At 44.8% G+C, this 67084-nt stretch overlaps 24 non-coding genes across 24 annotated transcripts; all 24 read left to right on the forward strand.

The window, feature by feature from the left end:
- The first annotated feature begins 357 nt into the window (after window positions 1–357).
- Window positions 358–548, forward strand: LOC130312278 (U2 spliceosomal RNA). The gene has a single exon (XR_008860410.1). It is a non-coding gene; the product is annotated as a U2 spliceosomal RNA (small nuclear RNA).
- A 2091-nt stretch (window positions 549–2639) lies between these two features.
- On the forward strand, window positions 2640–2830 carry LOC130312279 (U2 spliceosomal RNA). The gene has a single exon (XR_008860411.1). It is a non-coding gene; the product is annotated as a U2 spliceosomal RNA (small nuclear RNA).
- Window positions 2831–4925: 2095 nt separating this feature from the next.
- LOC130312253 (U2 spliceosomal RNA) lies at window positions 4926–5116 on the forward strand. Its single transcript, XR_008860386.1, has one exon. It is a non-coding gene; the product is annotated as a U2 spliceosomal RNA (small nuclear RNA).
- Window positions 5117–7191: 2075 nt separating this feature from the next.
- Window positions 7192–7382, forward strand: LOC130312254 (U2 spliceosomal RNA). Its single transcript, XR_008860387.1, has one exon. It is a non-coding gene; the product is annotated as a U2 spliceosomal RNA (small nuclear RNA).
- Window positions 7383–9482: 2100 nt separating this feature from the next.
- Window positions 9483–9673, forward strand: LOC130312255 (U2 spliceosomal RNA). Its single transcript, XR_008860388.1, has one exon. It is a non-coding gene; the product is annotated as a U2 spliceosomal RNA (small nuclear RNA).
- Window positions 9674–16557: 6884 nt separating this feature from the next.
- LOC130312277 (U2 spliceosomal RNA) lies at window positions 16558–16747 on the forward strand. The gene has a single exon (XR_008860409.1). It is a non-coding gene; the product is annotated as a U2 spliceosomal RNA (small nuclear RNA).
- An 8210-nt stretch (window positions 16748–24957) lies between these two features.
- On the forward strand, window positions 24958–25148 carry LOC130312256 (U2 spliceosomal RNA). The gene has a single exon (XR_008860389.1). It is a non-coding gene; the product is annotated as a U2 spliceosomal RNA (small nuclear RNA).
- A 2083-nt stretch (window positions 25149–27231) lies between these two features.
- Window positions 27232–27422, forward strand: LOC130312257 (U2 spliceosomal RNA). Its single transcript, XR_008860390.1, has one exon. It is a non-coding gene; the product is annotated as a U2 spliceosomal RNA (small nuclear RNA).
- Window positions 27423–29518: 2096 nt separating this feature from the next.
- Window positions 29519–29709, forward strand: LOC130312258 (U2 spliceosomal RNA). Its single transcript, XR_008860391.1, has one exon. It is a non-coding gene; the product is annotated as a U2 spliceosomal RNA (small nuclear RNA).
- Window positions 29710–31800: 2091 nt separating this feature from the next.
- LOC130312259 (U2 spliceosomal RNA) lies at window positions 31801–31991 on the forward strand. Its single transcript, XR_008860392.1, has one exon. It is a non-coding gene; the product is annotated as a U2 spliceosomal RNA (small nuclear RNA).
- A 2102-nt stretch (window positions 31992–34093) lies between these two features.
- On the forward strand, window positions 34094–34284 carry LOC130312260 (U2 spliceosomal RNA). The gene has a single exon (XR_008860393.1). It is a non-coding gene; the product is annotated as a U2 spliceosomal RNA (small nuclear RNA).
- A 2097-nt stretch (window positions 34285–36381) lies between these two features.
- LOC130312261 (U2 spliceosomal RNA) lies at window positions 36382–36572 on the forward strand. The gene has a single exon (XR_008860394.1). It is a non-coding gene; the product is annotated as a U2 spliceosomal RNA (small nuclear RNA).
- A 2101-nt stretch (window positions 36573–38673) lies between these two features.
- Window positions 38674–38864, forward strand: LOC130312262 (U2 spliceosomal RNA). The gene has a single exon (XR_008860395.1). It is a non-coding gene; the product is annotated as a U2 spliceosomal RNA (small nuclear RNA).
- Window positions 38865–40958: 2094 nt separating this feature from the next.
- Window positions 40959–41149, forward strand: LOC130312264 (U2 spliceosomal RNA). Its single transcript, XR_008860397.1, has one exon. It is a non-coding gene; the product is annotated as a U2 spliceosomal RNA (small nuclear RNA).
- A 2088-nt stretch (window positions 41150–43237) lies between these two features.
- On the forward strand, window positions 43238–43428 carry LOC130312276 (U2 spliceosomal RNA). Its single transcript, XR_008860408.1, has one exon. It is a non-coding gene; the product is annotated as a U2 spliceosomal RNA (small nuclear RNA).
- Window positions 43429–45519: 2091 nt separating this feature from the next.
- On the forward strand, window positions 45520–45710 carry LOC130312265 (U2 spliceosomal RNA). The gene has a single exon (XR_008860398.1). It is a non-coding gene; the product is annotated as a U2 spliceosomal RNA (small nuclear RNA).
- Window positions 45711–49094: 3384 nt separating this feature from the next.
- On the forward strand, window positions 49095–49285 carry LOC130312267 (U2 spliceosomal RNA). Its single transcript, XR_008860399.1, has one exon. It is a non-coding gene; the product is annotated as a U2 spliceosomal RNA (small nuclear RNA).
- A 2098-nt stretch (window positions 49286–51383) lies between these two features.
- On the forward strand, window positions 51384–51574 carry LOC130312268 (U2 spliceosomal RNA). The gene has a single exon (XR_008860400.1). It is a non-coding gene; the product is annotated as a U2 spliceosomal RNA (small nuclear RNA).
- A 2093-nt stretch (window positions 51575–53667) lies between these two features.
- Window positions 53668–53858, forward strand: LOC130312269 (U2 spliceosomal RNA). Its single transcript, XR_008860401.1, has one exon. It is a non-coding gene; the product is annotated as a U2 spliceosomal RNA (small nuclear RNA).
- A 2086-nt stretch (window positions 53859–55944) lies between these two features.
- Window positions 55945–56135, forward strand: LOC130312270 (U2 spliceosomal RNA). The gene has a single exon (XR_008860402.1). It is a non-coding gene; the product is annotated as a U2 spliceosomal RNA (small nuclear RNA).
- Window positions 56136–58226: 2091 nt separating this feature from the next.
- LOC130312271 (U2 spliceosomal RNA) lies at window positions 58227–58417 on the forward strand. Its single transcript, XR_008860403.1, has one exon. It is a non-coding gene; the product is annotated as a U2 spliceosomal RNA (small nuclear RNA).
- Window positions 58418–60505: 2088 nt separating this feature from the next.
- LOC130312272 (U2 spliceosomal RNA) lies at window positions 60506–60696 on the forward strand. Its single transcript, XR_008860404.1, has one exon. It is a non-coding gene; the product is annotated as a U2 spliceosomal RNA (small nuclear RNA).
- A 2090-nt stretch (window positions 60697–62786) lies between these two features.
- Window positions 62787–62977, forward strand: LOC130312273 (U2 spliceosomal RNA). The gene has a single exon (XR_008860405.1). It is a non-coding gene; the product is annotated as a U2 spliceosomal RNA (small nuclear RNA).
- A 2090-nt stretch (window positions 62978–65067) lies between these two features.
- Window positions 65068–65258, forward strand: LOC130312274 (U2 spliceosomal RNA). Its single transcript, XR_008860406.1, has one exon. It is a non-coding gene; the product is annotated as a U2 spliceosomal RNA (small nuclear RNA).
- Window positions 65259–67084: the final 1826 nt, after the last annotated feature.

Raw genomic sequence — 67084 nt, forward strand, 5'->3', positions numbered from 1 at the left:
ATACCGTTTGGGGACAGCCAAGGAGGCATCTGCAGGCAACAAAGGTAGGTGTGTGCTTGTGTGTGTGTTTCCTATGCAGATCCTAAGCCCAGTGTCACATGCAAGTAGGAGGAGTAAGAAGGGTTCCTGGCAAATCCGGGTTATGGATTGCATTTAAAAAGGCCCCGTGGGAGTGCAATGGGCCCCTGTCTTGCTGCTTAGCAATAATGGTATGGGTTTAGGTTCTGCTGTGTGTACTGGTGGTTGACTGCCCCCCAGCCCAGAGTGTGCATGGAAAATTGTCTGGCAGCCTCCCTGACAGCAAGCAGTGATAGTGCCCATGAAGGGGACCTTGTTGGGCCCGCCCCTTTCACGGTTATCGCTTCTCGGCCTTTTGGCTAAGATCAAGTGTAGTATCTGTTCTTATCAGTTTAATATCTGATACGTCCCCTATCTGGGGACCATATATTAAATGGATTTTTGAGAACGGGGGCCGATTTCGAAGCTTGCTTCCGTCGCCCTATGCATTGACCCGATATGGCAGTATCTTCGGGTACAGTGCACCACCCCCTTACAGGGTTAAAAAGAAAGATTCCTACTTTCATTGCTACCTGCTTGCTGGCTAGCCAGCTAGCCAGCCCTGTGGGCCTTGCTGCTGCTGCAGCCAAAAAACAAAAGGTGGTGCTGCTGCTGCTTCTGCTGCTTCTGCTTCTGCTTGTGTCTGGCCCCTGTTGGAGCGTCCAGGCACAGGACTTCTGCTGCTGCTGACTAAATGGCCTCCTTAATTGGATCATTTGAGTAGCCAGCACACCTGTGCAGGTAGGGCATGACATGATAGGCAGCTGCCTTGATAGCGGGTGGGTGCTGAATGTTCCTAATTGACAAAATAAGATTAATGCTTATGAAGAAATATAAAATCTCATCCCTTCCCCAATATCGCGCCACACCCCTACCCCTTAATTCCCTGGTTGAACGTGATGGACATATGTCTTTTTTCGACCGTACTAACTATGTAACTATGTAACATAACATGGGGGGGGGGGGGGGTCTCCTGGCTGTTCACACAGGTGTGTCATTGCTGTACATTGACCATGCATTGCTTCTGTGGTATTGCAAAGGCAAAGACAAATGCTTCCAGCCATCCATTGCACTAATGGATTGGTCATCAGCTGGCTGTCTATGTCCCGCATCAATATAGACCAAAGTACAGAGGGTTAGGCTATGCTATTGTGCACCTACCTGATGCATCAGAAGGTGCGAGGCCCTTGCTAAATTCTGTGCACAGACTTTGAGATCTATGCTTTAGACTGTATCTAAACCTGCTCCAACATGGACTGACATTCTGGCCTACTTTCAGCCGATGCGACTTGTCTGTCGCTGAACAGTCGCTTTTTATGTATTCAGCACCTATGTATAATGTTGTAAAAATGCTCTAGAAGCTAAAGTCGCAGAAATGTCACACATATTTGGCCTGCAACTTTCTGTGCGACAAATTCAGACAGGAAAAATCAGTATAAATCCTTAGAAAATTATCCCCCAGTGTCTCCATCTGCTGGCGGTATTGAATAAGCATTGCTGCACTGATGGGGTATGCATTAGACGAAAAAAAAGAAGAAAAAGAAGAATAATACGCCCAGAAAAGAGGCGAAAAGGAGAAAAACGTAAAAAAACGTGAAAAAAAGTAAGAGGAAGAGAAGGGAAAAAAAGGTGGAAATGGGTTTAAAAGTGATTTCGGCGGAGAAATATATATATATATATATATATATATATATATATATATATATATATGCGCACACACACACATAGATATAAACGTATTCTCCGTTGAGATATTGCAGCCGCTGCTGTGTCCAGGCCCAGGAGCCTTAGCACTGTGCTGTGATGTCACTCAATACCACTGACATCACTAGGTGTAAACAACATCTCTCCTTTGCTGTGTATGTGACTATGGAGCTGTTTGGTGATGTCGTCTATTACGGCCTTCATAGAAGCAACAGGAGATTGTTGCATCCATCTTGAACCCTCAGAACTACAGTGCTATGATGTCACTCACTTCCACAGGCCTTGCAGAGTGTAAACAACAACAACCCAGCTTTGTTGTGTATGTAACCATAGGGATTTGTGATGTCACCTAGAACCTTCACAGCAGCGACAGCTTTATGAGGAGCATCAGCACTGCTCTGCCTGAGCAGAACCATCACCGCCATAGGTTGTCAAATAACCCGGATTTAACCCACACAGGTAAGTCCAATGGGGTGCAGGCATGTCCTCTATGCTTACAGCTTCCCGTGGGTGTTGGTTTGATACCGTTTGGGGACAGCCAAGGAGGCATCTGCAGGCAACAAAGGTAGGTGTGTGCTTGTGTGTGTGTTTCCTATGCAGATCCTAAGCCCAGTGTCACATGCAAGTAGGAGGAGTAAGAAGGGTTCCTGGCAAATCCGGGTTATGGATTGCATTTAAAAAGGCCCCGTGGGAGTGCAATGGGCCCCTGTCTTGCTGCTTAGCAATAATGGTATGGGTTTAGGTTCTGCTGTGTGTACTGGTGGTTGACTGCCCCCCAGCCCAGAGTGTGCATGGAAAATTGTCTGGCAGCCTCCCTGACAGCAAGCAGTGATAGTGCCCATGAAGGGGACCTTGTTGGGCCCGCCCCTTTCACGGTTATCGCTTCTCGGCCTTTTGGCTAAGATCAAGTGTAGTATCTGTTCTTATCAGTTTAATATCTGATACGTCCCCTATCTGGGGACCATATATTAAATGGATTTTTGAGAACGGGGGCCGATTTCGAAGCTTGCTTCCGTCGCCCTATGCATTGACCCGATATGGCAGTATCTTCGGGTACAGTGCACCACCCCCTTACAGGGTTAAAAAGAAAGATTCCTACTTTCATTGCTACCTGCTTGCTGGCTAGCCAGCTAGCCAGCCCTGTGGGCCTTGCTGCTGCTGCAGCCAAAAAACAAAAGGTGGTGCTGCTGCTGCTTCTGCTGCTTCTGCTTCTGCTTGTGTCTGGCCCCTGTTGGAGCGTCCAGGCACAGGACTTCTGCTGCTGCTGACTAAATGGCCTCCTTAATTGGATCATTTGAGTAGCCAGCACACCTGTGCAGGTAGGGCATGACATGATAGGCAGCTGCCTTGATAGCGGGTGGGTGCTGAATGTTCCTAATTGACAAAATAAGATTAATGCTTATGAAGAAATATAAAATCTCATCCCTTCCCCAATATCGCGCCACACCCCTACCCCTTAATTCCCTGGTTGAACGTGATGGACATATGTCTTTTTTCGACCGTACTAACTATGTAACTATGTAACATAACATGGGGGGGGGGGGGGGGGGGTCTCCTGGCTGTTCACACAGGTGTGTCATTGCTGTACATTGACCATGCATTGCTTCTGTGGTATTGCAAAGGCAAAGACAAATGCTTCCAGCCATCCATTGCACTAATGGATTGGTCATCAGCTGGCTGTCTATGTCCCGCATCAATATAGACCAAAGTACAGAGGGTTAGGCTATGCTATTGTGCACCTACCTGATGCATCAGAAGGTGCGAGGCCCTTGCTAAATTCTGTGCACAGACTTTGAGATCTATGCTTTAGACTGTATCTAAACCTGCTCCAACATGGACTGACATTCTGGCCTACTTTCAGCCGATGCGACTTGTCTGTCGCTGAACAGTCGCTTTTTATGTATTCAGCACCTATGTATAATGTTGTAAAAATGCTCTAGAAGCTAAAGTCGCAGAAATGTCACACATATTTGGCCTGCAACTTTCTGTGCGACAAATTCAGACAGGAAAAATCAGTATAAATCCTTAGAAAATTATCCCCCAGTGTCTCCATCTGCTGGCGGTATTGAATAAGCATTGCTGCACTGATGGGGTATGCATTAGACGAAAAAAAAGAAGAAAAAGAAGAATAATACGCCCAGAAAAGAGGCGAAAAGGAGAAAAACGTAAAAAAAACGTGAAAAAAAAGTAAGAGGAAGAGAAGGGAAAAAAAGGTGGAAATGGGTTTAAAAGTGATTTCGGCGGAGAAATATATATATATATATATATATATATATATATATATATATATATGCGCACACACACACATAGATATAAACGTATTCTCCGTTGAGATATTGCAGCCGCTGCTGTGTCCAGGCCCAGGAGCCTTAGCACTGTGCTGTGATGTCACTCAATACCACTGACATCACTAGGTGTAAACAACATCTCTCCTTTGCTGTGTATGTGACTATGGAGCTGTTTGGTGATGTCGTCTATTACGGCCTTCATAGAAGCAACAGGAGATTGTTGCATCCATCTTGAACCCTCAGAACTACAGTGCTATGATGTCACTCACTTCCACAGGCCTTGCAGAGTGTAAACAACAACAACCCAGCTTTGTTGTGTATGTAACCAAAGGGATTTGTGATGTCACCTAGAACCTTCACAGCAGCGACAGCTTTATGAGGAGCATCAGCACTGCTCTGCCTGAGCAGAACCATCACCGCTATAGGTTGTCAAATAACCCAGATTTAACCCACACAGGTAAGTCCAATGGGGTGCAGGCATGTCCTCTATGCTTACAGCTTCCCGTGGGTGTTGGTTTGATACCGTTTGGGGACAGCCAAGGAGGCATCTGCAGGCAACAAAGGTAGGTGTGTGCTTGTGTGTGTGTTTCCTATGCAGATCCTAAGCCCAGTGTCACATGCAAGTAGGAGGAGTAAGAAGGGTTCCTGGCAAATCCGGGTTATGGATTGCATTTAAAAAGGCCCCGTGGGAGTGCAATGGGCCCCTGTCTTGCTGCTTAGCAATAATGGTATGGGTTTAGGTTCTGCTGTGTGTACTGGTGGTTGACTGCCCCCCAGCCCAGAGTGTGCATGGAAAATTGTCTGGCAGCCTCCCTGACAGCAAGCAGTGATAGTGCCCATGAAGGGGACCTTGTTGGGCCCGCCCCTTTCACGGTTATCGCTTCTCGGCCTTTTGGCTAAGATCAAGTGTAGTATCTGTTCTTATCAGTTTAATATCTGATACGTCCCCTATCTGGGGACCATATATTAAATGGATTTTTGAGAACGGGGGCCGATTTCGAAGCTTGCTTCCGTCGCCCTATGCATTGACCCGATATGGCAGTATCTTCGGGTACAGTGCACCACCCCCTTACAGAGTTAAAAAGAAAGATTCCTACTTTCATTGCTACCTGCTTGCTGGCTAGCCAGCTAGCCAGCCCTGTGGGCCTTGCTGCTGCTGCAGCCAAAAAACAAAAGGTGGTGCTGCTGCTGCTTCTGCTGCTTCTGCTTCTGCTTGTGTCTGGCCCCTGTTGGAGCGTCCAGGCACAGGACTTCTGCTGCTGCTGACTAAATGGCCTCCTTAATTGGATCATTTGAGTAGCCAGCACACCTGTGCAGGTAGGGCATGACATGATAGGCAGCTGCCTTGATAGCGGGTGGGTGCTGAATGTTCCTAATTGACAAAATAAGATTAATGCTTATGAAGAAATATAAAATCTCATCCCTTCCCCAATATCGCGCCACACCCCTACCCCTTAATTCCCTGGTTGAACGTGATGGACATATGTCTTTTTTCGACCGTACTAACTATGTAACTATGTAACATAACATGGGGGGGGGGGTGGGGGTCTCCTGGCTGTTCACACAGGTGTGTCATTGCTGTACATTGACCATGCATTGCTTCTGTGGTATTGCAAAGGCAAAGACAAATGCTTCCAGCCATCCATTGCACTAATGGATTGGTCATCAGCTGGCTGTCTATGTCCCGCATCAATATAGACCAAAGTACAGAGGGTTAGGCTATGCTATTGTGCACCTACCTGATGCATCAGAAGGTGCGAGGCCCTTGCTAAATTCTGTGCACAGACTTTGAGATCTATGCTTTAGACTGTATCTAAACCTGCTCCAACATGGACTGACTTTCTGGCCTACTTTCAGCCGATGCGACTTGTCTGTCGCTGAACAGTCGCTTTTTATGTATTCAGCACCTATGTATAATGTTGTAAAAATGCTCTAGAAGCTAAAGTCGCAGAAATGTCACACATATTTGGCCTGCAACTTTCTGTGCGACAAATTCAGACAGGAAAAATCAGTATAAATCCTTAGAAAATTATCCCCCAGTGTCTCCATCTGCTGGCGGTATTGAATAAGCATTGCTGCACTGATGGGGTATGCATTAGACGAAAAAAAAGAAGAAAAAGAAGAATAATACGCCCAGAAAAGAGGCGAAAAGGAGAAAAACGTAAAAAAACGTGAAAAAAAGTAAGAGGAAGAGAAGGGAAAAAAAGGTGGAAATGGGTTTAAAAGTGATTTCGGCGGAGAAATATATATATATATATATATATATATATGCGCACACACACACATAGATATAAACGTATTCTCCGTTGAGATATTGCAGCCGCTGCTGTGTCCAGGCCCAGGAGCCTTAGCACTGTGCTGTGATGTCACTCAATACCACTGACATCACTAGGTGTAAACAACATCTCTCCTTTGCTGTGTATGTGACTATGGAGCTGTTTGGTGATGTCGTCTATTACGGCCTTCATAGAAGCAACAGGAGATTGTTGCATCCATCTTGAACCCTCAGAACTACAGTGCTATGATGTCACTCACTTCCACAGGCCTTGCAGAGTGTAAACAACAACAACCCAGCTTTGTTGTGTATGTAACCAAAGGGATTTGTGATGTCACCTAGAACCTTCACAGCAGCGACAGCTTTATGAGGAGCATCAGCACTGCTCTGCCTGAGCAGAACCATCACCGCCATAGGTTGTCAAATAACCCGGATTTAACCCACACAGGTAAGTCCAATGGGGTGCAGGCATGTCCTCTATGCTTACAGCTTCCCGTGGGTGTTGGTTTGATACCGTTTGGGGACAGCCAAGGAGGCATCTGCAGGCAACAAAGGTAGGTGTGTGCTTGTGTGTGTGTTTCCTATGCAGATCCTAAGCCCAGTGTCACATGCAAGTAGGAGGAGTAAGAAGGGTTCCTGGCAAATCCGGGTTATGGATTGCATTTAAAAAGGCCCCGTGGGAGTGCAATGGGCCCCTGTCTTGCTGCTTAGCAATAATGGTATGGGTTTAGGTTCTGCTGTGTGTACTGGTGGTTGACTGCCCCCCAGCCCAGAGTGTGCATGGAAAATTGTCTGGCAGCCTCCCTGACAGCAAGCAGTGATAGTGCCCATGAAGGGGACCTTGTTGGGCCCGCCCCTTTCACGGTTATCGCTTCTCGGCCTTTTGGCTAAGATCAAGTGTAGTATCTGTTCTTATCAGTTTAATATCTGATACGTCCCCTATCTGGGGACCATATATTAAATGGATTTTTGAGAACGGGGGCCGATTTCGAAGCTTGCTTCCGTCGCCCTATGCATTGACCCGATATGGCAGTATCTTCGGGTACAGTGCACCACCCCCTTACAGGGTTAAAAAGAAAGATTCCTACTTTCATTGCTACCTGCTTGCTGGCTAGCCAGCTAGCCAGCCCTGTGGGCCTTGCTGCTGCTGCAGCCAAAAAACAAAAGGTGGTGCTGCTGCTGCTTCTGCTGCTTCTGCTTCTGCTTGTGTCTGGCCCCTGTTGGAGCGTCCAGGCACAGGACTTCTGCTGCTGCTGACTAAATGGCCTCCTTAATTGGATCATTTGAGTAGCCAGCACACCTGTGCAGGTAGGGCATGACATGATAGGCAGCTGCCTTGATAGCGGGTGGGTGCTGAATGTTCCTAATTGACAAAATAAGATTAATGCTTATGAAGAAATATAAAATCTCATCCCTTCCCCAATATCGCGCCACACCCCTACCCCTTAATTCCCTGGTTGAACGTGATGGACATATGTCTTTTTTCGACCGTACTAACTATGTAACTATGTAACATAACATGGGGGGGGGGGGGGGGGGGGGTCTCCTGGCTGTTCACACAGGTGTGTCATTGCTGTACATTGACCATGCATTGCTTCTGTGGTATTGCAAAGGCAAAGACAAATGCTTCCAGCCATCCATTGCACTAATGGATTGGTCATCAGCTGGCTGTCTATGTCCCGCATCAATATAGACCAAAGTACAGAGGGTTAGGCTATGCTATTGTGCACCTACCTGATGCATCAGAAGGTGCGAGGCCCTTGCTAAATTCTGTGCACAGACTTTGAGATCTATGCTTTAGACTGTATCTAAACCTGCTCCAACATGGACTGACATTCTGGCCTACTTTCAGCCGATGCGACTTGTCTGTCGCTGAACAGTCGCTTTTTATGTATTCAGCACCTATGTATAATGTTGTAAAAATGCTCTAGAAGCTAAAGTCGCAGAAATGTCACACATATTTGGCCTGCAACTTTCTGTGCGACAAATTCAGACAGGAAAAATCAGTATAAATCCTTAGAAAATTATCCCCCAGTGTCTCCATCTGCTGGCGGTATTGAATAAGCATTGCTGCACTGATGGGGTATGCATTAGACGAAAAAAAAGAAGAAAAAGAAGAATAATACGCCCAGAAAAGAGGCGAAAAGGAGAAAAACGTAAAAAAACGTGAAAAAAAAGTAAGAGGAAGAGAAGGGAAAAAAAGGTGGAAATGGGTTTAAAAGTGATTTCGGCGGAGAAATATATATATATATATATATATATATATATATATATATATATATATATGCGCACACACACACATAGATATAAACGTATTCTCCGTTGAGATATTGCAGCCGCTGCTGTGTCCAGGCCCAGGAGCCTTAGCACTGTGCTGTGATGTCACTCAATACCACTGACATCACTAGGTGTAAACAACATCTCTCCTTTGCTGTGTATGTGACTATGGAGCTGTTTGGTGATGTCGTCTATTACGGCCTTCATAGAAGCAACAGGAGATTGTTGCATCCATCTTGAACCCTCAGAACTACAGTGCTATGATGTCACTCACTTCCACAGGCCTTGCAGAGTGTAAACAACAACAACCCAGCTTTGTTGTGTATGTAACCAAAGAGATTTGTGATGTCACCTAGAACCTTCACAGCAGCGACAGCTTTATGAGGAGCATCAGCACTGCTCTGCCTGAGCAGAACCATCACCGCCATAGGTTGTCAAATAACCCGGATTTAACCCACACAGGTAAGTCCAATGGGGTGCAGGCATGTCCTCTATGCTTACAGCTTCCCGTGGGTGTTGGTTTGATACCGTTTGGGGACAGCCAAGGAGGCATCTGCAGGCAACAAAGGTAGGTGTGTGCTTGTGTGTGTGTTTCCTATGCAGATCCTAAGCCCAGTGTCACATGCAAGTAGGAGGAGTAAGAAGGGTTCCTGGCAAATCCGGGTTATGGATTGCATTTAAAAAGGCCCCGTGGGAGTGCAATGGGCCCCTGTCTTGCTGCTTAGCAATAATGGTATGGGTTTAGGTTCTGCTGTGTGTACTGGTGGTTGACTGCCCCCCAGCCCAGAGTGTGCATGGAAAATTGTCTGGCAGCCTCCCTGACAGCAAGCAGTGATAGTGCCCATGAAGGGGACCTTGTTGGGCCCGCCCCTTTCACGGTTATCGCTTCTCGGCCTTTTGGCTAAGATCAAGTGTAGTATCTGTTCTTATCAGTTTAATATCTGATACGTCCCCTATCTGGGGACCATATATTAAATGGATTTTTGAGAACGGGGGCCGATTTCGAAGCTTGCTTCCGTCGCCCTATGCATTGACCCGATATGGCAGTATCTTCGGGTACAGTGCACCACCCCCTTACAGGGTTAAAAAGAAAGATTCCTACTTTCATTGCTACCTGCTTGCTGGCTAGCCAGCTAGCCAGCCCTGTGGGCCTTGCTGCTGCTGCAGCCAAAAAACAAAAGGTGGTGCTGCTGCTGCTTCTGCTGCTTCTGCTTCTGCTTGTGTCTGGCCCCTGTTGGAGCGTCCAGGCACAGGACTTCTGCTGCTGCTGACTAAATGGCCTCCTTAATTGGATCATTTGAGTAGCCAGCACACCTGTGCAGGTAGGGCATGACATGATAGGCAGCTGCCTTGATAGCGGGTGGGTGCTGAATGTTCCTAATTGACAAAATAAGATTAATGCTTATGAAGAAATATAAAATCTCATCCCTTCCCCAATATCGCGCCACACCCCTACCCCTTAATTCCCTGGTTGAACGTGATGGACATATGTCTTTTTTCGACCGTACTAACTATGTAACTATGTAACATAACATGGGGGGGGGGGGGGGGGGGGGTCTCCTGGCTGTTCACACAGGTGTGTCATTGCTGTACATTGACCATGCATTGCTTCTGTGGTATTGCAAAGGCAAAGACAAATGCTTCCAGCCATCCATTGCACTAATGGATTGGTCATCAGCTGGCTGTCTATGTCCCGCATCAATATAGACCAAAGTACAGAGGGTTAGGCTATGCTATTGTGCACCTACCTGATGCATCAGAAGGTGCGAGGCCCTTGCTAAATTCTGTGCACAGACTTTGAGATCTATGCTTTAGACTGTATCTAAACCTGCTCCAACATGGACTGACATTCTGGCCTACTTTCAGCCGATGCGACTTGTCTGTCGCTGAACAGTCGCTTTTTATGTATTCAGCACCTATGTATAATGTTGTAAAAATGCTCTAGAAGCTAAAGTCGCAGAAATGTCACACATATTTGGCCTGCAACTTTCTGTGCGACAAATTCAGACAGGAAAAATCAGTATAAATCCTTAGAAAATTATCCCCCAGTGTCTCCATCTGCTGGCGGTATTGAATAAGCATTGCTGCACTGATGGGGTATGCATTAGACGAAAAAAAAGAAGAAAAAGAAGAATAATACGCCCAGAAAAGAGGCGAAAAGGAGAAAAACGTAAAAAAACGTGAAAAAAAAGTAAGAGGAAGAGAAGGGAAAAAAAGGTGGAAATGGGTTTAAAAGTGATTTCGGCGGAGAAATATATATATATATATATATATATATATATATATATATATATATACATATGCGCACACACACACATAGATATAAACGTATTCTCCGTTGAGATATTGCAGCCGCTGCTGTGTCCAGGCCCAGGAGCCTTAGCACTGTGCTGTGATGTCACTCAATACCACTGACATCACTAGGTGTAAACAACATCTCTCCTTTGCTGTGTATGTGACTATGGAGCTGTTTGGTGATGTCGTCTATTACGGCCTTCATAGAAGCAACAGGAGATTGTTGCATCCATCTTGAACCCTCAGAACTACAGTGCTATGATGTCACTCACTTCCACAGGCCTTGCAGAGTGTAAACAACAACAACCCAGCTTTGTTGTGTATGTAACCAAAGGGATTTGTGATGTCACCTAGAACCTTCACAGCAGCGACAGCTTTATGAGGAGCATCAGCACTGCTCTGCCTGAGCAGAACCATCACCGCCATAGGTTGTCAAATAACCCGGATTTAACCCACACAGGTAAGTCCAATGGGGTGCAGGCATGTCCTCTATGCTTACAGCTTCCCGTGGGTGTTGGTTTGATACCGTTTGGGGACAGCCAAGGAGGCATCTGCAGGCAACAAAGGTAGGTGTGTGCTTGTGTGTGTGTTTCCTATGCAGATCCTAAGCCCAGTGTCACATGCAAGTAGGAGGAGTAAGAAGGGTTCCTGGCAAATCCGGGTTATGGATTGCATTTAAAAAGGCCCCGTGGGAGTGCAATGGGCCCCTGTCTTGCTGCTTAGCAATAATGGTATGGGTTTAGGTTCTGCTGTGTGTACTGGTGGTTGACTGCCCCCCAGCCCAGAGTGTGCATGGAAAATTGTCTGGCAGCCTCCCTGACAGCAAGCAGTGATAGTGCCCATGAAGGGGACCTTGTTGGGCCCGCCCCTTTCACGGTTATCGCTTCTCGGCCTTTTGGCTAAGATCTTGTATCTTGTCAAGGGGCTCTGAGTTCGTCGAACCTTCGGCCTTGAGGCATCGGCGGTTTTTTAGCCGTCTTAAGCCTCATGCTGCTATAGGAGGAGGACTTACAAAGAACGGGAAGGCGATCCCCCATGGCGACCCTTAGGTTTGCTGCGCATACTGAAACTCGGATTAAGAACACCTTCCGTATTGAAGTGGATGAGGAGAAAAAGGAGAAGATGACTTTGGAATTTTTTGTCAAGAGAATTATGCTGGATTTATTGCACATTCAGAGAGAAGATGTGTTTTGCCTAAAAGACCCAGGTAAAGGACTTTTCATTCTTACCTTGACTTCCGCATCTGCATGTGACCATATGTTTGAGAAAGTTCGGGAGCTTGCCAATGAGGAGGATATGAAAGGACTTGTTTTCATTGCTCTATATTCTAATGGCGATGTTCCACTGGTGGTTACTATGCACGATCCATACGTGGATATAAGAGACATTGTCTTATTTTTAAACCAATATTGTGCGGAAGTCAAATACTCTCATAAAATAATGAATGCAATGGACTTTTGGACTGGAAAGCATAAGTTTGCTGTTAAGTTCAGAGAAGATGTGAGAGGAATTGGAGGTCTGTGTCGCCCACCTGCAAATTTTTTAATTGGGCGTAAACGTGGCTATTTATTCTACCCTGGGATGCCGTATTATTGCAGGAAATGCCATGAATATGGTCATACACAAGAATCTTGCAAAGAGGAAGTGGTTATTTGCAAAAGATGTGGCCAAAAAGGCCACACCACTTTGGACTGTCAAAATGAGATTCTGTGTAATGTGTGTAAGCAGAAAGGACACGCTTTTAAGGATTGTCCTCAACGCTCCTGGGCCAATATTGTGGCTACGTCGGCTGGTCCCTCGATGAGGAAGAGCTCCATGGATGCTGTGCCTGTGCCTAAGACCCACACCCTGAAAGTGATGCCTGAGTCTTCTGCTACCGGAATTCCTGTGATACCTGCTGTGGCTCATGTCTCCAAAAGCATTGTGTCCCCGGGGAAGGTCGTGGGACCTGAGACAGAAGTGAGGGGTTCTCTTCTCATGGAAGTTGAAGGTCCTGGACTGCCCAGAAGGGATACAGAGGAGATGGATGTAGAAGAACGGCGAAAGAGGAAAAGCAGAGACCGGAAAGAGGAAAAGGGCCTTAACATCAAAAGGAGTGGTCGAGTTAGTGCGGACGAGGGGAACGTGGAGATTGTCTGCCAAAAGGTTATAACAGCATCCGACCCTGTTAATATTGAGGAATTTGTGTCACCACCTACAGATTGGGGTTCTTTGTCTGAGGATAATGAATGACCCAGGAGCTACCAAGTGTTACTATCTCCTCCTTCAATGTGAGGAGTTTGAAGAGCCCAGAGAGGAGGGCTGCTTTATTTTCTTTCTTGTCTTCTTTGCCTACAGACATTTTATTTTTACAGGAATGTGCCATTGATTATGATATCAATTATTCATCTTTGAGATCTGAATGGACTCTTGGCCCGTCTGTGTGGTCAGGGGATAATGAGAGGAAAGTGACTGGTGTTGGCATACTGTTCAAGAGCAGTGAGTATAAAGTTACCTCCTTCACAGACATTGTACCCGGTAGAGCCCTGCTCGTTCATATTATTTATAATGACATGAATATGAGACTTTTAAATGTATATGCCTCTCCAGATAAGGATGAAAGATCTGATTTATTAGAGAAAATTCAGTTTTATTTACCGGGTTCATCCCCGCTTATCATCGCTGGTGATTTTAATTGTATAATGGCAGGAGAGGAGCGGGCTGGAGGATCTGAACAAAGGAAAGATAAGACTGAAAAACAACTAAAGGATTTTATAGTTGATTTTAATTTAAAAGATTTGTGGAGAACCTCTTTCCCTAATGACCCTGGGTATACCTGGGGGAATAGCCTTTATATGTCAAGGATTGATTATATTTTTGCTTCTGGATTTGCATTTTATGGGAATATGCAATTGACTTCTACCTTTTTTTCAGATCATAAGATTTTATCTGCTACATGTAAGTTTGATGGGGTTTGCAGAGCCAAAGGAGTCTGGCGTCTGAATGTCTCTTTGCTTGAAGATGAAGAAATTAAATGTAATTTTATCTATCTTTTTAAAAAATTGCAGAACTCAAGGACTAATTTTAATTGTCTTTTAGCATGGTGGGAATTCTGCAAGGTAAAATTTAAAGAGTATTTTATTAAGATGGGTGTTAAAAAAACAAAAGAGAAATTGAAATGGTATAGAGATCTTAACACAAAACTACAAACCTATTATCAACTCAAAGAGCTGGGTGTATATGTAGACGATCTGATTTTAAGTGTTAAAAGTGATATTCAGAAGGCTATAACTAACAAAGGGAAAGAAATAATTTTTAACTCCAAAGTTGAATGTAAAGAGAAGGATGAAAAGTGTACAAGATTCTTTTTTAAAAAGGTAATGGAAACAAAAAAGTTAATGATTAACATTGAGGATGAAACTACTAATGTAGGAATGTTATCCAAAGCTAAATCCTTTTATCAAGATCTGTTTAATGAGAAACCCATTGATATATCTGCTGCTAATTTTCTCCTAAGCACTTTAGATTGTGGTTTAAGTAAGGAGGACCAAGATGCACTTTGCACAGAAGTAAGATGCCAAGAATTAGAAATTGCTGCTAAAAGTTTATCCACAGGTAAAACACCAGGTTCTGATGGACTTCCTGTAGAGTTTTATAAAACCTTTTGGGAAATTTTTAAAGATGATTTGCTTAATATTTTTAAGGAGGCTTTTAATTCTGATGTTCTACCTTTATCTTGGAGGAGTGGTATAGTGTCTCTGATCCCCAAAAAGGGGGATAGGAACAGCTTAGAAAATTGGAGACCAATTACGCTTCTTAATGTTGATTATAAGATTATGTCAAAAATTTTTGTTAACAGAATGAAGCCATTTTTGCACAAGGTCATCCATGTGGATCAGGTATGTGGTGTCCCAGGAAGGAGTGTAGCTGAACCTTTAAATGCTATTAGGGACGTCATATGGTATCAGCAAGAGCGGAATCAAAATATAGCCATTCTATCTCTAGATTTTCATAAAGCTTTCGATAGAGTATCACATTGTTTTTTATGGATGGTTTTACAACGCATGGGTTTTCCTAACATACTTATTAAGCAAATTGCACTCTTATATAAAGGTTCTTTTAGCAGGATTTTAATAAATGGTTTCCTTACAGATTTTATTAATTTATCATCAGGGGTAAAGCAAGGCTGCCCTCTGTCTCCTATACTGTTTATATGTGCAATAGAACCTCTGTTAAACTTAATAAGGAATGATAAAATAATAAAAGGAGTGCCAGTTCCTGGAGGTAATAATGCCACCCTTAAAGTGTGTGGCTATATGGATGATATTAATGTTTTTTGTGAAAGTTCCTTCTCTTTACAAAGAGTTGTTGATGTTACTGATTTCTTTTGTAAAGCTTCTGCTTTTAAACTTAATTTATCTAAATGTGACTGTTTTTATATAGGTAAATGGGAAAACGTGCAAATACCAAACCTAAAATTACAGTCAGAAAAAATAAAAATCCTTGGAGTCATCTTTGATAAAAATAACAATGGTGAGGAAAGTTGGCTAATGGTAAAAGAAAAGGTAAAGAAGAAAGTAGACTTTTGGTCCCTTAGGAAATTATCTTTAGAAGGTAAAATTTTGGTGATTAAGGCTATGCTAATACCCATTATGCTCTATTTAAATATGATTTATCCTCCTAATGAACTTATGTCTAGGCAACTTCAGAGGATTCTCTTTGAGTTTCTATGGAGTTCTAAAGCAGAAAAATTAAAAAGAGATATTATGTATAAGTCACAAAAAAATGGAGGAAAACAGGTTCCCTGTATTAGAAAATTTTTATACTTAAGGTTTTTTAGTTGGTGTTTTAGGGGACTTTTTATGAAAAGTGTATGGTCCTGTTTTTTAAAGTACTCTGCGGGACATATTTTTAGAAGAAGAAAATGGGTGTTTTTATCATTATCTTCTCCTGTACTTTTAACTCCGCCTAAACATTATGCCATCTTAGAAAAAATTATACGTATGTATAACCTTAAAGACTTTGACTTGTTAACCTTGAGGGATGCTCGCAAGATAGAAGTACAGTTAAATTTGCAAGAAGAAATATGTATGGTCTCTAATTTTTCTTATAATAGGTGTGTACAAATATGGAAAAAGGTAAACGAGCCATATCTTTTTAATGAGCACAAGGATTTAGCATGGATGATTATCCATGAGTGTCTTCCGGTAAGATTTTTCCAATATAGAAGAGGTCTAAATGCTGTATGTGTCTGTCCCCGGGAAAATTGCAATATAGATGAAACTGTTTTGCACCTTTTCTGGAATTGTTATTTTGCACAAAAGGTTTTTAGACTAATTGGTTCTTTATTGAAATTCCTAACAGGTCTAAAAGTTTTAAATCATGAAGTTGTTTTATATGGCAAAAGTGATGGAGTTACGAAAGAAAAAGAGAGAATTTTGTGGATTTTTATCAACTGTACAAAAAATGTATTATGGAAAGTTCGTAATATCCTTGTCTTCAAAAGAGATTTTATTTGTGAAAAAGAATGTTTGAAGATGATATACAGTGAAGTTTACTTGTACTATTTAATTGATAAAAAGAGATTTGGGCAGAAAAAAGCATTAGCTATGTGGAATTTACATTTATGGAAAACAGTATTTGAAGTATTGTAAAAATTTTCTTGTGATGTATTTAAGTTTTTGAGTTTTTTCAATAAAAATGTAAAAAAAAAAAAAAATCTGTTCTTATCAGTTTAATATCTGATACGTCCCCTATCTGGGGACCATATATTAAATGGATTTTTGAGAACGGGGGCCGATTTCGAAGCTTGCTTCCGTCGCCCTATGCATTGACCCGATATGGCAGTATCTTCGGGTACAGTGCACCACCCCCTTACAGGGTTAAAAAGAAAGATTCCTACTTTCATTGCTACCTGCTTGCTGGCTAGCCAGCTAGCCAGCCCTGTGGGCCTTGCTGCTGCTGCAGCCAAAAAACAAAAGGTGGTGCTGCTGCTGCTTCTGCTGCTTCTGCTTCTGCTTGTGTCTGGCCCCTGTTGGAGCGTCCAGGCACAGGACTTCTGCTGCTGCTGACTAAATGGCCTCCTTAATTGGATCATTTGAGTAGCCAGCACACCTGTGCAGGTAGGGCATGACATGATAGGCAGCTGCCTTGATAGCGGGTGGGTGCTGAATGTTCCTAATTGACAAAATAAGATTAATGCTTATGAAGAAATATAAAATCTCATCCCTTCCCCAATATCGCGCCACACCCCTACCCCTTAATTCCCTGGTTGAACGTGATGGACATATGTCTTTTTTCGACCGTACTAACTATGTAACTATGTAACATAACATGGGGGGGGGGGGGGGGGTCTCCTGGCTGTTCACACAGGTGTGTCATTGCTGTACATTGACCATGCATTGCTTCTGTGGTATTGCAAAGGCAAAGACAAATGCTTCCAGCCATCCATTGCACTAATGGATTGGTCATCAGCTGGCTGTCTATGTCCCGCATCAATATAGACCAAAGTACAGAGGGTTAGGCTATGCTATTGTGCACCTACCTGATGCATCAGAAGGTGCGAGGCCCTTGCTAAATTCTGTGCACAGACTTTGAGATCTATGCTTTAGACTGTATCTAAACCTGCTCCAACATGGACTGACATTCTGGCCTACTTTCAGCCGATGCGACTTGTCTGTCGCTGAACAGTCGCTTTTATGTATTCAGCACCTATGTATAATGTTGTAAAAATGCTCTAGAAGCTAAAGTCGCAGAAATGTCACACATATTTGGCCTGCAACTTTCTGTGCGACAAATTCAGACAGGAAAAATCAGTATAAATCCTTAGAAAATTATCCCCCAGTGTCTCCATCTGCTGGCGGTATTGAATAAGCATTGCTGCACTGATGGGGTATGCATTAGACGAAAAAAAAGAAGAAAAAGAAGAATAATACGCCCAGAAAAGAGGCGAAAAGGAGAAAAACGTAAAAAAACGTGAAAAAAAAGTAAGAGGAAGAGAAGGGAAAAAAAGGTGGAAATGGGTTTAAAAGTGATTTCGGCGGAGAAATATATATATATATATATATATATATATATATATATATATATATGCGCACACACACACATAGATATAAACGTATTCTCCGTTGAGATATTGCAGCCGCTGCTGTGTCCAGGCCCAGGAGCCTTAGCACTGTGCTGTGATGTCACTCAATACCACTGACATCACTAGGTGTAAACAACATCTCTCCTTTGCTGTGTATGTGACTATGGAGCTGTTTGGTGATGTCGTCTATTACGGCCTTCATAGAAGCAACAGGAGATTGTTGCATCCATCTTGAACCCTCAGAACTACAGTGCTATGATGTCACTCACTTCCACAGGCCTTGCAGAGTGTAAACAACAACAACCCAGCTTTGTTGTGTATGTAACCAAAGGGATTTGTGATGTCACCTAGAACCTTCACAGCAGCGACAGCTTTATGAGGAGCATCAGCACTGCTCTGCCTGAGCAGAACCATCACCGCCATAGGTTGTCAAATAACCCGGATTTAACCCACACAGGTAAGTCCAATGGGGTGCAGGCATGTCCTCTATGCTTACAGCTTCCCGTGGGTGTTGGTTTGATACCGTTTGGGGACAGCCAAGGAGGCATCTGCAGGCAACAAAGGTAGGTGTGTGCTTGTGTGTGTGTTTCCTATGCAGATCCTAAGCCCAGTGTCACATGCAAGTAGGAGGAGTAAGAAGGGTTCCTGGCAAATCCGGGTTATGGATTGCATTTAAAAAGGCCCCGTGGGAGTGCAATGGGCCCCTGTCTTGCTGCTTAGCAATAATGGTATGGGTTTAGGTTCTGCTGTGTGTACTGGTGGTTGACTGCCCCCCAGCCCAGAGTGTGCATGGAAAATTGTCTGGCAGCCTCCCTGACAGCAAGCAGTGATAGTGCCCATGAAGGGCACCTTGTTGGGCCCGCCCCTTTCACGGTTATCGCTTCTCGGCCTTTTGGCTAAGATCACGTGTGGATTTCTGTGCGTGGTTTGGGTTGAAAGGAGTGGTGATCGGGGCCCTCTTTACGGGGGGCCCTGGATTGTTGCTGAGCTGCGATCGTGGGTTTTACCTGCAAAAATGAGCGAGAAGGCGCGTGGACTTGAGGACACGGTGCGGATCTACGTTCCTGGCGAGCACCGGGGGACGATCGGACTTGACCAAATCGTTTTGGAGATTCTTCGCAAGCTTGATTACCTACAGGTATGGAATGTATTGGCTATACAGGATTTTCCTAGGCAAGGAATTTATGATATTACTTTTTGTGGTTCTGAGATTTGCCAGAGAGTCTATATGGATCTTGAAGAAATGAAGAGGAAAAGTGAGCCTGCTATAATGAAGAAGATTAAAGTGGAACCGTTATTTATGAATACAACAAAGGTAGTAATTGTCCACATGTATAATCCTAAGGTTTCTGATGAAATGGTTACAAACTTTTTGTTCCGGTATTGCGAGGAAGTGAAATTTATAGGAAGACTTAAGAACAAGTTTGGGTACTTTAATTGTAAGAGAAAGTTTATTGTAAAATTTAAAAAAGATGAAGGAATGCAAGATGGAAGGAAGAGCATACCACAGGTGTTTTCTATCGGAGGAGAGAGAGGTTTCTGCTTTTATGAAGGCCAGTTGCAATATTGTAGAAAGTGCCATGCCTATGGCCATGTGCAGGATTATTGCCCTGAGAAAGGAGAATGTTGCAGAAATTGTGGGAAAACTGGTCATGAAGCAAGTATCTGTACAGAGAAGAAGACATGTGATATCTGTGGAAGTGAGGAACATTTGGCAAGAGGCTGTGATATGTGGTATAAAAAGAAAAGAAGTTATGCTGATGCAGCTGGGAATAGAGGAGAACAAAGAGAAAAAGGGGGAGGGAGGTTTGTTCCTGGAGTTGGTGAGAGTGTGAGTGTGAGTGTTAATGTGGCACAGGTGGCTGAGGAAAGTTCTGTGATAGTGGAGCACATTAGCACTCAGGAGAGGTCAGGGGAGGAGGGTGTTTCCACTGCTGTGACTGGTGAGGAGACAGGTGTGGGAGGTGAATTTACCTTGGTGAAAAAGAAAAAAGCAAAAAAAGTGAAAGTGGTGGAGAAAATTGAGACAGTGTATGGTGATGTTCTTTCTAGTGAAGAGGCTATGGATGATATTGAATGTCCAAACCCAATTGTGGGGGAGGAGGAGGGAATGGAAGTTGTTGGGTCATCTCAGAGATCTCTAACACCTGGTCAGAGAGTTTCTCGCAGTAAGGAAGAAGAGGAGGAGGAAGATGAGGATGTGCAGGTTGTGAATAAAAGGTGTAAGACAGGGAGCTGGTCTGAGGATCAGGAATCCCTTGTTCTTGGTAGTGATAATGAAATAGACAGGGACTCTAACATAGGGTCGCCTGATTGTTTTGCAAGTTTACATAGGAAAGTTGAAGGCCAAAATGTTAATTTCTGAGTTAAGATGGATTTTAAAGCATTTGGTTTTCTTTTCCTAGTTATTATGACTTTGGTTGTAACAACTATTAATGTAAGAAGTATTGAGTCTGAAATTAGGAGAGCTGCAATTTTTGATATTCTTGAGAATGTTAGAAGTGATGTGATATGTTTACAGGAGTGTGCAATAAAGTCAGCACCTTATGCAAATGAGTGGAAGTGTGGGCAGTCCTTCTGGTCCACATGTGCAGAAAATAAAAATGAAGGTGTGGGGATTTTATTGCGAAACAGGGACATTAAAGTTTTAAATTGCCAAATTTTAGTACCTGGTCGTTGTATGGTTTTAATTTTTGAGGTTTTGGGTCAGAGGATGAGAATTTTTAATGTGTATGCTCCAGCAGAAAAACAAGCACGTTTGTCTTTTTTAGAGTCCCTTAAGTTTTTTATCCCTGGTCGTGAAGATACTATTATTGTTGGCGATTTTAACTGCATTAGATCCGTCAATGATCGTGAGAGCTCTGCTGAGGTTAGAACTGATATTACTTCCAATGTTTTAAATCAAATTATTCAAGACTTGCATTTTACTGATGTTGGACTGATGGTTAGCACTGATGAAAGATATACGTACATATCAGATAGTGGCCGCTGTAAATCCCGGATCGATTACATCCTGGTCTCTGATGGGATTAAGGTGGTCCGGTGCAATCAAATGATGTCAACTTTCTCAGACCACAAGATGGTGTCGGCTGAGATAAGTGTCACAGAGTCCCTTCATTTTGGGAGGGGGCTCTGGAAATTAAATGTAAGTCTATTGGAAGATGAGGAAGTAATGGCTGGTTTTAATCATGTGTTTTTATCCTGTGTTTCTAAACAACCTGATTTTAGTAATGTCTTAGTGTGGTGGGAATGGGCTAAAGGAGAGTTTTCTAATTTCTTTAAGATGTTTTGCATAAAGAGAGCACAAGAGAAGAGGAGGAGTGATGAAAGGCTTGTATCCCGGTTAGAGACTCTCTATAAGTTTAAACGTGTTGGTGTGGAGGTGGAGGATGAGATTGTTAAGGTGAAGGGGGAGATGAAAAAAAGGTTGTTGGAAAAGGGAAGGAATATTGTATATAAGTCTAAAGTGCAGCACCTAGAAGAAAATGAGCAGTGTACACGGTATTTCTTTAAAAAATGTTTTAATGCTAAAGGTGTTTTTAAATCTGTTTTTACCCCTACGGGGGAAGTTTTTGGAGAGGAGATGGTGAAGGAGATTGGCAGATTTTATGAGACACTCTTTAGTAATAAGAGCAGAGCCAGTGAGACGGAGATGAATGATTATTGTAATATTTTGGAGAATAATGTTCCTGTTGAAAAAGTAGATTTTTTAATTGATGATGTTAGTGAAGGGGAGATCAAGCAGGCCCTGGATAAGATGGCCAAAGGGAAGACACCAGGCTGTGATGGTCTCCCCGCTGAGTTTTATTCCGCGTTCTGGAATATTTTAAGTAAAGAGTTTACACGGGTGGTGCAATATGTTTTTAACTCAGGTGTTTTAGCCGAATCTATGAAGAAAGGGGTCATAACATTAATTCATAAAAAAGGTGATGGCAGAGATCTTAAAAATTGGAGACCTATAACTTTATTAAATTGTGACTACAAGATAATTGCTAAGATTGTGGCTAATAGACTGAGTGATGTAGTGGACCACCTTGTGGGAGAATACCAAGTTTGTGCAGTACCGAAAAGAAAAATAACAGATAATTTATTGCTTTTAAGAGACTCTATTTATTACAGTAACTTTAACAAGAATGCACTGTTTGTTGAGTCCATAGATTTTGAAAAGGCTTATGATAAGGTTGCACATGATTTTATGTTCATTGCTTTGAAACACTTAGGTATTCCAGAAAAGTTATTATCTGTTATTATGAGTTTTTATCATGGGGTGACAAGTCAGATTTTAGTAAATGGGCATGTGGGGCCTGCTTTTAATGTCTTGTCTGGAGTCAGACAGGGATGCCCACTCTCCCCAATTCTGTTTATATGCGTTATAGAGGGCCTGTTGAAGAATGTGCAGAAAGATAAATGTGTGAGTGGTGTTTTTATTCCAGGTAGTGATGGTAGTAAGTTAAAGGTTTTAAGTTATATGGACGATGTGGTTTTTACTTGTACATCCCAAGCAGATCTCAACAGAGTAAATTTGCATGTGAGGATTTTTTGTTGTGTGGCTGGGATGAATGTGAACTGGGGGAAGTGCCAATTATGCAGTTTTGGGAACCAAGAGAATATAGTAGTGGATGGTGTTAAGGAAAAAGAAGACATTGAAGTGCTAGGAGTAATATTTGACAAAGACCTCAAAGGAAAGAAAAGTTATGAGACTTTGGACAGTAAAATTGAGAAGAAGCTATCCTTCTGGAGGTTAAGGAACTTGTCACTTAAAGGGAAAGTTCTTATCATTAAGTCTGTAATCCTACCGCTTCTCTTGTATACGGCTATGGTGCTTCCTCCAGGGAAGTTATGGACTAGGAGAGTTACAAGGAAGCTTTTTGTGTTCTTCTGGGGGTCTAAGATGGAGAAAATGAAAAGAGAAGAAGTGATGAAGAGTATGAATTTGGGCGGATATAACTTTCCAAATATTGATCTGTTTTTAAAGGTGCACTATTTTCTTTTAATTTTTAAATTGATACAGTGCAATATTAGGGCGGCAGACATGAGTAAATACCTTGCAGGATGGTTGTTTTCCAAATGGGGCTGGTGTGAGAGGGATTTGAGGAGACCCATAGCACATGTGATACCTACCTTCTATGTGCTCCTCAGGTCTTTCAATGATCAATTTGGTTTGAGCTCTTTAGGTGAACCTGATAAAAAGAAAATAGAACAGGAAATAAGGAAAAATGAGAGATTATATGAAGTACCATTCTGCACTAATGCTCAGTCTGTGAAGATTTGGACGTTTTTTAAAGTTATTGGACTATCAAACAGACAAAAAGACGTTAGTTGGATGTCCTTTCATGGCTGCCTCCCAACCCGATCTTTTTTAAATGGAAGAGGTTTGAGAATAAGTGACAGATGCCCAAGAGAGGGTTGTGGAGGTAGAGAAGACTTAGTGCACCTTTATTGGGACTGTTTTTATGCAAAAGAATTTTTTATGTTTTTAAAGAGGTTTTTAATCCAACTCACTGGATATAATAGTTTTTCTTTTGAGAAAGTTTTTATTGGTCAAGATCTTAGTAAAAAGGAAGATACACGTACTAATTGGATTCTTTTTTCTGTTTTTAAAGAGGTTTTATGGGACTCACGCAATTTGCTTGTTTTTAAAAATGTTGTTATTTCTCCGAGGGAATTGAAAAGATTGTTTTTAGGGAAGATTTTTACTATCTTTCTACTGGACAAAAAGAGAATTGGTGAAGAAGAAGCGGAGAAAATCTGGATGCATACACGATGGAAGAATTTATAAGAAGTACGTAAAGGAGAAAGCTGTAAGTTTTTGACCAATTTCTGTGATTGTTTTTGACATGTTTTTTTTGTTTTGTTGTTTGGTCACTTTTTCTTGGCACTCGGTTCCCTTAGTTAGTTTTTTCCGTATGATGTTTTTTCAGATATTGTTTTAAGTGACGAGTCTTGGTAGGTGACCTGATGATCGTCCAAACAATAGTCTGTAACTGAGGAAAAAAAAAAAAAAAAAAAAAAAAATCTGGAAGAGGAAGAGAAGGGAAAAAAAGGTGGAAATGGGTTTAAAAGTGATTTCGGCGGAGAAATATATATATATATATATATATATATATATATATATATATATATGCGCACACACACACATAGATATAAACGTATTCTCCGTTGAGATATTGCAGCCGCTGCTGTGTCCAGGCCCAGGAGCCTTAGCACTGTGCTGTGATGTCACTCAATACCACTGACATCACTAGGTGTAAACAACATCTCTCCTTTGCTGTGTATGTGACTATGGAGCTGTTTGGTGATGTCGTCTATTATGGCCTTCATAGAAGCAACAGGAGATTGTTGCATCCATCTTGAACCCTCAGAACTACAGTGCTATGATGTCACTCACTTCCACAGGCCTTGCAGAGTGTAAACAACAACAACCCAGCTTTGTTGTGTATGTAACCAAAGGGATTTGTGATGTCACCTAGAACCTTCACAGCAGCGACAGCTTTATGAGGAGCATCAGCACTGCTCTGCCTGAGCAGAACCATCACCGCCATAGGTTGTCAAATAACCCGGATTTAACCCACACAGGTAAGTCCAATGGGGTGCAGGCATGTCCTCTATGCTTACAGCTTCCCGTGGGTGTTGGTTTGATACCGTTTGGGGACAGCCAAGGAGGCATCTGCAGGCAACAAAGGTAGGTGTGTGCTTGTGTGTGTGTTTCCTATGCAGATCCTAAGCCCAGTGTCACATGCAAGTAGGAGGAGTAAGAAGGGTTCCTGGCAAATCCGGGTTATGGATTGCATTTAAAAAGGCCCCGTGGGAGTGCAATGGGCCCCTGTCTTGCTGCTTAGCAATAATGGTATGGGTTTAGGTTCTGCTGTGTGTACTGGTGGTTGACTGCCCCCCAGCCCAGAGTGTGCATGGAAAATTGTCTGGCAGCCTCCCTGACAGCAAGCAGTGATAGTGCCCATGAAGGGGACCTTGTTGGGCCCGCCCCTTTCACGGTTATCGCTTCTCGGCCTTTTGGCTAAGATCAAGTGTAGTATCTGTTCTTATCAGTTTAATATCTGATACGTCCCCTATCTGGGGACCATATATTAAATGGATTTTTGAGAACGGGGGCCGATTTCGAAGCTTGCTTCCGTCGCCCTATGCATTGACCCGATATGGCAGTATCTTCGGGTACAGTGCACCACCCCCTTACAGGGTTAAAAAGAAAGATTCCTACTTTCATTGCTACCTGCTTGCTGGCTAGCCAGCTAGCCAGCCCTGTGGGCCTTGCTGCTGCTGCAGCCAAAAAACAAAAGGTGGTGCTGCTGCTGCTTCTGCTGCTTCTGCTTCTGCTTGTGTCTGGCCCCTGTTGGAGCGTCCAGGCACAGGACTTCTGCTGCTGCTGACTAAATGGCCTCCTTAATTGGATCATTTGAGTAGCCAGCACACCTGTGCAGGTAGGGCATGACATGATAGGCAGCTGCCTTGATAGCGGGTGGGTGCTGAATGTTCCTAATTGACAAAATAAGATTAATGCTTATGAAGAAATATAAAATCTCATCCCTTCCCCAATATCGCGCCACACCCCTACCCCTTAATTCCCTGGTTGAACGTGATGGACATATGTCTTTTTTCGACCGTACTAACTATGTAACTATGTAACATAACATGGGGGGGGGGTCTCCTGGCTGTTCACACAGGTGTGTCATTGCTGTACATTGACCATGCATTGCTTCTGTGGTATTGCAAAGGCAAAGACAAATGCTTCCAGCCATCCATTGCACTAATGGATTGGTCATCAGCTGGCTGTCTATGTCCCGCATCAATATAGACCAAAGTACAGAGGGTTAGGCTATGCTATTGTGCACCTACCTGATGCATCAGAAGGTGCGAGGCCCTTGCTAAATTCTGTGCACAGACTTTGAGATCTATGCTTTAGACTGTATCTAAACCTGCTCCAACATGGACTGACATTCTGGCCTACTTTCAGCCGATGCGACTTGTCTGTCGCTGAACAGTCGCTTTTTATGTATTCAGCACCTATGTATAATGTTGTAAAAATGCTCTAGAAGCTAAAGTCGCAGAAATGTCACACATATTTGGCCTGCAACTTTCTGTGCGACAAATTCAGACAGGAAAAATCAGTATAAATCCTTAGAAAATTATCCCCCAGTGTCTCCATCTGCTGGCGGTATTGAATAAGCATTGCTGCACTGATGGGGTATGCATTAGACGAAAAAAAAGAAGAAAAAGAAGAATAATACGCCCAGAAAAGAGGCGAAAAGGAGAAAAACGTAAAAAAACGTGAAAAAAAAGTAAGAGGAAGAGAAGGGAAAAAAAGGTGGAAATGGGTTTAAAAGTGATTTCGGCGGAGAAATATATATATATATATATATATATATATATATATATATATATGCGCACACACACACATAGATATAAACGTATTCTCTGTTGAGATATTGCAGCCGCTGCTGTGTCCAGGCCCAGGAGCCTTAGCACTGTGCTGTGATGTCACTCAATACCACTGACATCACTAGGTGTAAACAACATCTCTCCTTTGCTGTGTATGTGACTATGGAGCTGTTTGGTGATGTCGTCTATTACGGCCTTCATAGAAGCAACAGGAGATTGTTGCATCCATCTTGAACCCTCAGAACTACAGTGCTATGATGTCACTCACTTCCACAGGCCTTGCAGAGTGTAAACAACAACAACCCAGCTTTGTTGTGTATGTAACCATAGGGATTTGTGATGTCACCTAGAACCTTCACAGCAGCGACAGCTTTATGAGGAGCATCAGCACTGCTCTGCCTGAGCAGAACCATCACCGCCATAGGTTGTCAAATAACCCGGATTTAACCCACACAGGTAAGTCCAATGGGGTGCAGGCATGTCCTCTATGCTTACAGCTTCCCGTGGGTGTTGGTTTGATACCGTTTGGGGACAGCCAAGGAGGCATCTGCAGGCAACAAAGGTAGGTGTGTGCTTGTGTGTGTGTTTCCTATGCAGATCCTAAGCCCAGTGTCACATGCAAGTAGGAGGAGTAAGAAGGGTTCCTGGCAAATCCGGGTTATGGATTGCATTTAAAAAGGCCCCGTGGGAGTGCAATGGGCCCCTGTCTTGCTGCTTAGCAATAATGGTATGGGTTTAGGTTCTGCTGTGTGTACTGGTGGTTGACTGCCCCCCAGCCCAGAGTGTGCATGGAAAATTGTCTGGCAGCCTCCCTGACAGCAAGCAGTGATAGTGCCCATGAAGGGGACCTTGTTGGGCCCGCCCCTTTCACGGTTATCGCTTCTCGGCCTTTTGGCTAAGATCAAGTGTAGTATCTGTTCTTATCAGTTTAATATCTGATACGTCCCCTATCTGGGGACCATATATTAAATGGATTTTTGAGAACGGGGGCCGATTTCGAAGCTTGCTTCCGTCGCCCTATGCATTGACCCGATATGGCAGTATCTTCGGGTACAGTGCACCACCCCCTTACAGGGTTAAAAAGAAAGATTCCTACTTTCATTGCTACCTGCTTGCTGGCTAGCCAGCTAGCCAGCCCTGTGGGCCTTGCTGCTGCTGCAGCCAAAAAACAAAAGGTGGTGCTGCTGCTGCTTCTGCTGCTTCTGCTTCTGCTTGTGTCTGGCCCCTGTTGGAGCGTCCAGGCACAGGACTTCTGCTGCTGCTGACTAAATGGCCTCCTTAATTGGATCATTTGAGTAGCCAGCACACCTGTGCAGGTAGGGCATGACATGATAGGCAGCTGCCTTGATAGCGGGTGGGTGCTGAATGTTCCTAATTGACAAAATAAGATTAATGCTTATGAAGAAATATAAAATCTCATCCCTTCCCCAATATCGCGCCACACCCCTACCCCTTAATTCCCTGGTTGAACGTGATGGACATATGTCTTTTTTCGACCGTACTAACTATGTAACTATGTAACATAACATGGGGGGGGGGGGGGGTCTCCTGGCTGTTCACACAGGTGTGTCATTGCTGTACATTGACCATGCATTGCTTCTGTGGTATTGCAAAGGCAAAGACAAATGCTTCCAGCCATCCATTGCACTAATGGATTGGTCATCAGCTGGCTGTCTATGTCCCGCATCAATATAGACCAAAGTACAGAGGGTTAGGCTATGCTATTGTGCACCTACCTGATGCATCAGAAGGTGCGAGGCCCTTGCTAAATTCTGTGCACAGACTTTGAGATCTATGCTTTAGACTGTATCTAAACCTGCTCCAACATGGACTGACATTCTGGCCTACTTTCAGCCGATGCGACTTGTCTGTCGCTGAACAGTCGCTTTTTATGTATTCAGCACCTATGTATAATGTTGTAAAAATGCTCTAGAAGCTAAAGTCGCAGAAATGTCACACATATTTGGCCTGCAACTTTCTGTGCGACAAATTCAGACAGGAAAAATCAGTATAAATCCTTAGAAAATTATCCCCCAGTGTCTCCATCTGCTGGCGGTATTGAATAAGCATTGCTGCACTGATGGGGTATGCATTAGACGAAAAAAAAGAAGAAAAAGAAGAATAATACGCCCAGAAAAGAGGCGAAAAGGAGAAAAACGTAAAAAAACGTGAAAAAAAAGTAAGAGGAAGAGAAGGGAAAAAAAGGTGGGAAATGGGTTTAAAAGTGATTTCGGCGGAGAAATATATATATATATATATATATATATATATATATATATATATATATATATATGCGCACACACACACATAGATATAAACGTATTCTCCGTTGAGATATTGCAGCCGCTGCTGTGTCCAGGCCCAGGAGCCTTAGCACTGTGCTGTGATGTCACTCAATACCACTGACATCACTAGGTGTAAACAACATCTCTCCTTTGCTGTGTATGTGACTATGGAGCTGTTTGGTGATGTCGTCTATTACGGCCTTCATAGAAGCAACAGGAGATTGTTGCATCCATCTTGAACCCTCAGAACTACAGTGCTATGATGTCACTCACTTCCACAGGCCTTGCAGAGTGTAAACAACAACAACCCAGCTTTGTTGTGTATGTAACCAAAGGGATTTGTGATGTCACCTAGAACCTTCACAGCAGCGACAGCTTTATGAGGAGCATCAGCACTGCTCTGCCTGAGCAGAACCATCACCGCCATAGGTTGTCAAATAACCCGGATTTAACCCACACAGAGTCCAATGGGGTGCAGGCATGTCCTCTATGCTTACAGCTTCCCGTGGGTGTTGGTTTGATACCGTTTGGGGACAGCCAAGGAGGCATCTGCAGGCAACAAAGGTAGGTGTGTGCTTGTGTGTGTGTTTCCTATGCAGATCCTAAGCCCAGTGTCACATGCAAGTAGGAGGAGTAAGAAGGGTTCCTGGCAAATCCGGGTTATGGATTGCATTTAAAAAGGCCCAGTGGGAGTGCAATGGGCCCCTGTCTTGCTGCTTAGCAATAATGGTATGGGTTTAGGTTCTGCTGTGTGTACTGGTGGTTGACTGCCCCCCAGCCCAGAGTGTGCATGGAAAATTGTCTGGCAGCCTCCCTGACAGCAAGCAGTGATAGTGCCCATGAAGGGGACCTTGTTGGGCCCGCCCCTTTCACGGTTATCGCTTCTCGGCCTTTTGGCTAAGATCAAGTGTAGTATCTGTTCTTATCAGTTTAATATCTGATACGTCCCCTATCTGGGGACCATATATTAAATGGATTTTTGAGAACGGGGGCCGATTTCGAAGCTTGCTTCCGTCGCCCTATGCATTGACCCGATATGGCAGTATCTTCGGGTACAGTGCACCACCCCCTTACAGGGTTAAAAAGAAAGATTCCTACTTTCATTGCTACCTGCTTGCTGGCTAGCCAGCTAGCCAGCCCTGTGGGCCTTGCTGCTGCTGCAGCCAAAAAACAAAAGGTGGTGCTGCTGCTGCTTCTGCTGCTTCTGCTTCTGCTTGTGTCTGGCCCCTGTTGGAGCGTCCAGGCACAGGACTTCTGCTGCTGCTGACTAAATGGCCTCCTTAATTGGATCATTTGAGTAGCCAGCACACCTGTGCAGGTAGGGCATGACATGATAGGCAGCTGCCTTGATAGCGGGTGGGTGCTGAATGTTCCTAATTGACAAAATAAGATTAATGCTTATGAAGAAATATAAAATCTCATCCCTTCCCCAATATCGCGCCACACCCCTACCCCTTAATTCCCTGGTTGAACGTGATGGACATATGTCTTTTTTCGACCGTACTAACTATGTAACTATGTAACATAACATGGGGGGGGGGGGGGGGGTCTCCTGGCTGTTCACACAGGTGTGTCATTGCTGTACATTGACCATGCATTGCTTCTGTGGTATTGCAAAGGCAAAGACAAATGCTTCCAGCCATCCATTGCACTAATGGATTGGTCATCAGCTGGCTGTCTATGTCCCGCATCAATATAGACCAAAGTACAGAGGGTTAGGCTATGCTATTGTGCACCTACCTGATGCATCAGAAGGTGCGAGGCCCTTGCTAAATTCTGTGCACAGACTTTGAGATCTATGCTTTAGACTGTATCTAAACCTGCTCCAACATGGACTGACATTCTGGCCTACTTTCAGCCGATGCGACTTGTCTGTCGCTGAACAGTCGCTTTTTATGTATTCAGCACCTATGTATAATGTTGTAAAAATGCTCTAGAAGCTAAAGTCGCAGAAATGTCACACATATTTGGCCTGCAACTTTCTGTGCGACAAATTCAGACAGGAAAAATCAGTATAAATCCTTAGAAAATTATCCCCCAGTGTCTCCATCTGCTGGCGGTATTGAATAAGCATTGCTGCACTGATGGGGTATGCATTAGACGAAAAAAAAAGAAGAAAAAGAAGAATAATACGCCCAGAAAAGAGGCGAAAAGGAGAAAAACGTAAAAAAACGTGAAAAAAAAGTAAGAGGAAGAGAAGGGAAAAAAAGGTGGAAATGGGTTTAAAAGTGATTTCGGCGGAGAAATATATATATATATATATATATATATATATATATATATATATGCGCACACACACACATAGATATAAACGTATTCTCCGTTGAGATATTGCAGCCGCTGCTGTGTCCAGGCCCAGGAGCCTTAGCACTGTGCTGTGATGTCACTCAATACCACTGACATCACTAGGTGTAAACAACATCTCTCCTTTGCTGTGTATGTGACTATGGAGCTGTTTGGTGATGTCGTCTATTACGGCCTTCATAGAAGCAACAGGAGATTGTTGCATCCATCTTGAACCCTCAGAACTACAGTGCTATGATGTCACTCACTTCCACAGGCCTTGCAGAGTGTAAACAACAACAACCCAGCTTTGTTGTGTATGTAACCATAGGGATTTGTGATGTCACCTAGAACCTTCACAGCAGCGACAGCTTTATGAGGAGCATCAGCACTGCTCTGCCTGAGCAGAACCATCACCGCCATAGGTTGTCAAATAACCCGGATTTAACCCACACAGGTAAGTCCAATGGGGTGCAGGCATGTCCTCTATGCTTACAGCTTCCCGTGGGTGTTGGTTTGATACCGTTTGGGGACAGCCAAGGAGGCATCTGCAGGCAACAAAGGTAGGTGTGTGCTTGTGTGTGTGTTTCCTATGCAGATCCTAAGCCCAGTGTCACATGCAAGTAGGAGGAGTAAGAAGGGTTCCTGGCAAATCCGGGTTATGGATTGCATTTAAAAAGGCCCCGTGGGAGTGCAATGGGCCCCTGTCTTGCTGCTTAGCAATAATGGTATGGGTTTAGGTTCTGCTGTGTGTACTGGTGGTTGACTGCCCCCCAGCCCAGAGTGTGCATGGAAAATTGTCTGGCAGCCTCCCTGACAGCAAGCAGTGATAGTGCCCATGAAGGGGACCTTGTTGGGCCCGCCCCTTTCACGGTTATCGCTTCTCGGCCTTTTGGCTAAGATCAAGTGTAGTATCTGTTCTTATCAGTTTAATATCTGATACGTCCCCTATCTGGGGACCATATATTAAATGGATTTTTGAGAACGGGGGCCGATTTCGAAGCTTGCTTCCGTCGCCCTATGCATTGACCCGATATGGCAGTATCTTCGGGTACAGTGCACCACCCCCTTACAGGGTTAAAAAGAAAGATTCCTACTTTCATTGCTACCTGCTTGCTGGCTAGCCAGCTAGCCAGCCCTGTGGGCCTTGCTGCTGCTGCAGCCAAAAAACAAAAGGTGGTGCTGCTGCTGCTTCTGCTGCTTCTGCTTCTGCTTGTGTCTGGCCCCTGTTGGAGCGTCCAGGCACAGGACTTCTGCTGCTGCTGACTAAATGGCCTCCTTAATTGGATCATTTGAGTAGCCAGCACACCTGTGCAGGTAGGGCATGACATGATAGGCAGCTGCCTTGATAGCGGGTGGGTGCTGAATGTTCCTAATTGACAAAATAAGATTAATGCTTATGAAGAAATATAAAATCTCATCCCTTCCCCAATATCGCGCCACACCCCTACCCCTTAATTCCCTGGTTGAACGTGATGGACATATGTCTTTTTTCGACCGTACTAACTATGTAACTATGTAACATAACATGGGGGGGGGGGGGGGGGGGGGTCTCCTGGCTGTTCACACAGGTGTGTCATTGCTGTACATTGACCATGCATTGCTTCTGTGGTATTGCAAAGGCAAAGACAAATGCTTCCAGCCATCCATTGCACTAATGGATTGGTCATCAGCTGGCTGTCTATGTCCCGCATCAATATAGACCAAAGTACAGAGGGTTAGGCTATGCTATTGTGCACCTACCTGATGCATCAGAAGGTGCGAGGCCCTTGCTAAATTCTGTGCACAGACTTTGAGATCTATGCTTTAGACTGTATCTAAACCTGCTCCAACATGGACTGACATTCTGGCCTACTTTCAGCCGATGCGACTTGTCTGTCGCTGAACAGTCGCTTTTTATGTATTCAGCACCTATGTATAATGTTGTAAAAATGCTCTAGAAGCTAAAGTCGCAGAAATGTCACACATATTTGGCCTGCAACTTTCTGTGCGACAAATTCAGACAGGAAAAATCAGTATAAATCCTTAGAAAATTATCCCCCAGTGTCTCCATCTGCTGGCGGTATTGAATAAGCATTGCTGCACTGATGGGGTATGCATTAGACGAAAAAAAAGAAGAAAAAGAAGAATAATACGCCCAGAAAAGAGGCGAAAAGGAGAAAAACGTAAAAAAACGTGAAAAAAAAGTAAGAGGAAGAGAAGGGAAAAAAAGGTGGAAATGGGTTTAAAAGTGATTTCGGCGGAGAAATATATATATATATATATATATATATATATATATATATATATATATATATGCGCACACACACACATAGATATAAACGTATTCTCCGTTGAGATATTGCAGCCGCTGCTGTGTCCAGGCCCAGGAGCCTTAGCACTGTGCTGTGATGTCACTCAATACCACTGACATCACTAGGTGTAAACAACATCTCTCCTTTGCTGTGTATGTGACTATGGAGCTGTTTGGTGATGTCGTCTATTACGGCCTTCATAGAAGCAACAGGAGATTGTTGCATCCATCTTGAACCCTCAGAACTACAGTGCTATGATGTCACTCACTTCCACAGGCCTTGCAGAGTGTAAACAACAACAACCCAGCTTTGTTGTGTATGTAACCAAAGGGATTTGTGATGTCACCTAGAACCTTCACAGCAGCGACAGCTTTATGAGGAGCATCAGCACTGCTCTGCCTGAGCAGAACCATCACCGCCATAGGTTGTCAAATAACCCGGATTTAACCCACACAGGTAAGTCCAATGGGGTGCAGGCATGTCCTCTATGCTTACAGCTTCCCGTGGGTGTTGGTTTGATACCGTTTGGGGACAGCCAAGGAGGCATCTGCAGGCAACAAAGGTAGGTGTGTGCTTGTGTGTGTGTTTCCTATGCAGATCCTAAGCCCAGTGTCACATGCAAGTAGGAGGAGTAAGAAGGGTTCCTGGCAAATCCGGGTTATGGATTGCATTTAAAAAGGCCCCGTGGGAGTGCAATGGGCCCCTGTCTTGCTGCTTAGCAATAATGGTATGGGTTTAGGTTCTGCTGTGTGTACTGGTGGTTGACTGCCCCCCAGCCCAGAGTGTGCATGGAAAATTGTCTGGCAGCCTCCCTGACAGCAAGCAGTGATAGTGCCCATGAAGGGGACCTTGTTGGGCCCGCCCCTTTCACGGTTATCGCTTCTCGGCCTTTTGGCTAAGATCAAGTGTAGTATCTGTTCTTATCAGTTTAATATCTGATACGTCCCCTATCTGGGGACCATATATTAAATGGATTTTTGAGAACGGGGGCCGATTTCGAAGCTTGCTTCCGTCGCCCTATGCATTGACCCGATATGGCAGTATCTTCGGGTACAGTGCACCACCCCCTTACAGGGTTAAAAAGAAAGATTCCTACTTTCATTGCTACCTGCTTGCTGGCTAGCCAGCTAGCCAGCCCTGTGGGCCTTGCTGCTGCTGCAGCCAAAAAACAAAAGGTGGTGCTGCTGCTGCTTCTGCTGCTTCTGCTTCTGCTTGTGTCTGGCCCCTGTTGGAGCGTCCAGGCACAGGACTTCTGCTGCTGCTGACTAAATGGCCTCCTTAATTGGATCATTTGAGTAGCCAGCACACCTGTGCAGGTAGGGCATGACATGATAGGCAGCTGCCTTGATAGCGGGTGGGTGCTGAATGTTCCTAATTGACAAAATAAGATTAATGCTTATGAAGAAATATAAAATCTCATCCCTTCCCCAATATCGCGCCACACCCCTACCCCTTAATTCCCTGGTTGAACGTGATGGACATATGTCTTTTTTCGACCGTACTAACTATGTAACTATGTAACATAACATGGGGGGGGGGGGGGTCTCCTGGCTGTTCACACAGGTGTGTCATTGCTGTACATTGACCATGCATTGCTTCTGTGGTATTGCAAAGGCAAAGACAAATGCTTCCAGCCATCCATTGCACTAATGGATTGGTCATCAGCTGGCTGTCTATGTCCCGCATCAATATAGACCAAAGTACAGAGGGTTAGGCTATGCTATTGTGCACCTACCTGATGCATCAGAAGGTGCGAGGCCCTTGCTAAATTCTGTGCACAGACTTTGAGATCTATGCTTTAGACTGTATCTAAACCTGCTCCAACATGGACTGACATTCTGGCCTACTTTCAGCCGATGCGACTTGTCTGTCGCTGAACAGTCGCTTTTTATGTATTCAGCACCTATGTATAATGTTGTAAAAATGCTCTAGAAGCTAAAGTCGCAGAAATGTCACACATATTTGGCCTGCAACTTTCTGTGCGACAAATTCAGACAGGAAAAATCAGTATAAATCCTTAGAAAATTATCCCCCAGTGTCTCCATCTGCTGGCGGTATTGAATAAGCATTGCTGCACTGATGGGGTATGCATTAGACGAAAAAAAAGAAGAAAAAGAAGAATAATACGCCCAGAAAAGAGGCGAAAAGGAGAAAAACGTAAAAAAACGTGAAAAAAAAGTAAGAGGAAGAGAAGGGAAAAAAAGGTGGAAATGGGTTTAAAAGTGATTTCGGCGGAGAAATATATATATATATATATATATATATATATATATATATATATATATATATATGCGCACACACACACATAGATATAAACGTATTCTCCGTTGAGATATTGCAGCCGCTGCTGTGTCCAGGCCCAGGAGCCTTAGCACTGTGCTGTGATGTCACTCAATACCACTGACATCACTAGGTGTAAACAACATCTCTCCTTTGCTGTGTATGTGACTATGGAGCTGTTTGGTGATGTCGTCTATTACGGCCTTCATAGAAGCAACAGGAGATTGTTGCATCCATCTTGAACCCTCAGAACTACAGTGCTATGATGTCACTCACTTCCACAGGCCTTGCAGAGTGTAAACAACAACAACCCAGCTTTGTTGTGTATGTAACCAAAGGGATTTGTGATGTCACCTAGAACCTTCACAGCAGCGACAGCTTTATGAGGAGCATCAGCACTGCTCTGCCTGAGCAGAACCATCACCGCCATAGGTTGTCAAATAACCCGGATTTAACCCACACAGGTAAGTCCAATGGGGTGCAGGCATGTCCTCTATGCTTACAGCTTCCCGTGGGTGTTGGTTTGATACCGTTTGGGGACAGCCAAGGAGGCATCTGCAGGCAACAAAGGTAGGTGTGTGCTTGTGTGTGTGTTTCCTATGCAGATCCTAAGCCCAGTGTCACATGCAAGTAGGAGGAGTAAGAAGGGTTCCTGGCAAATCCGGGTTATGGATTGCATTTAAAAAGGCCCCGTGGGAGTGCAATGGGCCCCTGTCTTGCTGCTTAGCAATAATGGTATGGGTTTAGGTTCTGCTGTGTGTACTGGTGGTTGACTGCCCCCCAGCCCAGAGTGTGCATGGAAAATTGTCTGGCAGCCTCCCTGACAGCAAGCAGTGATAGTGCCCATGAAGGGGACCTTGTTGGGCCCGCCCCTTTCACGGTTATCGCTTCTCGGCCTTTTGGCTAAGATCAAGTGTAGTATCTGTTCTTATCAGTTTAATATCTGATACGTCCCCTATCTGGGGACCATATATTAAATGGATTTTTGAGAACGGGGGCCGATTTCGAAGCTTGCTTCCGTCGCCCTATGCATTGACCCGATATGGCAGTATCTTCGGGTACAGTGCACCACCCCCTTACAGGGTTAAAAAGAAAGATTCCTACTTTCATTGCTACCTGCTTGCTGGCTAGCCAGCTAGCCAGCCCTGTGGGCCTTGCTGCTGCTGCAGCCAAAAAACAAAAGGTGGTGCTGCTGCTGCTTCTGCTGCTTCTGCTTCTGCTTGTGTCTGGCCCCTGTTGGAGCGTCCAGGCACAGGACTTCTGCTGCTGCTGACTAAATGGCCTCCTTAATTGGATCATTTGAGTAGCCAGCACACCTGTGCAGGTAGGGCATGACATGATAGGCAGCTGCCTTGATAGCGGGTGGGTGCTGAATGTTCCTAATTGACAAAATAAGATTAATGCTTATGAAGAAATATAAAATCTCATCCCTTCCCCAATATCGCGCCACACCCCTACCCCTTAATTCCCTGGTTGAACGTGATGGACATATGTCTTTTTTCGACCGTACTAACTATGTAACTATGTAACATAACATGGGGGGGGGGGGGGGGGGTCTCCTGGCTGTTCACACAGGTGTGTCATTGCTGTACATTGACCATGCATTGCTTCTGTGGTATTGCAAAGGCAAAGACAAATGCTTCCAGCCATCCATTGCACTAATGGATTGGTCATCAGCTGGCTGTCTATGTCCCGCATCAATATAGACCAAAGTACAGAGGGTTAGGCTATGCTATTGTGCACCTACCTGATGCATCAGAAGGTGCGAGGCCCTTGCTAAATTCTGTGCACAGACTTTGAGATCTATGCTTTAGACTGTATCTAAACCTGCTCCAACATGGACTGACATTCTGGCCTACTTTCAGCCGATGCGACTTGTCTGTCGCTGAACAGTCGCTTTTTATGTATTCAGCACCTATGTATAATGTTGTAAAAATGCTCTAGAAGCTAAAGTCGCAGAAATGTCACACATATTTGGCCTGCAACTTTCTGTGCGACAAATTCAGACAGGAAAAATCAGTATAAATCCTTAGAAAATTATCCCCCAGTGTCTCCATCTGCTGGCGGTATTGAATAAGCATTGCTGCACTGATGGGGTATGCATTAGACGAAAAAAAAGAAGAAAAAGAAGAATAATACGCCCAGAAAAGAGGCGAAAAGGAGAAAAACGTAAAAAAACGTGAAAAAAAAGTAAGAGGAAGAGAAGGGAAAAAAAGGTGGAAATGGGTTTAAAAGTGATTTCGGCGGAGAAATATATATATATATATATATATATATATATATATATATATATATATATATATGCGCACACACACACATAGATATAAACGTATTCTCCGTTGAGATATTGCAGCCGCTGCTGTGTCCAGGCCCAGGAGCCTTAGCACTGTGCTGTGATGTCACTCAATACCACTGACATCACTAGGTGTAAACAACATCTCTCCTTTGCTGTGTATGTGACTATGGAGCTGTTTGGTGATGTCGTCTATTACGGCCTTCATAGAAGCAACAGGAGATTGTTGCATCCATCTTGAACCCTCAGAACTACAGTGCTATGATGTCACTCACTTCCACAGGCCTTGCAGAGTGTAAACAACAACAACCCAGCTTTGTTGTGTATGTAACCAAAGGGATTTGTGATGTCACCTAGAACCTTCACAGCAGCGACAGCTTTATGAGGAGCATCAGCACTGCTCTGCCTGAGCAGAACCATCACCGCCATAGGTTGTCAAATAACCCGGATTTAACCCACACAGGTAAGTCCAATGGGGTGCAGGCATGTCCTCTATGCTTACAGCTTCCCGTGGGTGTTGGTTTGATACCGTTTGGGGACAGCCAAGGAGGCATCTGCAGGCAACAAAGGTAGGTGTGTGCTTGTGTGTGTGTTTCCTATGCAGATCCTAAGCCCAGTGTCACATGCAAGTAGGAGGAGTAAGAAGGGTTCCTGGCAAATCCGGGTTATGGATTGCATTTAAAAAGGCCCCGTGGGAGTGCAATGGGCCCCTGTCTTGCTGCTTAGCAATAATGGTATGGGTTTAGGTTCTGCTGTGTGTACTGGTGGTTGACTGCCCCCCAGCCCAGAGTGTGCATGGAAAATTGTCTGGCAGCCTCCCTGACAGCAAGCAGTGATAGTGCCCATGAAGGGGACCTTGTTGGGCCCGCCCCTTTCACGGTTATCGCTTCTCGGCCTTTTGGCTAAGATCAAGTGTAGTATCTGTTCTTATCAGTTTAATATCTGATACGTCCCCTATCTGGGGACCATATATTAAATGGATTTTTGAGAACGGGGGCCGATTTCGAAGCTTGCTTCCGTCGCCCTATGCATTGACCCGATATGGCAGTATCTTCGGGTACAGTGCACCACCCCCTTACAGGGTTAAAAAGAAAGATTCCTACTTTCATTGCTACCTGCTTGCTGGCTAGCCAGCTAGCCAGCCCTGTGGGCCTTGCTGCTGCTGCAGCCAAAAAACAAAAGGTGGTGCTGCTGCTGCTTCTGCTGCTTCTGCTTCTGCTTGTGTCTGGCCCCTGTTGGAGCGTCCAGGCACAGGACTTCTGCTGCTGCTGACTAAATGGCCTCCTTAATTGGATCATTTGAGTAGCCAGCACACCTGTGCAGGTAGGGCATGACATGATAGGCAGCTGCCTTGATAGCGGGTGGGTGCTGAATGTTCCTAATTGACAAAATAAGATTAATGCTTATGAAGAAATATAAAATCTCATCCCTTCCCCAATATCGCGCCACACCCCTACCCCTTAATTCCCTGGTTGAACGTGATGGACATATGTCTTTTTTCGACCGTACTAACTATGTAACTATGTAACATAACATGGGGGGGGGGGGGGGGGGGGTCTCCTGGCTGTTCACACAGGTGTGTCATTGCTGTACATTGACCATGCATTGCTTCTGTGGTATTGCAAAGGCAAAGACAAATGCTTCCAGCCATCCATTGCACTAATGGATTGGTCATCAGCTGGCTGTCTATGTCCCGCATCAATATAGACCAAAGTACAGAGGGTTAGGCTATGCTATTGTGCACCTACCTGATGCATCAGAAGGTGCGAGGCCCTTGCTAAATTCTGTGCACAGACTTTGAGATCTATGCTTTAGACTGTATCTAAACCTGCTCCAACATGGACTGACATTCTGGCCTACTTTCAGCCGATGCGACTTGTCTGTCGCTGAACAGTCGCTTTTTATGTATTCAGCACCTATGTATAATGTTGTAAAAATGCTCTAGAAGCTAAAGTCGCAGAAATGTCACACATATTTGGCCTGCAACTTTCTGTGCGACAAATTCAGACAGGAAAAATCAGTATAAATCCTTAGAAAATTATCCCCCAGTGTCTCCATCTGCTGGCGGTATTGAATAAGCATTGCTGCACTGATGGGGTATGCATTAGACGAAAAAAAAAGAAGAAAAAGAAGAATAATACGCCCAGAAAAGAGGCGAAAAGGAGAAAAACGTAAAAAAACGTGAAAAAAAAGTAAGAGGAAGAGAAGGGAAAAAAAGGTGGAAATGGGTTTAAAAGTGATTTCGGCGGAGAAATATATATATATATATATATATATATATATATATATATATATGCGCACACACACACATAGATATAAACGTATTCTCCGTTGAGATATTGCAGCCGCTGCTGTGTCCAGGCCCAGGAGCCTTAGCACTGTGCTGTGATGTCACTCAATACCACTGACATCACTAGGTGTAAACAACATCTCTCCTTTGCTGTGTATGTGACTATGGAGCTGTTTGGTGATGTCGTCTATTACGGCCTTCATAGAAGCAACAGGAGATTGTTGCATCCATCTTGAACCCTCAGAACTACAGTGCTATGATGTCACTCACTTCCACAGGCCTTGCAGAGTGTAAACAACAACAACCCAGCTTTGTTGTGTATGTAACCAAAGGGATTTGTGATGTCACCTAGAACCTTCACAGCAGCGACAGCTTTATGAGGAGCATCAGCACTGCTCTGCCTGAGCAGAACCATCACCGCCATAGGTTGTCAAATAACCCGGATTTAACCCACACAGGTAAGTCCAATGGGGTGCAGGCATGTCCTCTATGCTTACAGCTTCCCGTGGGTGTTGGTTTGATACCGTTTGGGGACAGCCAAGGAGGCATCTGCAGGCAACAAAGGTAGGTGTGTGCTTGTGTGTGTGTTTCCTATGCAGATCCTAAGCCCAGTGTCACATGCAAGTAGGAGGAGTAAGAAGGGTTCCTGGCAAATCCGGGTTATGGATTGCATTTAAAAAGGCCCCGTGGGAGTGCAATGGGCCCCTGTCTTGCTGCTTAGCAATAATGGTATGGGTTTAGGTTCTGCTGTGTGTACTGGTGGTTGACTGCCCCCCAGCCCAGAGTGTGCATGGAAAATTGTCTGGCAGCCTCCCTGACAGCAAGCAGTGATAGTGCCCATGAAGGGGACCTTGTTGGGCCCGCCCCTTTCACGGTTATCGCTTCTCGGCCTTTTGGCTAAGATCAAGTGTAGTATCTGTTCTTATCAGTTTAATATCTGATACGTCCCCTATCTGGGGACCATATATTAAATGGATTTTTGAGAACGGGGGCCGATTTCGAAGCTTGCTTCCGTCGCCCTATGCATTGACCCGATATGGCAGTATCTTCGGGTACAGTGCACCACCCCCTTACAGGGTTAAAAAGAAAGATTCCTACTTTCATTGCTACCTGCTTGCTGGCTAGCCAGCTAGCCAGCCCTGTGGGCCTTGCTGCTGCTGCAGCCAAAAAACAAAAGGTGGTGCTGCTGCTGCTTCTGCTGCTTCTGCTTCTGCTTGTGTCTGGCCCCTGTTGGAGCGTCCAGGCACAGGACTTCTGCTGCTGCTGACTAAATGGCCTCCTTAATTGGATCATTTGAGTAGCCAGCACACCTGTGCAGGTAGGGCATGACATGATAGGCAGCTGCCTTGATAGCGGGTGGGTGCTGAATGTTCCTAATTGACAAAATAAGATTAATGCTTATGAAGAAATATAAAATCTCATCCCTTCCCCAATATCGCGCCACACCCCTACCCCTTAATTCCCTGGTTGAACGTGATGGACATATGTCTTTTTTCGACCGTACTAACTATGTAACTATGTAACATAACATGGGGGGGGGGGGGTCTCCTGGCTGTTCACACAGGTGTGTCATTGCTGTACATTGACCATGCATTGCTTCTGTGGTATTGCAAAGGCAAAGACAAATGCTTCCAGCCATCCATTGCACTAATGGATTGGTCATCAGCTGGCTGTCTATGTCCCGCATCAATATAGACCAAAGTACAGAGGGTTAGGCTATGCTATTGTGCACCTACCTGATGCATCAGAAGGTGCGAGGCCCTTGCTAAATTCTGTGCACAGACTTTGAGATCTATACTTTAGACTGTATCTAAACCTGCTCCAACATGGACTGACATTCTGGCCTACTTTCAGCCGATGCGACTTGTCTGTCGCTGAACAGTCGCTTTTTATGTATTCAGCACCTATGTATAATGTTGTAAAAATGCTCTAGAAGCTAAAGTCGCAGAAATGTCACACATATTTGGCCTGCAACTTTCTGTGCGACAAATTCAGACAGGAAAAATCAGTATAAATCCTTAGAAAATTATCCCCCAGTGTCTCCATCTGCTGGCGGTATTGAATAAGCATTGCTGCACTGATGGGGTATGCATTAGACGAAAAAAAAGAAGAAAAAGAAGAATAATACGCCCAGAAAAGAGGCGAAAAGGAGAAAAACGTAAAAAAACGTGAAAAAAAAGTAAGAGGAAGAGAAGGGAAAAAAAGGTGGAAATGGGTTTAAAAGTGATTTCGGCGGAGAAATATATATATATATATATATATATATATATATATATATATATATGCGCACACACACACATAGATATAAACATATTCTCCGTTGAGATATTGCAGCCGCTGCTGTGTCCAGGCCCAGGAGCCTTAGCACTGTGCTGTGATGTCACTCAATACCACTGACATCACTAGGTGTAAACAACATCTCTCCTTTGCTGTGTATGTGACTATGGAGCTGTTTGGTGATGTCGTCTATTACGGCCTTCATAGAAGCAACAGGAGATTGTTGCATCCATCTTGAACCCTCAGAACTACAGTGCTATGATGTCACTCACTTCCACAGGCCTTGCAGAGTGTAAACAACAACAACCCAGCTTTGTTGTGTATGTAACCAAAGGGATTTGTGATGTCACCTAGAACCTTCACAGCAGCGACAGCTTTATGAGGAGCATCAGCACTGCTCTGCCTGAGCAGAACCATCACCGCCATAGGTTGTCAAATAACCCGGATTTAACCCACACAGGTAAGTCCAATGGGGTGCAGGCATGTCCTCTATGCTTACAGCTTCCCGTGGGTGTTGGTTTGATACCGTTTGGGGACAGCCAAGGAGGCATCTGCAGGCAACAAAGGTAGGTGTGTGCTTGTGTGTGTGTTTCCTATGCAGATCCTAAGCCCAGTGTCACATGCAAGTAGGAGGAGTAAGAAGGGTTCCTGGCAAATCCGGGTTATGGATTGCATTTAAAAAGGCCCCGTGGGAGTGCAATGGGCCCCTGTCTTGCTGCTTAGCAATAATGGTATGGGTTTAGGTTCTGCTGTGTGTACTGGTGGTTGACTGCCCCCCAGCCCAGAGTGTGCATGGAAAATTGTCTGGCAGCCTCCCTGACAGCAAGCAGTGATAGTGCCCATGAAGGGGACCTTGTTGGGCCCGCCCCTTTCACGGTTATCGCTTCTCGGCCTTTTGGCTAAGATCAAGTGTAGTATCTGTTCTTATCAGTTTAATATCTGATACGTCCCCTATCTGGGGACCATATATTAAATGGATATTTGAGAACGGGGGCCGATTTCGAAGCTTGCTTCCGTCGCCCTATGCATTGACCCGATATGGCAGTATCTTCGGGTACAGTGCACCACCCCCTTACAGGGTTAAAAAGAAAGATTCCTACTTTCATTGCTACCTGCTTGCTGGCTAGCCAGCTAGCCAGCCCTGTGGGCCTTGCTGCTGCTGCAGCCAAAAAACAAAAGGTGGTGCTGCTGCTGCTTCTGCTGCTTCTGCTTCTGCTTGTGTCTGGCCCCTGTTGGAGCGTCCAGGCACAGGACTTCTGCTGCTGCTGACTAAATGGCCTCCTTAATTGGATCATTTGAGTAGCCAGCACACCTGTGCAGGTAGGGCATGACATGATAGGCAGCTGCCTTGATAGCGGGTGGGTGCTGAATGTTCCTAATTGACAAAATAAGATTAATGCTTATGAAGAAATATAAAATCTCATCCCTTCCCCAATATCGCGCCACACCCCTACCCCTTAATTCCCTGGTTGAACGTGATGGACATATGTCTTTTTTCGACCGTACTAACTATGTAACTATGTAACATAACATGGGGGGGGGGGGGGTCTCCTGGCTGTTCACACAGGTGTGTCATTGCTGTACATTGACCATGCATTGCTTCTGTGGTATTGCAAAGGCAAAGACAAATGCTTCCAGCCATCCATTGCACTAATGGATTGGTCATCAGCTGGCTGTCTATGTCCCGCATCAATATAGACCAAAGTACAGAGGGTTAGGCTATGCTATTGTGCACCTACCTGATGCATCAGAAGGTGCGAGGCCCTTGCTAAATTCTGTGCACAGACTTTGAGATCTATGCTTTAGACTGTATCTAAACCTGCTCCAACATGGACTGACATTCTGGCCTACTTTCAGCCGATGCGACTTGTCTGTCGCTGAACAGTCGCTTTTTATGTATTCAGCACCTATGTATAATGTTGTAAAAATGCTCTAGAAGCTAAAGTCGCAGAAATGTCACACATATTTGGCCTGCAACTTTCTGTGCGACAAATTCAGACAGGAAAAATCAGTATAAATCCTTAGAAAATTATCCCCCAGTGTCTCCATCTGCTGGCGGTATTGAATAAGCATTGCTGCACTGATGGGGTATGCATTAGACGAAAAAAAAGAAGAAAAAGAAGAATAATACGCCCAGAAAAGAGGCGAAAAGGAGAAAAACGTAAAAAAACGTGAAAAAAAAGTAAGAGGAAGAGAAGGGAAAAAAAGGTGGAAATGGGTTTAAAAGTGATTTCGGCGGAGAAATATATATATATATATATATATATATATATATATATATATATATACGCGCACACACACACATATATATAAACGTATTCTCCGTTGAGATATTGCAGCCGCTGCTGTGTCCAGGCCCAGGAGCCTTAGCACTGTGCTGTGATGTCACTCAATACCACTGACATCACTAGGTGTAAACAACATCTCTCCTTTGCTGTGTATGTGACTATGGAGCTGTTTGGTGATGTCGTCTATTACGGCCTTCATAGAAGCAACAGGAGATTGTTGCATCCATCTTGAACCCTCAGAACTACAGTGCTATGATGTCACTCACTTCCACAGGCCTTGCAGAGTGTAAACAACAACAACCCAGCTTTGTTGTGTATGTAACCAAAGGGATTTGTGATGTCACCTAGAACCTTCACAGCAGCGACAGCTTTATGAGGAGCATCAGCACTGCTCTGCCTGAGCAGAACCATCACCGCCATAGGTTGTCAAATAACCCGGATTTAACCCACACAGGTAAGTCCAATGGGGTGCAGGCATGTCCTCTATGCTTACAGCTTCCCGTGGGTGTTGGTTTGATACCGTTTGGGGACAGCCAAGGAGGCATCTGCAGGCAACAAAGGTAGGTGTGTGCTTGTGTGTGTGTTTCCTATGCAGATCCTAAGCCCAGTGTCACATGCAAGTAGGAGGAGTAAGAAGGGTTCCTGGCAAATCCGGGTTATGGATTGCATTTAAAAAGGCCCCGTGGGAGTGCAATGGGCCCCTGTCTTGCTGCTTAGCAATAATGGTATGGGTTTAGGTTCTGCTGTGTGTACTGGTGGTTGACTGCCCCCCAGCCCAGAGTGTGCATGGAAAATTGTCTGGCAGCCTCCCTGACAGCAAGCAGTGATAGTGCCCATGAAGGGGACCTTGTTGGGCCCGCCCCTTTCACGGTTATCGCTTCTCGGCCTTTTGGCTAAGATCAAGTGTAGTATCTGTTCTTATCAGTTTAATATCTGATACGTCCCCTATCTGGGGACCATATATTAAATGGATTTTTGAGAACGGGGGCCGATTTCGAAGCTTGCTTCCGTCGCCCTATGCATTGACCCGATATGGCAGTATCTTCGGGTACAGTGCACCACCCCCTTACAGGGTTAAAAAGAAAGATTCCTACTTTCATTGCTACCTGCTTGCTGGCTAGCCAGCTAGCCAGCCCTGTGGGCCTTGCTGCTGCTGCAGCCAAAAAACAAAAGGTGGTGCTGCTGCTGCTTCTGCTGCTTCTGCTTCTGCTTGTGTCTGGCCCCTGTTGGAGCGTCCAGGCACAGGACTTCTGCTGCTGCTGACTAAATGGCCTCCTTAATTGGATCATTTGAGTAGCCAGCACACCTGTGCAGGTAGGGCATGACATGATAGGCAGCTGCCTTGATAGCGGGTGGGTGCTGAATGTTCCTAATTGACAAAATAAGATTAATGCTTATGAAGAAATATAAAATCTCATCCCTTCCCCAATATCGCGCCACACCCCTACCCCTTAATTCCCTGGTTGAACGTGATGGACATATGTCTTTTTTCGACCGTACTAACTATGTAACTATGTAACATAACATGGGGGGGGGGGGGGTCTCCTGGCTGTTCACACAGGTGTGTCATTGCTGTACATTGACCATGCATTGCTTCTGTGGTATTGCAAAGGCAAAGACAAATGCTTCCAGCCATCCATTGCACTAATGGATTGGTCATCAGCTGGCTGTCTATGTCCCGCATCAATATAGACCAAAGTACAGAGGGTTAGGCTATGCTATTGTGCACCTACCTGATGCATCAGAAGGTGCGAGGCCCTTGCTAAATTCTGTGCACAGACTTTGAGATCTATGCTTTAGACTGTATCTAAACCTGCTCCAACATGGACTGACATTCTGGCCTACTTTCAGCCGATGCGACTTGTCTGTCGCTGAACAGTCGCTTTTTATGTATTCAGCACCTATGTATAATGTTGTAAAAATGCTCTAGAAGCTAAAGTCGCAGAAATGTCACACATATTTGGCCTGCAACTTTCTGTGCGACAAATTCAGACAGGAAAAATCAGTATAAATCCTTAGAAAATTATCCCCCAGTGTCTCCATCTGCTGGCGGTATTGAATAAGCATTGCTGCACTGATGGGGTATGCATTAGACGAAAAAAAAGAAGAAAAAGAAGAATAATACGCCCAGAAAAGAGGCGAAAAGGAGAAAAACGTAAAAAAACGTGAAAAAAAAGTAAGAGGAAGAGAAGGGAAAAAAAGGTGGAAATGGGTTTAACCCCTTAAGGACCGGAGGTTTTTCCGTTTTTGCATTTTCGTTTTTTGCTCCTTGCCTTTAAAAAATCATAACTCTTTCAAATTTACACCTAAAAATCCATATGATGGCTTATTTTTTGCGCCACCAATTCTACTTTGTAATGACGTCAGTCATTTTGCCCAAAAATCTATGGTGAAGCGGGAAAAAAAATCATTGTGCGACAAAATTGAAAAAAAAACGCTGTTTTGTAACTTTTGGGGGCTTCCGTTTCTACGTAGTACATTTTTCGGTAAAAATGATACCTGATATGTATTCTGTAGGTCCATACGATTAAAATGATACCCTACTTATATAGGTTTGATTTTGTCGGACTTCTGGAAAAAATCATAACTACATGCAGGAAAATTAATACGTTTAAAATTGTCATCTTCTGACCCCTATAACTTTTTTATTTTTCCGTGTATGGGGCGGTATGAGGGCTCATTTTTTGCGCCGTGATCTGAAGTTTTTAACGGTACCATTTTTGCATTGATAGGACTTATTGATCACTTTTTATTCATTTTTAAATGATATAAAAAGTGACCAAAAATGCACTATTTTGGACTTTGGAATTTTTTTGCGCGCACGCCATTGACCGAGCGGTTTAATTAATGATATATTTTTATAATTCGGACATTTCCGCACGCGGTGATACCACATATGTTTATTTTTATTTTTATTTACACTGTGTTTTTTTTTTTATTGGAAAAGGGGGGTGATTCAAACTTTTAATAGGGGAGGAGTTAAATGATCTTTATTCACTTTTTTTTTTCACTTTTTTTTTGCAGTGTTATAGGTCCCATAGGGACCTATAACACTGCACACACTGATCTTCTATGTTGATCACTGGTTTCTCATAAGAAACCAGTGATCAACGATTCTGCCGGATGACTGCTCATGCCTGGATCTCAGGCACTGAGCAGTCATTCGGCGATCGGACAGCGAGGAGGCAGGAAGGGGCCCTCCCGCTGTCCTGTCAGCTGTTTGGGATGCCGCGATTAGACGCGGCTATCCCGAACAGCTCGACTGAGCTAGCCGGGAACTTTCACTTTCACTTTTAGCCGCGCGGCTCAGCTTTGAGCGCGCGGCTAAAGGGTTAATAGCGCGCGGCGCCGCGATCGGCGCTGCGCGCTATTAGAGGCGGGTCCCGGCTTCACTATGACGCCGGGCCCGCCATGATATGACGCGGGGTTACTGTGTAACCCCGCGTTATATCGGAAGAGCAGGACCAAGGACGTACCGGTACGTCCTTGGTCCTTAAGGGGTTAAAAGTGATTTCGGCGGAGAAATATATATATATATATATATATATATATATATATATATATATATATATATATGCGCACACACACACATAGATATAAACGTATTCTCCGTTGAGATATTGCAGCCGCTGCTGTGTCCAGGCCCAGGAGCCTTAGCACTGTGCTGTGATGTCACTCAATACCACTGACATCACTAGGTGTAAACAACATCTCTCCTTTGCTGTGTATGTGACTATGGAGCTGTTTGGTGATGTCGTCTATTACGGCCTTCATAGAAGCAACAGGAGATTGTTGCATCCATCTTGAACCCTCAGAACTACAGTGCTATGATGTCACTCACTTCCACAGGCCTTGCAGAGTGTAAACAACAACAACCCAGCTTTGTTGTGTATGTAACCAAAGGGATTTGTGATGTCACCTAGAACCTTCACAGCAGCGACAGCTTTATGAGGAGCATCAGCACTGCTCTGCCTGAGCAGAACCATCACCGCCATAGGTTGTCAAATAACCCGGATTTAACCCACACAGGTAAGTCCAATGGGGTGCAGGCATGTCCTCTATGCTTACAGCTTCCCGTGGGTGTTGGTTTGATACCGTTTGGGGACAGCCAAGGAGGCATCTGCAGGCAACAAAGGTAGGTGTGTGCTTGTGTGTGTGTTTCCTATGCAGATCCTAAGCCCAGTGTCACATGCAAGTAGGAGGAGTAAGAAGGGTTCCTGGCAAATCCGGGTTATGGATTGCATTTAAAAAGGCCCCGTGGGAGTGCAATGGGCCCCTGTCTTGCTGCTTAGCAATAATGGTATGGGTTTAGGTTCTGCTGTGTGTACTGGTGGTTGACTGCCCCCCAGCCCAGAGTGTGCATGGAAAATTGTCTGGCAGCCTCCCTGACAGCAAGCAGTGATAGTGCCCATGAAGGGGACCTTGTTGGGCCCGCCCCTTTCACGGTTATCGCTTCTCGGCCTTTTGGCTAAGATCAAGTGTAGTATCTGTTCTTATCAGTTTAATATCTGATACGTCCCCTATCTGGGGACCATATATTAAATGGATTTTTGAGAACGGGGGCCGATTTCGAAGCTTGCTTCCGTCGCCCTATGCATTGACCCGATATGGCAGTATCTTCGGGTACAGTGCACCACCCCCTTACAGGGTTAAAAAGAAAGATTCCTACTTTCATTGCTACCTGCTTGCTGGCTAGCCAGCTAGCCAGCCCTGTGGGCCTTGCTGCTGCTGCAGCCAAAAAACAAAAGGTGGTGCTGCTGCTGCTTCTGCTGCTTCTGCTTCTGCTTGTGTCTGGCCCCTGTTGGAGCGTCCAGGCACAGGACTTCTGCTGCTGCTGACTAAATGGCCTCCTTAATTGGATCATTTGAGTAGCCAGCACACCTGTGCAGGTAGGGCATGACATGATAGGCAGCTGCCTTGATAGCGGGTGGGTGCTGAATGTTCCTAATTGACAAAATAAGATTAATGCTTATGAAGAAATATAAAATCTCATCCCTTCCCCAATATCGCGCCACACCCCTACCCCTTAATTCCCTGGTTGAACGTGATGGACATATGTCTTTTTTCGACCGTACTAACTATGTAACTATGTAACATAACATGGGGGGGGGGGGGGGTCTCCTGGCTGTTCACACAGGTGTGTCATTGCTGTACATTGACCATGCATTGCTTCTGTGGTATTGCAAAGGCAAAGACAAATGCTTCCAGCCATCCATTGCACTAATGGATTGGTCATCAGCTGGCTGTCTATGTCCCGCATCAATATAGACCAAAGTACAGAGGGTTAGGCTATGCTATTGTGCACCTACCTGATGCATCAGAAGGTGCGAGGCCCTTGCTAAATTCTGTGCACAGACTTTGAGATCTATGCTTTAGACTGTATCTAAACCTGCTCCAACATGGACTGACATTCTGGCCTACTTTCAGCCGATGCGACTTGTCTGTCGCTGAACAGTCGCTTTTTATGTATTCAGCACCTATGTATAATGTTGTAAAAATGCTCTAGAAGCTAAAGTCGCAGAAATGTCACACATATTTGGCCTGCAACTTTCTGTGCGACAAATTCAGACAGGAAAAATCAGTATAAATCCTTAGAAAATTATCCCCCAGTGTCTCCATCTGCTGGCGGTATTGAATAAGCATTGCTGCACTGATGGGGTATGCATTAGACGAAAAAAAAGAAGAAAAAGAAGAATAATACGCCCAGAAAAGAGGCGAAAAGGAGAAAAACGTAAAAAAACGTGAAAAAAAAGTAAGAGGAAGAGAAGGGAAAAAAAGGTGGAAATGGGTTTAAAAGTGATTTCGGCGGAGAATATATATATATATATATATATATATATATATATATATATATATATATATATGCGCACACACACACATAGATATAAACGTATTCTCCGTTGAGATATTGCAGCCGCTGCTGTGTCCAGGCCCAGGAGCCTTAGCACTGTGCTGTGATGTCACTCAATACCACTGACATCACTAGGTGTAAACAACATCTCTCCTTTGCTGTGTATGTGACTATGGAGCTGTTTGGTGATGTCGTCTATTACGGCCTTCATAGAAGCAACAGGAGATTGTTGCATCCATCTTGAACCCTCAGAACTACAGTGCTATGATGTCACTCACTTCCACAGGCCTTGCAGAGTGTAAACAACAACAACCCAGCTTTGTTGTGTATGTAACCAAAGGGATTTGTGATGTCACCTAGAACCTTCACAGCAGCGACAGCTTTATGAGGAGCATCAGCACTGCTCTGCCTGAGCAGAACCATCACCGCCATAGGTTGTCAAATAACCCGGATTTAACCCACACAGGTAAGTCCAATGGGGTGCAGGCATGTCCTCTATGCTTACAGCTTCCCGTGGGTGTTGGTTTGATACCGTTTGGGGACAGCCAAGGAGGCATCTGCAGGCAACAAAGGTAGGTGTGTGCTTGTGTGTGTGTTTCCTATGCAGATCCTAAGCCCAGTGTCACATGCAAGTAGGAGGAGTAAGAAGGGTTCCTGGCAAATCCGGGTTATGGATTGCATTTAAAAAGGCCCCGTGGGAGTGCAATGGGCCCCTGTCTTGCTGCTTAGCAATAATGGTATGGGTTTAGGTTCTGCTGTGTGTACTGGTGGTTGACTGCCCCCCCAGCCCAGAGTGTGCATGGAAAATTGTCTGGCAGCCTCCCTGACAGCAAGCAGTGATAGTGCCCATGAAGGGGACCTTGTTGGGCCCGCCCCTTTCACGGTTATCGCTTCTCGGCCTTTTGGCTAAGATCAAGTGTAGTATCTGTTCTTATCAGTTTAATATCTGATACGTCCCCTATCTGGGGACCATATATTAAATGGATTTTTGAGAACGGGGGCCGATTTCGAAGCTTGCTTCCGTCGCCCTATGCATTGACCCGATATGGCAGTATCTTCGGGTACAGTGCACCACCCCCTTACAGGGTTAAAAAGAAAGATTCCTACTTTCATTGCTACCTGCTTGCTGGCTAGCCAGCTAGCCAGCCCTGTGGGCCTTGCTGCTGCTGCAGCCAAAAAACAAAAGGTGGTGCTGCTGCTGCTTCTGCTGCTTCTGCTTCTGCTTGTGTCTGGCCCCTGTTGGAGCGTCCAGGCACAGGACTTCTGCTGCTGCTGACTAAATGGCCTCCTTAATTGGATCATTTGAGTAGCCAGCACACCTGTGCAGGTAGGGCATGACATGATAGGCAGCTGCCTTGATAGCGGGTGGGTGCTGAATGTTCCTAATTGACAAAATAAGATTAATGCTTATGAAGAAATATAAAATCTCATCCCTTCCCCAATATCGCGCCACACCCCTACCCCTTAATTCCCTGGTTGAACGTGATGGACATATGTCTTTTTTCGACCGTACTAACTATGTAACTATGTAACATAACATGGGGGGGGGGGGGGTCTCCTGGCTGTTCACACAGGTGTGTCATTGCTGTACATTGACCATGCATTGCTTCTGTGGTATTGCAAAGGCAAAGACAAATGCTTCCAGCCATCCATTGCACTAATGGATTGGTCATCAGCTGGCTGTCTATGTCCCGCATCAATATAGACCAAAGTACAGAGGGTTAGGCTATGCTATTGTGCACCTACCTGATGCATCAGAAGGTGCGAGGCCCTTGCTAAATTCTGTGCACAGACTTTGAGATCTATGCTTTAGACTGTATCTAAACCTGCTCCAACATGGACTGACATTCTGGCCTACTTTCAGCCGATGCGACTTGTCTGTCGCTGAACAGTCGCTTTTTATGTATTCAGCACCTATGTATAATGTTGTAAAAATGCTCTAGAAGCTAAAGTCGCAGAAATGTCACACATATTTGGCCTGCAACTTTCTGTGCGACAAATTCAGACAGGAAAAATCAGTATAAATCCTTAGAAAATTATCCCCCAGTGTCTCCATCTGCTGGCGGTATTGAATAAGCATTGCTGCACTGATGGGGTATGCATTAGACGAAAAAAAAGAAGAAAAAGAAGAATAATACGCCCAGAAAAGAGGCGAAAAGGAGAAAAACGTAAAAAAACGTGAAAAAAAAGTAAGAGGAAGAGAAGGGAAAAAAAGGTGGAAATGGGTTTAAAAGTGATTTCGGCGGAGAAATATATATATATATATATATATATATATATATATATATATATATATATGCGCACACACACACATAGATATAAACGTATTCTCCGTTGAGATATTGCAGCCGCTGCTGTGTCCAGGCCCAGGAGCCTTAGCACTGTGCTGTGATGTCACTCAATACCACTGACATCACTAGGTGTAAACAACATCTCTCCTTTGCTGTGTATGTGACTATGGAGCTGTTTGGTGATGTCGTCTATTACGGCCTTCATAGAAGCAACAGGAGATTGTTGCATCCATCTTGAACCCTCAGAACTACAGTGCTATGATGTCACTCACTTCCACAGGCCTTGCAGAGTGTAAACAACAACAACCCAGCTTTGTTGTGTATGTAACCAAAGGGATTTGTGATGTCACCTAGAACCTTCACAGCAGCGACAGCTTTATGAGGAGCATCAGCACTGCTCTGCCTGAGCAGAACCATCACCGCCATAGGTTGTCAAATAACCCGGATTTAACCCACACAGGTAAGTCCAATGGGGTGCAGGCATGTCCTCTATGCTTACAGCTTCCCGTGGGTGTTGGTTTGATACCGTTTGGGGACAGCCAAGGAGGCATCTGCAGGCAACAAAGGTAGGTGTGTGCTTGTGTGTGTGTTTCCTATGCAGATCCTAAGCCCAGTGTCACATGCAAGTAGGAGGAGTAAGAAGGGTTCCTGGCAAATCCGGGTTATGGATTGCATTTAAAAAGGCCCCGTGGGAGAGCAATGGGCCCCTGTCTTGCTGCTTAGCAATAATGGTATGGGTTTAGGTTCTGCTGTGTGTACTGGTGGTTGACTGCCCCCCAGCCCAGAGTGTGCATGGAAAATTGTCTGGCAGCCTCCCTGACAGCAAGCAGTGATAGTGCCCATGAAGGGGACCTTGTTGGGCCCGCCCCTTTCACGGTTATCGCTTCTCGGCCTTTTGGCTAAGATCAAGTGTAGTATCTGTTCTTATCAGTTTAATATCTGATACGTCCCCTATCTGGGGACCATATATTAAATGGATTTTTGAGAACGGGGGCCGATTTCGAAGCTTGCTTCCGTCGCCCTATGCATTGACCCGATATGGCAGTATCTTCGGGTACAGTGCACCACCCCCTTACAGGGTTAAAAAGAAAGATTCCTACTTTCATTGCTACCTGCTTGCTGGCTAGCCAGCTAGCCAGCCCTGTGGGCCTTGCTGCTGCTGCAGCCAAAAAACAAAAGGTGGTGCTGCTGCTGCTTCTGCTGCTTCTGCTTCTGCTTGTGTCTGGCCCCTGTTGGAGCGTCCAGGCACAGGACTTCTGCTGCTGCTGACTAAATGGCCTCCTTAATTGGATCATTTGAGTAGCCAGCACACCTGTGCAGGTAGGGCATGACATGATAGGCAGCTGCCTTGATAGCGGGTGGGTGCTGAATGTTCCTAATTGACAAAATAAGATTAATGCTTATGAAGAAATATAAAATCTCATCCCTTCCCCAATATCGCGCCACACCCCTACCCCTTAATTCCCTGGTTGAACGTGATGGACATATGTCTTTTTTCGACCGTACTAACTATGTAACTATGTAACATAACATGGGGGGGGGTCTCCTGGCTGTTCACACAGGTGTGTCATTGCTGTACATTGACCATGCATTGCTTCTGTGGTATTGCAAAGGCAAAGACAAATGCTTCCAGCCATCCATTGCACTAATGGATTGGTCATCAGCTGGCTGTCTATGTCCCGCATCAATATAGACCAAAGTACAGAGGGTTAGGCTATGCTATTGTGCACCTACCTGATGCATCAGAAGGTGCGAGGCCCTTGCTAAATTCTGTGCACAGACTTTGAGATCTATGCTTTAGACTGTATCTAAACCTGCTCCAACATGGACTGACATTCTGGCCTACTTTCAGCCGATGCGACTTGTCTGTCGCTGAACAGTCGCTTTTTATGTATTCAGCACCTATGTATAATGTTGTAAAAATGCTCTAGAAGCTAAAGTCGCAGAAATGTCACACATATTTGGCCTGCAACTTTCTGTGCGACAAATTCAGACAGGAAAAATCAGTATAAATCCTTAGAAAATTATCCCCCAGTGTCTCCATCTGCTGGCGGTATTGAATAAGCATTGCTGCACTGATGGGGTATGCATTAGACGAAAAAAAAGAAGAAAAAGAAGAATAATACGCCCAGAAAAGAGGCGAAAAGGAGAAAAACGTAAAAAAACGTGAAAAAAAAGTAAGAGGAAGAGAAGGGAAAAAAAGGTGGAAATGGGTTTAAAAGTGATTTCGGCGGAGAAATATATATATATATATATATATATATATATATATATATATATATATGCGCACACACACACATAGATATAAACGTATTCTCCGTTGAGATATTGCAGCCGCTGCTGTGTCCAGGCCCAGGAGCCTTAGCACTGTGCTGTGATGTCACTCAATACCACTGACATCACTAGGTGTAAACAACATCTCTCCTTTGCTGTGTATGTGACTATGGAGCTGTTTGGTGATGTCGTCTATTACGGCCTTCATAGAAGCAACAGGAGATTGTTGCATCCATCTTGAACCCTCAGAACTACAGTGCTATGATGTCACTCACTTCCACAGGCCTTGCAGAGTGTAAACAACAACAACCCAGCTTTGTTGTGTATGTAACCAAAGGGATTTGTGATGTCACCTAGAACCTTCACAGCAGCGACAGCTTTATGAGGAGCATCAGCACTGCTCTGCCTGAGCAGAACCATCACCGCCATAGGTTGTCAAATAACCCGGATTTAACCCACACAGGTAAGTCCAATGGGGTGCAGGCATGTCCTCTATGCTTACAGCTTCCCGTGGGTGTTGGTTTGATACCGTTTGGGGACAGCCAAGGAGGCATCTGCAGGCAACAAAGGTAGGTGTGTGCTTGTGTGTGTGTTTCCTATGCAGATCCTAAGCCCAGTGTCACATGCAAGTAGGAGGAGTAAGAAGGGTTCCTGGCAAATCCGGGTTATGGATTGCATTTAAAAAGGCCCCGTGGGAGAGCAATGGGCCCCTGTCTTGCTGCTTAGCAATAATGGTATGGGTTTAGGTTCTGCTGTGTGTACTGGTGGTTGACTGCCCCCCAGCCCAGAGTGTGCATGGAAAATTGTCTGGCAGCCTCCCTGACAGCAAGCAGTGATAGTGCCCATGAAGGGGACCTTGTTGGGCCCGCCCCTTTCACGGTTATCGCTTCTCGGCCTTTTGGCTAAGATCAAGTGTAGTATCTGTTCTTATCAGTTTAATATCTGATACGTCCCCTATCTGGGGACCATATATTAAATGGATTTTTGAGAACGGGGGCCGATTTCGAAGCTTGCTTCCGTCGCCCTATGCATTGACCCGATATGGCAGTATCTTCGGGTACAGTGCACCACCCCCTTACAGGGTTAAAAAGAAAGATTCCTACTTTCATTGCTACCTGCTTGCTGGCTAGCCAGCTAGCCAGCCCTGTGGGCCTTGCTGCTGCTGCAGCCAAAAAACAAAAGGTGGTGCTGCTGCTGCTTCTGCTGCTTCTGCTTCTGCTTGTGTCTGGCCCCTGTTGGAGCGTCCAGGCACAGGACTTCTGCTGCTGCTGACTAAATGGCCTCCTTAATTGGATCATTTGAGTAGCCAGCACACCTGTGCAGGTAGGGCATGACATGATAGGCAGCTGCCTTGATAGCGGGTGGGTGCTGAATGTTCCTAATTGACAAAATAAGATTAATGCTTATGAAGAAATATAAAATCTCATCCCTTCCCCAATATCGCGCCACACCCCTACCCCTTAATTCCCTGGTTGAACGTGATGGACATATGTCTTTTTTCGACCGTACTAACTATGTAACTATGTAACATAACATGGGGGGGGGGGGGGTCTCCTGGCTGTTCACACAGGTGTGTCATTGCTGTACATTGACCATGCATTGCTTCTGTGGTATTGCAAAGGCAAAGACAAATGCTTCCAGCCATCCATTGCACTAATGGATTGGTCATCAGCTGGCTGTCTATGTCCCGCATCAATATAGACCAAAGTACAGAGGGTTAGGCTATGCTATTGTGCACCTACCTGATGCATCAGAAGGTGCGAGGCCCTTGCTAAATTCTGTGCACAGACTTTGAGATCTATGCTTTAGACTGTATCTAAACCTGCTCCAACATGGACTGACATTCTGGCCTACTTTCAGCCGATGCGACTTGTCTGTCGCTGAACAGTCGCTTTTTATGTATTCAGCACCTATGTATAATGTTGTAAAAATGCTCTAGAAGCTAAAGTCGCAGAAATGTCACACATATTTGGCCTGCAACTTTCTGTGCGACAAATTCAGACAGGAAAAATCAGTATAAATCCTTAGAAAATTATCCCCCAGTGTCTCCATCTGCTGGCGGTATTGAATAAGCATTGCTGCACTGATGGGGTATGCATTAGACGAAAAAAAAGAAGAAAAAGAAGAATAATACGCCCAGAAAAGAGGCGAAAAGGAGAAAAACGTAAAAAAACGTGAAAAAAAAGTAAGAGGAAGAGAAGGGAAAAAAAGGTGGAAATGGGTTTAAAAGTGATTTCGGCGGAGAAATATATATATATATATATATATATATATATATATATATATATATATGCGCACACACACACATAGATATAAACGTATTCTCCGTTGAGATATTGCAGCCGCTGCTGTGTCCAGGCCCAGGAGCCTTAGCACTGTGCTGTGATGTCACTCAATACCACTGACATCACTAGGTGTAAACAACATCTCTCCTTTGCTGTGTATGTGACTATGGAGCTGTTTGGTGATGTCGTCTATTACGGCCTTCATAGAAGCAACAGGAGATTGTTGCATCCATCTTGAACCCTCAGAACTACAGTGCTATGATGTCACTCACTTCCACAGGCCTTGCAGAGTGTAAACAACAACAACCCAGCTTTGTTGTGTATGTAACCAAAGGGATTTGTGATGTCACCTAGAACCTTCACAGCAGCGACAGCTTTATGAGGAGCATCAGCACTGCTCTGCCTGAGCAGAACCATCACCGCCATAGGTTGTCAAATAACCCGGATTTAACCCACACAGGTAAGTCCAATGGGGTGCAGGCATGTCCTCTATGCTTACAGCTTCCCGTGGGTGTTGGTTTGATACCGTTTGGGGACAGCCAAGGAGGCATCTGCAGGCAACAAAGGTAGGTGTGTGCTTGTGTGTGTGTTTCCTATGCAGATCCTAAGCCCAGTGTCACATGCAAGTAGGAGGAGTAAGAAGGGTTCCTGGCAAATCCGGGTTATGGATTGCATTTAAAAAGGCCCCGTGGGAGAGCAATGGGCCCCTGTCTTGCTGCTTAGCAATAATGGTATGGGTTTAGGTTCTGCTGTGTGTACTGGTGGTTGACTGCCCCCCAGCCCAGAGTGTGCATGGAAAATTGTCTGGCAGCCTCCCTGACAGCAAGCAGTGATAGTGCCCATGAAGGGGACCTTGTTGGGCCCGCCCCTTTCACGGTTATCGCTTCTCGGCCTTTTGGCTAAGATCAAGTGTAGTATCTGTTCTTATCAGTTTAATATCTGATACGTCCCCTATCTGGGGACCATATATTAAATGGATTTTTGAGAACGGGGGCCGATTTCGAAGCTTGCTTCCGTCGCCCTATGCATTGACCCGATATGGCAGTATCTTCGGGTACAGTGCACCACCCCCTTACAGGGTTAAAAAGAAAGATTCCTACTTTCATTGCTACCTGCTTGCTGGCTAGCCAGCTAGCCAGCCCTGTGGGCCTTGCTGCTGCTGCAGCCAAAAAACAAAAGGTGGTGCTGCTGCTGCTTCTGCTGCTTCTGCTTCTGCTTGTGTCTGGCCCCTGTTGGAGCGTCCAGGCACAGGACTTCTGCTGCTGCTGACTAAATGGCCTCCTTAATTGGATCATTTGAGTAGCCAGCACACCTGTGCAGGTAGGGCATGACATGATAGGCAGCTGCCTTGATAGCGGGTGGGTGCTGAATGTTCCTAATTGACAAAATAAGATTAATGCTTATGAAGAAATATAAAATCTCATCCCTTCCCCAATATCGCGCCACACCCCTACCCCTTAATTCCCTGGTTGAACGTGATGGACATATGTCTTTTTTCGACCGTACTAACTATGTAACTATGTAACATAACATGGGGGGGGGGGGGTCTCCTGGCTGTTCACACAGGTGTGTCATTGCTGTACATTGACCATGCATTGCTTCTGTGGTATTGCAAAGGCAAAGACAAATGCTTCCAGCCATCCATTGCACTAATGGATTGGTCATCAGCTGGCTGTCTATGTCCCGCATCAATATAGACCAAAGTACAGAGGGTTAGGCTATGCTATTGTGCACCTACCTGATGCATCAGAAGGTGCGAGGCCCTTGCTAAATTCTGTGCACAGACTTTGAGATCTATGCTTTAGACTGTATCTAAACCTGCTCCAACATGGACTGACATTCTGGCCTACTTTCAGCCGATGCGACTTGTCTGTCGCTGAACAGTCGCTTTTTATGTATTCAGCACCTATGTATAATGTTGTAAAAATGCTCTAGAAGCTAAAGTCGCAGAAATGTCACACATATTTGGCCTGCAACTTTCTGTGCGACAAATTCAGACAGGAAAAATCAGTATAAATCCTTAGAAAATTATCCCCCAGTGTCTCCATCTGCTGGCGGTATTGAATAAGCATTGCTGCACTGATGGGGTATGCATTAGACGAAAAAAAAGAAGAAAAAGAAGAATAATACGCCCAGAAAAGAGGCGAAAAGGAGAAAAACGTAAAAAAACGTGAAAAAAAAGTAAGAGGAAGAGAAGGGAAAAAAAGGTGGAAATGGGTTTAAAAGTGATTTCGGCGGAGAAATATATATATATATATATATATATATATATATATATATATATATGCGCACACACACACATAGATATAAACGTATTCTCCGTTGAGATATTGCAGCCGCTGCTGTGTCCAGGCCCAGGAGCCTTAGCACTGTGCTGTGATGTCACTCAATACCACTGACATCACTAGGTGTAAACAACATCTCTCCTTTGCTGTGTATGTGACTATGGAGCTGTTTGGTGATGTCGTCTATTACGGCCTTCATAGAAGCAACAGGAGATTGTTGCATCCATCTTGAACCCTCAGAACTACAGTGCTATGATGTCACTCACTTCCACAGGCCTTGCAGAGTGTAAACAACAACAACCCAGCTTTGTTGTGTATGTAACCAAAGGGATTTGTGATGTCACCTAGAACCTTCACAGCAGCGACAGCTTTATGAGGAGCATCAGCACTGCTCTGCCTGAGCAGAACCATCACCGCCATAGGTTGTCAAATAACCCGGATTTAACCCACACAGGTAAGTCCAATGGGGTGCAGGCATGTCCTCTATGCTTACAGCTTCCCGTGGGTGTTGGTTTGATACCGTTTGGGGACAGCCAAGGAGGCATCTGCAGGCAACAAAGGTAGGTGTGTGCTTGTGTGTGTGTTTCCTATGCAGATCCTAAGCCCAGTGTCACATGCAAGTAGGAGGAGTAAGAAGGGTTCCTGGCAAATCCGGGTTATGGATTGCATTTAAAAAGGCCCCGTGGGAGAGCAATGGGCCCCTGTCTTGCTGCTTAGCAATAATGGTATGGGTTTAGGTTCTGCTGTGTGTACTGGTGGTTGACTGCCCCCCAGCCCAGAGTGTGCATGGAAAATTGTCTGGCAGCCTCCCTGACAGCAAGCAGTGATAGTGCCCATGAAGGGGACCTTGTTGGGCCCGCCCCTTTCACGGTTATCGCTTCTCGGCCTTTTGGCTAAGATCAAGTGTAGTATCTGTTCTTATCAGTTTAATATCTGATACGTCCCCTATCTGGGGACCATATATTAAATGGATTTTTGAGAACGGGGGCCGATTTCGAAGCTTGCTTCCGTCGCCCTATGCATTGACCCGATATGGCAGTATCTTCGGGTACAGTGCACCACCCCCTTACAGGGTTAAAAAGAAAGATTCCTACTTTCATTGCTACCTGCTTGCTGGCTAGCCAGCTAGCCAGCCCTGTGGGCCTTGCTGCTGCTGCAGCCAAAAAACAAAAGGTGGTGCTGCTGCTGCTTCTGCTGCTTCTGCTTCTGCTTGTGTCTGGCCCCTGTTGGAGCGTCCAGGCACAGGACTTCTGCTGCTGCTGACTAAATGGCCTCCTTAATTGGATCATTTGAGTAGCCAGCACACCTGTGCAGGTAGGGCATGACATGATAGGCAGCTGCCTTGATAGCGGGTGGGTGCTGAATGTTCCTAATTGACAAAATAAGATTAATGCTTATGAAGAAATATAAAATCTCATCCCTTCCCCAATATCGCGCCACACCCCTACCCCTTAATTCCCTGGTTGAACGTGATGGACATATGTCTTTTTTCGACCGTACTAACTATGTAACTATGTAACATAACATGGGGGGGGGGTCTCCTGGCTGTTCACACAGGTGTGTCATTGCTGTACATTGACCATGCATTGCTTCTGTGGTATTGCAAAGGCAAAGACAAATGCTTCCAGCCATCCATTGCACTAATGGATTGGTCATCAGCTGGCTGTCTATGTCCCGCATCAATATAGACCAAAGTACAGAGGGTTAGGCTATGCTATTGTGCACCTACCTGATGCATCAGAAGGTGCGAGGCCCTTGCTAAATTCTGTGCACAGACTTTGAGATCTATGCTTTAGACTGTATCTAAACCTGCTCCAACATGGACTGACATTCTGGCCTACTTTCAGCCGATGCGACTTGTCTGTCGCTGAACAGTCGCTTTTTATGTATTCAGCACCTATGTATAATGTTGTAAAAATGCTCTAGAAGCTAAAGTCGCAGAAATGTCACACATATTTGGCCTGCAACTTTCTGTGCGACAAATTCAGACAGGAAAAATCAGTATAAATCCTTAGAAAATTATCCCCCAGTGTCTCCATCTGCTGGCGGTATTGAATAAGCATTGCTGCACTGATGGGGTATGCATTAGACGAAAAAAAAGAAGAAAAAGAAGAATAATACGCCCAGAAAAGAGGCGAAAAGGAGAAAAACGTAAAAAAACGTGAAAAAAAAGTAAGAGGAAGAGAAGGGAAAAAAAGGTGGAAATGGGTTTAAAAGTGATTTCGGCGGAGAATATATATATATATATATATATATATATATATATATATATATATATATATGCGCACACACACACATAGATATAAACGTATTCTCCGTTGAGATATTGCAGCCGCTGCTGTGTCCAGGCCCAGGAGCCTTAGCACTGTGCTGTGATGTCACTCAATACCACTGACATCACTAGGTGTAAACAACATCTCTCCTTTGCTGTGTATGTGACTATGGATCTGTTTGGTGATGTCGTCTATTACGGCCTTCATAGAAGCAACAGGAGATTGTTGCATCCATCTTGAACCCTCAGAACTACAGTGCTATGATGTCACTCACTTCCACAGGCCTTGCAGAGTGTAAACAACAACAACCCAGCTTTGTTGTGTATGTAACCAAAGGGATTTGTGATGTCACCTAGAACCTTCACAGCAGCGACAGCTTTATGAGGAGCATCAGCACTGCTCTGCCTGAGCAGAACCATCACCGCCATAGGTTGTCAAATAACCCGGATTTAACCCACACAGGTAAGTCCAATGGGGTGCAGGCATGTCCTCTATGCTTACAGCTTCCCGTGGGTGTTGGTTTGATACCGTTTGGGGACAGCCAAGGAGGCATCTGCAGGCAACAAAGGTAGGTGTGTGCTTGTGTGTGTGTTTCCTATGCAGATCCTAAGCCCAGTGTCACATGCAAGTAGGAGGAGTAAGAAGGGTTCCTGGCAAATCCGGGTTATGGATTGCATTTAAAAAGGCCCCGTGGGAGAGCAATGGGCCCCTGTCTTGCTGCTTAGCAATAATGGTATGGGTTTAGGTTCTGCTGTGTGTACTGGTGGTTGACTGCCCCCCAGCCCAGAGTGTGCATGGAAAATTGTCTGGCAGCCTCCCTGACAGCAAGCAGTGATAGTGCCCATGAAGGGGACCTTGTTGGGCCCGCCCCTTTCACGGTTATCGCTTCTCGGCCTTTTGGCTAAGATCAAGTGTAGTATCTGTTCTTATCAGTTTAATATCTGATACGTCCCCTATCTGGGGACCATATATTAAATGGATTTTTGAGAACGGGGGCCGATTTCGAAGCTTGCTTCCGTCGCCCTATGCATTGACCCGATATGGCAGTATCTTCGGGTACAGTGCACCACCCCCTTACAGGGTTAAAAAGAAAGATTCCTACTTTCATTGCTACCTGCTTGCTGGCTAGCCAGCTAGCCAGCCCTGTGGGCCTTGCTGCTGCTGCAGCCAAAAAACAAAAGGTGGTGCTGCTGCTGCTTCTGCTGCTTCTGCTTCTGCTTGTGTCTGGCCCCTGTTGGAGCGTCCAGGCACAGGACTTCTGCTGCTGCTGACTAAATGGCCTCCTTAATTGGATCATTTGAGTAGCCAGCACACCTGTGCAGGTAGGGCATGACATGATAGGCAGCTGCCTTGATAGCGGGTGGGTGCTGAATGTTCCTAATTGACAAAATAAGATTAATGCTTATGAAGAAATATAAAATCTCATCCCTTCCCCAATATCGCGCCACACCCCTACCCCTTAATTCCCTGGTTGAACGTGATGGACATATGTCTTTTTTCGACCGTACTAACTATGTAACTATGTAACATAACATGGGGGGGGGGGGGGGGTCTCCTGGCTGTTCACACAGGTGTGTCATTGCTGTACATTGACCATGCATTGCTTCTGTGGTATTGCAAAGGCAAAGACAAATGCTTCCAGCCATCCATTGCACTAATGGATTGGTCATCAGCTGGCTGTCTATGTCCCGCATCAATATAGACCAAAGTACAGAGGGTTAGGCTATGCTATTGTGCACCTACCTGATGCATCAGAAGGTGCGAGGCCCTTGCTAAATTCTGTGCACAGACTTTGAGATCTATACTTTAGACTGTATCTAAACCTGCTCCAACATGGACTGACATTCTGGCCTACTTTCAGCCGATGCGACTTGTCTGTCGCTGAACAGTCGCTTTTTATGTATTCAGCACCTATGTATAATGTTGTAAAAATGCTCTAGAAGCTAAAGTCGCAGAAATGTCACACATATTTGGCCTGCAACTTTCTGTGCGACAAATTCAGACAGGAAAAATCAGTATAAATCCTTAGAAAATTATCCCCCAGTGTCTCCATCTGCTGGCGGTATTGAATAAGCATTGCTGCACTGATGGGGTATGCATTAGACGAAAAAAAAGAAGAAAAAGAAGAATAATACGCCCAGAAAAGAGGCGAAAAGGAGAAAAACGTAAAAAAAGTGAAAAAAAAGTAAGAGGAAGAGAAGGGAAAAAAAGGTGGAAATGGGTTTAAAAGTGATTTCGGCGGAGAAATATATATATATATATATATATATATATATATATATATATATATGCGCACACACACACATAGATATAAACGTATTCTCCGTTGAGATATTGCAGCCGCTGCTGTGTCCAGGCCCAGGAGCCTTAGCACTGTGCTGTGATGTCACTCAATACCACTGACATCACTAGGTGTAAACAACATCTCTCCTTTGCTGTGTATGTGACTATGGAGCTGTTTGGTGATGTCGTCTATTACGGCCTTCATAGAAGCAACAGGAGATTGTTGCATCCATCTTGAACCCTCAGAACTACAGTGCTATGATGTCACTCACTTCCACAGGCCTTGCAGAGTGTAAACAACAACAACCCAGCTTTGTTGTGTATGTAACCAAAGGGATTTGTGATGTCACCTAGAACCTTCACAGCAGCGACAGCTTTATGAGGAGCATCAGCACTGCTCTGCCTGAGCAGAACCATCACCGCCATAGGTTGTCAAATAACCCGGATTTAACCCACACAGGTAAGTCCAATGGGGTGCAGGCATGTCCTCTATGCTTACAGCTTCCCGTGGGTGTTGGTTTGATACCGTTTGGGGACAGCCAAGGAGGCATCTGCAGGCAACAAAGGTAGGTGTGTGCTTGTGTGTGTGTTTCCTATGCAGATCCTAAGCCCAGTGTCACATGCAAGTAGGAGGAGTAAGAAGGGTTCCTGGCAAATCCGGGTTATGGATTGCATTTAAAAAGGCCCCGTGGGAGTGCAATGGGCCCCTGTCTTGCTGCTTAGCAATAATGGTATGGGTTTAGGTTCTGCTGTGTGTACTGGTGGTTGACTGCCCCCCAGCCCAGAGTGTGCATGGAAAATTGTCTGGCAGCCTCCCTGACAGCAAGCAGTGATAGTGCCCATGAAGGGGACCTTGTTGGGCCCGCCCCTTTCACGGTTATCGCTTCTCGGCCTTTTGGCTAAGATCAAGTGTAGTATCTGTTCTTATCAGTTTAATATCTGATACGTCCCCTATCTGGGGACCATATATTAAATGGATTTTTGAGAACGGGGGCCGATTTCGAAGCTTGCTTCCGTCGCCCTATGCATTGACCCGATATGGCAGTATCTTCGGGTACAGTGCACCACCCCCTTACAGGGTTAAAAAGAAAGATTCCTACTTTCATTGCTACCTGCTTGCTGGCTAGCCAGCTAGCCAGCCCTGTGGGCCTTGCTGCTGCTGCAGCCAAAAAACAAAAGGTGGTGCTGCTGCTGCTTCTGCTGCTTCTGCTTCTGCTTGTGTCTGGCCCCTGTTGGAGCGTCCAGGCACAGGACTTCTGCTGCTGCTGACTAAATGGCCTCCTTAATTGGATCATTTGAGTAGCCAGCACACCTGTGCAGGTAGGGCATGACATGATAGGCAGCTGCCTTGATAGCGGGTGGGTGCTGAATGTTCCTAATTGACAAAATAAGATTAATGCTTATGAAGAAATATAAAATCTCATCCCTTCCCCAATATCGCGCCACACCCCTACCCCTTAATTCCCTGGTTGAACGTGATGGACATATGTCTTTTTTCGACCGTACTAACTATGTAACTATGTAACATAACATGGGGGGGGGGGGGGGGGGGTGTCTCCTGGCTGTTCACACAGGTGTGTCATTGCTGTACATTGACCATGCATTGCTTCTGTGGTATTGCAAAGGCAAAGACAAATGCTTCCAGCCATCCATTGCACTAATGGATTGGTCATCAGCTGGCTGTCTATGTCCCGCATCAATATAGACCAAAGTACAGAGGGTTAGGCTATGCTATTGTGCACCTACCTGATGCATCAGAAGGTGCGAGGCCCTTGCTAAATTCTGTGCACAGACTTTGAGATCTATGCTTTAGACTGTATCTAAACCTGCTCCAACATGGACTGACATTCTGGCCTACTTTCAGCCGATGCGACTTGTCTGTCGCTGAACAGTCGCTTTTTATGTATTCAGCACCTATGTATAATGTTGTAAAAATGCTCTAGAAGCTAAAGTCGCAGAAATGTCACACATATTTGGCCTGCAACTTTCTGTGCGACAAATTCAGACAGGAAAAATCAGTATAAATCCTTAGAAAATTATCCCCCAGTGTCTCCATCTGCTGGCGGTATTGAATAAGCATTGCTGCACTGATGGGGTATGCATTAGACGAAAAAAAAGAAGAAAAAGAAGAATAATACGCCCAGAAAAGAGGCGAAAAGGAGAAAAACGTAAAAAAACGTGAAAAAAAAGTAAGAGGAAGAGAAGGGAAAAAAAGGTGGAAATGGGTTTAAAAGTGATTTCGGCGGAGAAATATATATATATATATATATATATATATATATATATATATATATATATGCGCACACACACACATAGATATAAACGTATTCTCCGTTGAGATATTGCAGCCGCTGCTGTGTCCAGGCCCAGGAGCCTTAGCACTGTGCTGTGATGTCACTCAATACCACTGACATCACTAGGTGTAAACAACATCTCTCCTTTGCTGTGTATGTGACTATGGAGCTGTTTGGTGATGTCGTCTATTACGGCCTTCATAGAAGCAACAGGAGATTGTTGCATCCATCTTGAACCCTCAGAACTACAGTGCTATGATGTCACTCACTTCCACAGGCCTTGCAGAGTGTAAACAACAACAACCCAGCTTTGTTGTGTATGTAACCAAAGGGATTTGTGATGTCACCTAGAACCTTCACAGCAGCGACAGCTTTATGGGAGCATCAGCACTGCTCTGCCTGAGCAGAACCATCACCGCCATAGGTTGTCAAATAACCCGGATTTAACCCACACAGGTAAGTCCAATGGGGTGCAGGCATGTCCTCTATGCTTACAGCTTCCCGTGGGTGTTGGTTTGATACCGTTTGGGGACAGCCAAGGAGGCATCTGCAGGCAACAAAGGTAGGTGTGTGCTTGTGTGTGTGTTTCCTATGCAGATCCT

Source organism: Hyla sarda, unplaced genomic scaffold (genome assembly GCF_029499605.1).
Source record: "Hyla sarda isolate aHylSar1 unplaced genomic scaffold, aHylSar1.hap1 scaffold_1711, whole genome shotgun sequence".
NCBI lineage: Eukaryota > Metazoa > Chordata > Amphibia > Anura > Hylidae > Hyla > Hyla sarda.